The sequence below is a fragment of the Bufo gargarizans genome, chromosome 4 (assembly GCF_014858855.1).
Source record: "Bufo gargarizans isolate SCDJY-AF-19 chromosome 4, ASM1485885v1, whole genome shotgun sequence".
Lineage (NCBI taxonomy): Eukaryota > Metazoa > Chordata > Amphibia > Anura > Bufonidae > Bufo > Bufo gargarizans.
Window position 1 is genome coordinate 96,687,173 of NC_058083.1, and position 72,089 is coordinate 96,759,261.

General features: G+C 44.8%; 2 protein-coding genes across 5 annotated transcripts; one reads left to right on the plus strand and one right to left on the minus strand.

Moving 5' to 3' along the window:
- Nucleotides 1-27,911: 27,911 nt before the first annotated feature.
- On the minus strand, nt 27,912-47,835 carry WDR53 (WD repeat domain 53). Of its 3 annotated transcripts, none has more exons than XM_044289333.1 (4): nt 47,700-47,835; nt 45,995-46,190; nt 39,418-39,911; nt 27,912-31,029 (listed from the first exon to the last, which is right to left on the minus strand). In XM_044289333.1, exons 3-4 carry the CDS (start codon nt 39,895-39,897, stop codon nt 30,451-30,453), a joined length of 1,059 nt encoding a protein of 352 aa, XP_044145268.1. In that variant the 5' UTR covers nt 39,898-39,911; nt 45,995-46,190; nt 47,700-47,835; the 3' UTR covers nt 27,912-30,450. The 3 variants fall into 3 exon arrangements, with proteins under 3 accessions (XP_044145268.1, XP_044145266.1, XP_044145267.1); XM_044289331.1 differs by lacking the exon at nt 47,700-47,835 and adding an exon at nt 47,102-47,223; XM_044289332.1 differs by lacking the exon at nt 47,700-47,835 and adding an exon at nt 47,027-47,146.
- Nucleotides 47,442-59,555, plus strand: FBXO45 (F-box protein 45). Of its 2 annotated transcripts, none has more exons than XM_044289335.1 (3): nt 47,442-47,861; nt 53,926-54,282; nt 56,113-59,555. In XM_044289335.1, the coding sequence occupies exons 1-3, from the start codon at nt 47,586-47,588 to the stop codon at nt 56,296-56,298; spliced, it is 819 nt and encodes a 272-aa protein (XP_044145270.1). In that variant the 5' UTR covers nt 47,442-47,585; the 3' UTR covers nt 56,299-59,555. The 2 variants fall into 2 exon arrangements, with proteins under 2 accessions (XP_044145270.1, XP_044145269.1); XM_044289334.1 differs by having other exon boundaries at nt 47,455-47,867; nt 56,113-58,056.
- The last annotated feature ends 12,534 nt before the right edge of the window (nt 59,556-72,089 follow it).

Sequence of the window (72,089 nt, forward strand, 5' to 3'; positions counted from 1 at the left end):
CTCCTCGCCCCATGCTACAGAGCAGTAGGTGGTCGGGGAGAGCAAGGAGGTTATGGATATCAGTTTTCATCAGCATTAGCTGGGGCTGTTCAATTCAAGATTTTACTAAAATGGCTGGGTCAATTAAAGTAAGACCCAGCATTTTGCTAAAGAGATCTGTCACTAGTTAGGGCCCCATGCAACTGGTGAAAGATTCCCTTTAATGGTTACACAGAAAAGTTATTTACAAAGGCACAACACTTGGCAGTTATACTTCTAGGCTTAAGGACCTTGAAGCTTTATGGTTGCACTTCATGGCAAAGGCACTAAGCTTGGTGGTAACAATGTCTTACAGTCTCTTTCTTATAACGCTCTCTCCACTACATTATGGCAGTTCTCGCTCAGTTTGGTGAACTGTGGTAGGCCGTAGTTCAGTACACATTTATCATAGCCTCAGTGTGCTATACTTTACCACACATCACGTTTACACATCTTTATCCTGGTCAGGTTTTCACAGGAGGACAGAATGGCTGTTCACCTTCCATCTCAGGTCAAAGTTAAGGGTGTAAGGCCCAATCACCCACTCAGGAAGCACTTCTGTGGTCTGCAACCACTTGCAGGTTCCCCTCTATGTACCTCAGTCTGGTATCTGGTCCATAAGAAGTAACAGGCTTCTCCCTTTATATTGGGCAAGGATATGGTCCATAATCTGTGGCAGGCTCCAGTGAAGGGCAGTAGAGCAGGCCAAGCTGACATACAGTTCCAAAGTCATCTGCAATGTAGAAATGAAGTACCCTGCCCGTCAGATCTCACTGGGTTCATTTGGCCCAAATACCACTAGCACCACTCACTGCTAAGATCTACGAACAGGGCACTTTGGCATCTGTCTCACAGCTCCAATATACTAACTAGTGTACTGAGGAGCTGTACGCAATCTCAATATAACACCTCTGCTCTAGTTAGGGAGCCTTTGTGGGGCCAAACTTAAAGGGAATCTGTCACCATGATTTTGGACTATTATCTGCTGTATTATCTGTAGTACTGTGTTTTATTTGCCCATTGCCCTCCATTCCTCCACGGTTTTCAGAGCTGCGCTGAAATACATTGTCAGGACTACCGTGCATACGCACGAGTCCTCTTCATTATGTTAGCACAGCAGTCCTGACAATGTATTTTCAGCACAACACTGAGTGCTATCAGCGAGGCAAATGGGGGTCTGGGCTCTTTATCTGCAATACTACTCATGTACTAATGCAGATAAAAGTCCAAAATCATGGTGACAGATTCCCTTTAATGTGCTCTCACATTCGAACATACTCTGCCAGTGCTGCTGCTGCCAAGGTGATATTCATATTCACTGCATATATCCCATTGACAGCCTACAAAATAAGTACAGATGCAGCCGAGCTAAACTTGATGGTTAACGCGTTGAGTAAACAATGGCAAGAAAATTGTAACTTTTCAATGGATTTCAATGGCTTTTGTCACAGAATAACCAAGAAAACACTGTGACATGTTATCATATATAGCAACATGGAGCGTGACTGTCATGTCCCATGTCATCATGTTTCATATGCATTTTTGTCTCAGTGCTGTAATTGCTCTGTGTTTGCATATTAAGATTGCCCCTGCTGACTCCATGTAGGTGGGCTCTGATTTAATCAGCTCCTCCTTGTGTATTGAGGCAGACATCTTCTTGAAAGCCACATGTTCTGTTCATCCCTGGCAAAAACCTTCTCTTTTCACCTACTTTTTTGTGCATAACTTCAAGATTTAAGCTTGTAATAATTATTACCTGCATTTTTCATACATGCCTGAGTATCTGAGTTGAATGCAGAGGCCCTTCTGTTGCTACTGGAGCAGCAACTGTGCATGCGCTGCTACCCGGAAGTGTAAGTTTACTGTTAATCTTAAAGGGGTTATCCCATGACTAATGTAAAAAATGAAAATCAGACATCATATAGTACATGACAATCTCTTTCTAACAAAGCTAGAACCAGCCCTGTACCTCACATGGATCCAGAGATCTCCTCATTCATTGCTCCACTAGATTTATATCAAGCTGACAACTCAGGGGAGTGTCTTTTCTGCTGCAGCTCAGGGGGCGTGTCTCAGCTCTCCCTATCACAGCTCAGGGGGCGTGTCTCAGCTCTCCCTATCACAGCTCAGGGGGAGTGTCTCAGCTCTCCCTATCACAGCTCAGGGGGAGTGTCTCAGCTCTCCCTATCACAGCTCAGGGGGCGTGTCTCAGCTCTCCCTATCACAGCTCAGGGGGCGTGTCTCAGCTCTCCCTATCACAGCTCAGGAGGCAGTTGAAGAGTGAGACTGAGCATGTGTGGCTATCTAAGGCTACTTTCACACTAGCGTTCGAGCGGATCCGTTCTGAACGGATCCGCTCATATTAATGCAGACGGAGGCTCCGCTCAGAACGGATCCGTCTGCATTATATTGTCAAAAAATGTCTAAGTGTGAAATTAGCCTGAACGGATCCGTCCAGACTTTTACATTGAAAGTCAATGGGGGACGGATCCGTTTGAAGATTGAGCCATAGTGTGTCATCTTCAAACGGATCCGTCCCCATTGACTTACATTGTAAGTCTGGACGGATCCGCACGCCTCTGCACGGCCAGGCGTACACACCGAACGCTGCAAGCAGCGTTCAGGTGTCCGCCTGCTGAGCGGAGCGGAGGCTGAACGCCGCCAGACTGATGCATTCTGAGCGGATCCGCGTCCACTCAGAATGCATTGGGGCTGGACGGAAGCGTTCGGGTCCGCTTGTGAGCCCCTTCAAACGGAGCTCACAAGCGGACAGCTAGTGTGAAAGTAGCCTTAGTGAGCAGGTCAAAGAAATAAGAAAAAACAAACAAACAGCAGGTGGCGCTATACAGATACATTCTATTGAATAACTCAGTGGCTATGCAAATTTTTTTATTACATACAATTACAAAAGTATGGTTTGAAAACTGTCGAATATTTTTGTGGCACAACCCCTTTAAGGAAAAAGTGGAACACCGTCTGCAAGCAAAACTTTCCAGATCAACATCAGTGCCCTCGAATGCGCTAAACAAATTCTGAGACATACTCCAAATCTTGTGCAGAACCTTCCATAAAAAGTCAAACACCATGCAACAGCACTCTGCCAACCCTGACTATATAAACTAAAGCTATACATCAATTTTGTCTTTGCTGTATGCATTTGGAGGTGTGGCTGTCTCTTGGCTATCTTGGTTTTGCACTCCTAACAAACCCATCGTTCCACATGTTTTGTGCAGTTATAGTATACATGTATAGCTGGAGCTTACTCTCCCTGAATTCACTTGAGGCCAGGTGGCACAAAGAAAGAAGTCATTATCGAGCAGAGTCCCATCAGGATGAGGTCACCTTGCCGCATTAGATGGGCACAGATGATTCTGATAAAAATATAATTATTAAAGGGCTTCTGTCATCCCCCAAAAGTCATTTTTTGTTTTTGGGCTACTTAAAATCCTTATACTGCGATTTTTCACTATATAGTGCTCTTACCCTTTTTTCATTCAGTAGTTTCTTTAAAAACGGTACTTTTATAATATGTAAATTACCTCTCTACCAGCAAGTAGGGCGGTTACTTGCTGGTAGCCGCCGCATCCTGCTTTAAAAAAAATGCCCCCTCCTCCTGTTGATTGACAGGGCCAGCGAGCACTCTCGTCCCTTGGCTGGCCCTGTCTGCGTTCTAAATCTCACGCCTGCGGCGTAAGTCGGCGCAGGCGCATTGAGAGGAGGACACTCGCTTGGACGCTCCTTTCTCAATGCGCCTGCGCCAATGACGTCACATCTACACCCGACGCAGGCGCACTGAGGAAGGAGCGGCCGAGCGAGCGTCCTCCTCTCAGTGCGCCTGCGCCGTACCGGTCTTCAGATTTAGAACGCAGAGAGGGCCAGCCAGGGGACGAGAGCGCTCGATGGCCCTATCAATCAACAGGAGGAGGGGGCGTTTTTTTTAAAGCATGATGCGGCGGCTACTAGCAAGTAACCGCCCTACTTGCTGGTAAAGAGCCCATTTACATATTATAAAAGTGAAGTTTTTAAAGAAACTACTAAACGAAAAAGGGTAAGAGCGCTATATAGTCAAAAATCGCAGTATAAGGATTTTAAGTAGCCCAACAACGAAAAATGACTTTTGGGGGTGGACAGAGGCCCTTTAGGTACCTTGTATTTATTTATATAGTGAATATAGCATTAGTTCATGTATTCAATGTCTGCAGCGTGCTGATGCATTGTATTTGACTTTGTAATTTCAGCCGTGGCGACACACCCCTGCGCAGGTTTTGTCTTCCATAAAGAGTAGCGGCTGCTTTAATCACAAGATGGGGACCCAACCATATTAGTGAGCATGGTTTTGGAATGAGACATCTAACAAGCTTATATAGGAATGATGGTCAGATGTCCACATACTATTGGATATACAGTGTCAAAACAAGATTAAAATAATATGGCTGCATTGTTCCAGAAATAGTTCCACATCACTTTCATAAACATTACAGCTAGGCTCCATTTATGTGAAGGCGGTTGAGCTGTAATGGCGCACACAACCTGTTTTGGATAAAGAGAGTCAAACTTTTGTAAACCTGTACAACCCTTGGAACAAAATGCTGGCACATAATTTTTATTAATACAGGGACACTCTATAACGTACCTCTCACAGTTCTACTAAACTCAACCTAAACCATCAGTTCGGCAGAGGACAGCCCTTCACATTGTGATATGACAGCAGCACGTCCATGGCACCCATAGGTGACCATCACTTCATAGCCAAAATAGCAACTGTGCTCTGATAAAAGTCATAGTACTTTACTGTTCTCTTCTATTAGAGGCTGATGCAAGGTGAGGGGAGTAAAGATGGCCTTGCAGTTCGCCAGGCGGTTGTTTTGCGGTAAACTTTGTTCGTTCGCGGAACATGCGAACAAATGGCGATGTCCGCAGGCGCCATATTATTTTGCATTGCGCCATGACACATCCATCAGGTGGGACAGGACAGCCAATTGAGATGTTTCAGCACATAGACACACCCTATCAAAGAACCCGATCTGGCAGCCATTTTACATTCTATGTTTTGCAAGTGTAGGGAGAGGTTGCTTTGTGGAGCAGGGACAGACTGTTAGGAACACCAAACGCTAGCTAATAGGGCTGCAAAAGTCTTTTTAAGGACATGATATACTTATAATATACTTTCTAACATAGAAAGTATATTATAGTGCATTTGTATTGTGCAGCAGTTGTGTGCGGTTCTGCTGCGATACTGCAGCTATATAGAGGGACAAACGCTATTGGAACAACTAATTGCAACGGGTGTGATATGCCTGTTGCCCCCAATAAAACTGATTAAGGGTTGTGATATCCCTATAATATACTTTCTAACATAGAAAGTATATAGGGTATTTGTATTATGCAGCGGTTGTGTGCGGTTCGGCTGCAAAACCGCAGCCATATAGAGGGACAAGCGCTATTGGAACAACTATTTGCAACAGGTATGATATACCGGTTGCCCCCCAAAATAACAGATTGAGGGCTGTGATATACCTGTTGCCCCAAATAAACCAGGTGGTGTGATATAACTGTTTTGGCAAAAAAAAAAATTAAGGGGTGTAATATAACTGCTTACACAAAATACTGATTAAAGAGGACCTTTCATCAATATAATTTTATTTAAATGACCCCCCTACCTAATAGTCCGGCATCCACTGATGTTCCCCCTTTTTTTTTTTTTTCAAATCGACCCCCGAATCTTGAAATAACAGCCTTTTTCTTCTGCTGCAGCGTCTGTCAATCAGACGCTTTTTTGTAGGGGGCGTGGCTCAAGTCTTTTCTTTGCTATTCTCCTTGGCTGAGAGCGCAGCCAATCGCAGCGCTCTCTCTCAGCCAGGGAGAAGGAGCTCAAGTTCTCGCGAGAATCGCGAGAACTTGAGCTTCCTAACATCCGGTTCCAGCGCCATCTTGGATTCCCCTGACGAGGATCGCGGCGGGTGAGGAAGCAGCGCAACGAGCGGCAGGGTAAGTATTAGAATATACCCCTAGACATCGAGCAAAAGGGGTATATTCTAATACTTACCCTGCCGCTCGTTGCGGGCATCGCGAGAACTTTATTAATGTTCTTGTAGAAGGCTTGCACAGTAAAATATCAGTTGTTGCAGATTACACTAAACTGTGTAAAGTAATTAACACGGAAGAGGACAGTATACTGCTACAGAGGGATCTGGATAGATGGGAGGCTTGGGCAGAGAAGTGGCAGATGAGGTTTAACACTGACAAATGTAAGGTTATGCACATGGGAAGGAATAATACAAGTCACCAGTACATACTAAATGGTAAAACACTGGGTTACACTGACATGGAAAAGGAAACTAAGTTGTAGAAACCAGTGTCAGGCAGCTGCTGCCAATAAGATAATGGGTGCATCAAAAGGGGCATAGATGCCCGTGATGGGAACATGGTCCTGCCACTTTACACATCACTTTTCAGACCACACATGGAGTACTGTGTACAGTTATGGGCTCCTGTGAACAAGGCAGACATAGCAGAGCTGGAGAGGGTTCAGATGAGGGCAACTAAAGTAATAACTGGAATTGGGGGACTACAGTACTCTGAGAGATTATCAACATTAGAGTTATTCACTTTAGTAAAAAGACGACTGAGGGGAGATCTAATAACTATGTATAAATATATCAGGGGTCAGTACAGAGATCTCTCCCATCAGCTATTTATCCCCAGGACTGTGACTGTGACGAGGGGACATCCTCTGCGTCTGGAGGAAAGAAGGTTTGTACACAAACATAGAAGAGGATTCTTTACGGTAAGAGCAGTGAGACTATGGAACTCTCTGCCTGAGGAGGTGGTGATGGTGAGTTCACTAAAAAAGTTCAAGAGGGGTCTGGATGTATTTCTGGAGGGTAATAATATTACAGGTTATAGTTACTAGAGAGGGGTCGTTGATCCGGGGAGTTATTCTGATTGCCTGATTGTAGTCGGGAAGGAATTTTTTTGCCCCTAAAGTTAGGAAAATTGGCTTCTACCTCACAGGGGTTATTGCCTTCCTCTGGATCAACTTTCAGGATAACAGGCTAAACTGAATGGACAGATGTCTTTTTTCAGCCTCATAAACTATGTTACAGTCCCTGCAGCCCCTCTACACAACTATACAGTCCTCTTCTTCCCAAAACCAGCTTCTCTACCATTACAGAACTCTCCAGATCACATCTCATCACCTCTGCACTTGACCCGGTCCCATCCCACCTCATTTCTAACATCACCACTGTGTTTATCCCTACCCTAACCCATCTCTTCAACATATCTCTAATTACCAGTGTCTTTCCCTCCTATTTTAAACATGCTAAAAACACACCCATCCTCAAAACTCCTTCTCTAGACCCATCTTCTTTGTCTAGCTATTGCCCCATATTACTACTCCCATACGCCTCAAAGTTACTTAAATAACATGTTCACGTTGAACTGTCCTCTCACCTCTCTTCTTGTTCCCTATTTGACCGGCTACACTGAAACTGTCCTTACCAAAGTCACCATTGACCTGCTAACTGCCAAAGCCAAACTACATCACTCTATTCTCCTCCTCCTATCCTCTGCCTTTGACACAGTTGACCTTTTCCTTCTGCTACAAACTCTCATCACTTGGCCCTTTCCTGGATCATATGATGCCTCACAGACTAGACATTTAGTGTCTCCCACTCATACACCCCTTCACGCCTCGTCCCCTCTCTGTGGGTCCTAGGAGCCCTGCTCTTCTCAATCTACACCATCAGCCAGGGAAAGCTCTGACTACAAGCAAAATTTACCTGTCACAAACGAACCTATCCGGAACTAGCGGCGAGATCTCCAGCTTCTGCGTGACCGAGCTGATCGAGACACTCTGCTAAACCATGCCCCCGGTGACACGACAGCATCATTAGCAACGCTTTTTCTCCCGACAACGGGCGTGTGCTGGAGGAAAACTAGCAGTGGGCTGATTGCTCAGCTGATCTATTCCTGTGTGCTAATGTTCTGACTAATGGAGCACCGAGTCATGACCTATTAGAGCACAGATTCCCAGGATCAAAACCTATTTAAACCCCTTCCTGGCCTTATACCAGCACCACTGATAGTCATTCACTCCCTAGCTGTGCTCCTGGTTCCGGGTCTGTGTGCGTTTGGATTGCTTCTATTATTGACCTTGGCTTGCCTTTGACCACTTTCTGTCTCGTGTTTTGGTACAGTGTCTCTTGTCTGGTTTGACTTTGTCTTGGCTATTTAACTACCCCCTGTCTTGCTATTTGGTACTGTATGTCCGCTCAGTTCTGATCCATTTCTGTACAGCTACGTCTCTGTGTTGCTCTGTCTCTGTGTGTGTATGTCTTGCACTTTAGCAGATTAGGGAGCGTTGACCAGTTGTGGACTTGCCATCTAGGGCTTGCACTGCAAATAGTCAGGCAAAGCGTTGGGTTCCAATTAGGGCTCACTGTCTATGTATTCCTGTCTACTGTGGTTACATTACCTCTCTGATCTAGATATCGCCACCCTACTATCCAGAATCCCACAATGCCTTTATATATCCTCCTTCTCCCTAAAATTTTACATGGATAAAACAGAATTTATCATTTCCATTTCATCCACTATGATGGCCACAAGAGAGAGTGTTTTTCTCATTGATGCACCCACCCTCTCCCCGCAGTGTGTCCTGTCCCTACATGGGGCAAGAGAGAGAGGCCTCCCTATATTGGGAGTAGGGCTGCACGATATGGGAATTTTGTGCGATTGCGATTAGGGCCCTAAAAATTGCGATAACGATATGCGATGCGATATTTTAAGGGAATTGTGCTAGAGGTCTATTTGCTTGGATTTTCCCATATGAGCTGCTGACGCGGCTGGGTATGACATAGTTATGGGGGATCTGTGGATGACGTGCTGTTATGGGGTGGATATGTGGAGGACACGCTGTTATGGGGTGGATATGTGGAGGACACACTGTTATGGGGTGGATCTGTGGAGGACGCTGTTATGGGGTGGATCTGTGGAGGACGCTGTTATGGGGTGGATCTGTAGAGGACGCTGTTATGGGGTGGATCTGTGGAGGACGCTGTTATGGGGTGGATCTGTGGAGGACGCTGTTATGGGGTGGATCTGTGGAGGATGCTGTTTATGGGGTGGATCTGTGGAGGACACTGTTATGGGGTGGATCTGTGGAGGACACTGTTATGGGGTGGATCTGTGGAGGACACTGTTATGTGGTGGATCTGTGGAGGACACTGTTATGGGGTGGATCTGTGGAGGACACTGTTATGGGGGATGTGTGCTATGACACATCTTATGCTGGTCCCCCTCATGGCCCTATGTGTCCTAAACTGCGCACATAACTGGTTTTGTATGTAAAGTATTTTTCTAGTGTGTAAAACAATCTCTCTCCTATTGATAACAGGTCCAGCCTCTGTACTCACTGTCACTATGAATGCACTGCAGCGAGCTGGCCGGCCGGCGCGTGACTGACATCACTTAGTAACGCTCCTCCCACTTCAGGAAGCAGGAGCGTTACTAAGTGACGTCAGTCACGCGCCGGCCGGCCAGCTCGCTGCAGTGCATTCATAGTGACAGTGAGTACAGAGGCTGGACCTGTTATCAATAGGAGATTGTTTCACACACTAGTAAAAAGCCAGTTATGTGCGCGGGGCCCCTTCATATATAATCGCGGCATATCGCATTTGCCGATTATCGCGATTCGATTAATTTTGCGATATATCGTGCAGCCCTAATTGGGAGGTGAAGAATTCGTTTTTAATTGCCTGATCAGTGATATCGGGGGCTGGGGCTCTCCTTATCCATATTTATTTAAAATACCTGAACCAGGTAATGTGCTCTGCCTGCCCGCGGCAGGGGCCAACGCTGGGTAGGGAGACTAACATGTACTCGCTCCTGTACATTAAGAGCCTATATACCTGTGTATACAGACGTGGACAAAATTGTTGGTACCCTTTGGTCAATGAAAGAAAAAGTCACAATGGTCACAGAAATAACTTTAATCTGACAAAAGTAATAATAAATTAAAATTCTATAAATGTTAACCAATGAAAGTCAGACATTGTTTTTCAACCATGCTTCAACAGAATTATGTAAAAAAATAAACTCATGAAACAGGCATGGACAAAAATGATGGTACCCCTAGAAAACACAGAACATAATGTGACCAAAGGGACATGTTAATTCAAGGTGTGTCCACTAATTAGCATCACAGGTGTCTACAACCTTGTAATCAGCCATTGGGCCTATATATATGGCTCCAGGTAATCACTGTGTTGTTTGGTGATATGGTGTGTACCACACTCGACATGGACCAGAGGAAGCAAAGGAAAGAGCTGTCTCAAGAGATCAGAAAGAAAATTATAGACAAGCATGTTAAAGGTAAAGGCTATAAGACCATCTCCAAGCAACTAGATGTTCCTGTGAGTACAGTTGCACATATTATTCATAAGTTTAAGATCCATGGGACTGTAGCCAACCTCCCTGGACGTGGCCGCAGGAGGAAAATTGATGACAAATCTAAGAGACGGATAATCCGAATGGTAACAAAAGAGCCTAGAAAGACTTCTAAAGAGATTCAAGGTGAACTTCATGCTCAAGGAACATCAGTGTCAGATCGCACCATCCGTCGTTGTTTGAGCCAAAGTGGACTACATGGGAGACGACCAAGGAGGACACCATTGTTGAAAACGAATCATAAAAAGCAAGACTGGAATATGCCAAACTACATGTTGACAAGCCACAAAGCTTCTGGGAGAATGTCCTGTGGACAGATGAGACAAAAATCGAAGTTTTTGCCAAGGCACATCAGCTGTATGTTCACAGACGAAAAAATGAAGCATATCAAGAAAAGAACACTGTCCCTACTGTGAAACATGGAGGAGGCTCTGTTATGTTCTGGGGCTGCTTTGCTGCGTCTGGCACAGGGTGTCTTGAATCTGTGCAGGGTACAATGAAATCTCAAGACTATCAAGGAATTCTAGAGAGAAATGTACTAGCCAGTGTCAGAAAGCTTGGTCTCAGTCGCAGGTCATGGGTCTTGCAACAGGACAATGACCCAAAACACACCGCTAAAAACACCCAAGAATGGCTAAGAGGAAAAAATTGGACTATTCTAAAGTGGCCTTCTATGAGCCCTGACCTCAATCCTATTGAGCATCTTTGGAAGGAGCTGAAACATGCAGTCTGGAAAAGGCACCCTTCAAACCGGACACAACTGGAGCAGTTTGCTCATGAGGAGTGGGCCAAAATACCTGCTGAGAGGTGCAGATGTCTCATTGACAGTTACAGGAAGCGTTTGATTGCAGTGATTGCCTCAAAAGGTTGCGCAACAAAATATTAAGTTAGGGGTACCATCATTTTTGTCCATGCCTGTTTCATGAGTTTATTTTTTTACATAATTCTGTTGAAGCATGGTTGAAAAACAATGTCTGACTTTCATTGGTTAACATTTATAGAATTTTAATTTATTATTACTTTTGTCAGATTAAAGTTATTTCTGTGACCATTGTGACTTTTTCTTTCATTGACCAAAGGGTACCAACAATTTTGTCCACGTCTGTATATAACATTGGGAACACATATGTGTGAGAGGGAAGAAATTGAATCGGAGTGAGTGCTATAGTTTTTGGCAGAGTATTATTTGTTTTATCTGCTTTTGAAGAATTTTAACATTTCATGCCCTGGTCCCTGTTATCTTGAAAAACTAAGGTACATCAGAATGTATCAAAGGAAATTGAGTAGGAGTTTTTAGTAAAGCATTGAGAACAGTGGGTGGAGTGAACTTGGGGATTTAAGGATTGTGGGAATGCTTGGAAGCCACGCTCCTGCTGAAGCCATTTAAAGCGAAACCCGGGTCGGGCAGGACTATTGATCAGTGTTGATTTTATTGTTGCACAATTTATCTCATCTGAATGAGGCACAACGCGAACAACTATGCAGAGGACCTACTGGTCGGCTTTCTTTTGAGGCGCATATTCTACTTATACGCTTGTGAGTATAACATCGAGAGGAGGACCGGCTGGTCATTGCAGTGCTTCACTATGTGCGTGTCTTCTTTATAATCTCACAGGCTGTTAATTGAAAGAAACACCTAACGAAGCTAGTGTGTGCTTGCTGAAGGTTGGTGGAAGACACATATCAGTCCTATTGGTTTGGAGCTTTGCATGGCCCCTTTTTATATATGTACTGTTTTTGCGAATAAGGATCCACTTCACTTTGGGACTCGCTGCAATTAGAACCATCCAGGCAACATATTGGAAAAATTTACATTGAACACCTGTATACCTCTTGTGAGCTGCCAGTCCTCCTACCTGGCATTTAATGGAAACTGGCAGCAATGCAGCATGCGCTCCACATCAGAGGACTCATCAGCGCCTACGCATACCCGGAAGTGCGCTCAAGCAGCAGAAAGGCATCTCGCTGTCTTCCTTTCCATACTCCCCTTGTAAACGGCATTGTGCCGTATCACCATATGGCGGAGGGGTGGTGTCTTTCGGCACACACCCGGCAACAGGGAGCACACCGGGTGTGATGTCAGAAGCTGTGGATTCAATTAGACCACCTGTGAGTGCAGGATGGTGGAAGCTAAAAAATCCCCTTGGGACACAAGCATTTCCACATCTGAACTTCAGCCACAACTTTGGAGATGCCTGAACCCACTTCTATGTTACCATCCGTGAATTCCCCTGTGGAGAGAAACATTATCTCTGTTGTTCTCTATGGGTTGATACATGGTTGCTATATTTTTTTTTTCTATCAGGGAATTAAAGAGACCAGAACTAGGTCTAAAGGTACTTTCACACTAACGTTTTTCTTTTGCCGGATCCGTCCTTCCAGTCTGCGCATGCGCAGATCTTTAAAAATGAGAAAAGAAAAATTAGATACCTGATCCGTTTTTCCTGATGACACCGGAAAAACGGATCCGGTATTGCAATGCATTTTTCTGCCTGATCAGGATCCTGATCAGTCTGAAAAATGCCTGATCAGTCAGAAAACATGACATGCGTTTGCATACAGTTTGCCTGATCAGGCAGTCAGTTCAGGCAACGGAACTGCCTGCCGGAATCAAACAACGCAAGTGTAAAAGTACCCTAAGTCTCAAAAATGTACCACCAGTAACAAAAGGCTCCCAGGTAATTATAAGAAGAAACTATCCAAATATTGCATCAGTGATTTAATAAAATAAAAAAAAAGCTACCATCTATTCTGTCAGAGGTTAAAAATATGATACAAGTGGAAATTAAATCTTCTCTGACTTCCATAGGAGCTACTAATCAGCCTCGGGTTCGTCCTAAGAAACTCAGATTATCTGCTCCTTTCTTTTCCAATCTGGAAGTTCTAGATGAGGACGCTTCTTCATCCAGACCTATGGAAGAAGAATTATTTTCTGAAGGCGAAATAAATGAGGAATAACGTAAATATTATTTTTCCTCTTAAGAAATGAATGAATTGTTGAGGGCTGTAAGATCAACAATGGGTACTGAATTTATCCAAAAACCATGTACAGTTCAGGATGAAATGTTTGGTGGTTTGCAGACAAAAAATAATAATCTAAGGTTATTCCTATTCATGAAAATGTAAAGCTACTTTCACACTCGCGTTTGGTGCGGATCAGTCATGGATCTGCACAGAAGGATCCGTTCAGATAATATAACCGTCTGCATCCATTCAGAACGGATCCGTTTGTATCATCTTTAACATGGCCAAGACAGAGCCATCTTGAACACCCTTGAAAGTCAATGGAGGACGGATCCGTTTTCTATTGTGCCAGATTGTGTCATAGGCAGCCAACAAAAAGAAAGGTTTTTCAGAGGAGAAGGAATCCAATTTTTTTAAATTTTTTGTCAGTATAATACCCAATTTAGACTTTATAGAGGTAAGAAAAACAGGCCGCTGGAGTTACTCCAAAGGAGGGAGAGGAAGGGGTTTCCTCCTCAATCCCCAGAACAAGTAAACAGACAAACAATGACACCAGAGTGGGAGATCGATTGAAGAAATTTTTCCCCAATAAGAAAAAAATAACATCAAACCCGTGGGTTTTAAACATCATAGCCAGAAGATACAAAATAGAATTTTCTTCTACCTCTCCAAAAAAAAGTTTCAAATCACTTCCCATTGTCCAAAAGTTATATATCAAAACCGGTACCGGTTTCAGAAAAAGAAAAAGAGTATATTCAAGACTCTTCGTAGTAATAAAAAAATAAAAATAAAAAGACTGTTCTTCACGAATGATTATAAACCTGAAGCAGTTGAACAAATCAATGCTTTACAGGGAATTCAAGATGGATAGTGCATTCAATGACATCTGTCAATTTGAAGGATGCGTATTATTACGTACCGATACACAAAAGTTCCTAAGATTTGCAATAAGAAATCCAGCAGGTGTATTGTACCACTTCCAATTCACAGCTCTCCCTTTCGGAATATCATCAGCTCCAAGAGTCTTTACAAAGATATTTGTAGAAAAAAAGCCCTATTCAGAGAAAAAAATATAATGATCATTCTATACCTGGACGATTTCTTGATAGCGGGCAGGACCAAAGAAGTTTCTATCAGAGACACAGATTTTTTTTCTTACCAAAAAAAAATACAAAATCGGGGTTGGATCATAAATCTGAAAAAATCCTTCCTTCCATCAATTAACCACAAATAATTTTTGGGGCGTTTCTTTAGATTTCCACAGGAAAAGATAGCTTCATTAAAGATGAAGATAGTTAGATTCTAGGGCAAAAGGACTTGTTCCATCAGAGAAGCAATGAGCATTTTAGGGCGCCTAACATCCTGTATAACGTCAGTCTCTTGGAACCAAGCTCACACCAGGATTCTTCAAAGTTGGATATTAAAAAACTGGGACAAAAACCAATCTTCTTTAGACAAAAAGATCCTCATACCTCATTCAGTAAAAAGAGACTTAAATTGGTGGAAGAAAAAGGAAAACCTTCAGAAGGGAATACTTTGGCAAAAACATCCAAAGAGATCTAAATTCCAATGCAAGCAAGTCAGGATGGGGAGCAAAGGTAGACATTTTCTTTTTCCAAGAGACATTTACCAAAAGCACAAGCGACTGTTCGTCAAATTTCAGAGAACTTACTGTAGTTTGGAACACGTTAAAAGTGGCACAATATGGTCCTGAGGAACCAGCATCTAAAAGGTCTTCCCCCGAAAACAACAACAGTAGTTTATTTAAAACACCAAGAAGGCACAAAATCCACAGCCTTGGAACACTTGACAAATTCTGACTTGGGCAGCAGAAAATATCCTGTCTCTAAGGCTACATTCACACGACCGTATGTAATCCGTTCCGTTTTGCGGATCCGCAAATAACGGATCTGCATGTCCGCAAAAAACGGAAGAGTGGCTTCCGTATGTCATCCACAAAAAACGGTCGGCAAAAAACGGATGAGTATAAAAAAAAACCCCTAAGGGCAGAGCCTTCATTAAAATATTTAAATAAAAAAACGGAAACGGATCCGCAAAAATCGGATGAAATACGGAAACCATTCCGTATGTCATCCAATATTTGCGGATCCATTAACTTCTATGGGGGAGCGGACCGATTTCTACGGACAATAATAGGACATGCTTCATATTTTTGCGGTGGATAAAATCGGAAACACGGTGGCTAATTTAATTCACCCATAGGAATGAATGGGGCCGATTTTATTCCGCAAAATACTGAACGGATGCGGATCGGACACGGAAACAAATAATACGGTCGTGTGAATGTAGCCTAACAGCGATATACCTCAAAAGGATCCCAAAATAAAGATGCAGATTTCCTAAGAGTACTTTCACACTAGCATTAACGTTTTCCGGTATTGAGTTCCGTCATAGGGGCTCAATACCGGAAAAAAACGCTTCAGTTTTGTCCCCATTCATTGTCAATGAGGACAAAACTGAACTGAACAGAACGGAATGCTCCAAAATGCATTCCGTTCCATTTAGTTGGTTCCCAGACCGGAGAGCAAACCGCAACATGTTGCATTTTGCTTTACGTCCTGGAAAAAAAGATCCGTCATGACCCCCAATGCAAGTCAATGGGGACGGATCCGTTTTCTCTGCCTCTGTGCTGTTCATAGTGCGCCCTGCGCTGATGAATGGCAGGAAAAGTCTAAGGCAGATTGGTACACCATCGATTTTTTTTTCAGTGTGCAGGTGTCCACAGAGAGGGCTCTGAGTGCCGCCTCTGGCACTCGTGCCATAGGTTCGCCATTACTGACCTAGGGGAGTGGTCCTTAAACCCTCTGCTGTTACAAAAAATAGAAGCTGGTTCCCAGCACTAAAGCAGATGTCTATACAAGATCCCTGGATTCTTCCTTCCCAGAAAAAATAGGCTTCTCCAGGACCCAATTTGTCACCCAGATCCACAGATTTTCAGACTACCAGCCTGGATCCTGAGGGCGACATCCTGATAAGACACGGTCTTTCAGAAAAAGTAAATCGGTACCCTAAAATGCAGCAGGAAAAAAAATTATAATTACATTGCCCATATATCCAAAAATATGGAAAAAATTCTGTAGATGGTTATGGAAAGATTCTCCAAATAGATCTCGTCCAGTCATCCAGAAAATCTTGGATTTCTTACAAAAATCTTGGATTTCTTACAAAAAGGAACTTAGACAAAGTACCCTTAGGGTCCAGATTTCAGCCTTAAATTCCTTTTATGACACAACCTGTCACGGCGGGGAGTGGGGGAAACCCCCCACCGTGCGGTGTTATAGGGTAAAAGGGGATCAGCCTGGCCAAAAGGAGAAATAAGGGAGCAGGTCATTTCCTACAGCATCCCTAATCCTCTCCCTGACTCCTCACAGTATGAGCGGACCCCGATGGTAGGACGACTCATACTCAGGATTCCTAGAGACCCTAAGTCACCCTGGTAATCCCTCACCAAGGAGCAGGGAAGAGACGACATGTTCATCCCAGTAATGGAGGAACAGGAGTCTCTATCTGAGGCCAGGCTGCAAGGAGAGGGGAACACATACAGCATAAGGAGATGGCAGGTAAGCGAAACCAATAACACACTTACCTGCCACAGACACACTGACTGGACACCATAGCTGCAATAACATGAGACCGGGGAATGTCTAGTAAACATGCTGGACACCAAACACCACCAGACATGTAACACCAAACTAGACATCCAAACACCCTGAACATAACCCACTCCATACAAATAGGGACAGGAAGGGAAGGAGACACCGGGATGACATTGATGACCACAAGGGTGGCCCTCACTGGACAGATGGAACACCCTGGACTGGAGCTATGGCTATGTATTATCTTTAACATAGCCAAGATGGATCAGTCTTGAATGTCATTGGAGGACGGATCCGTTTTCTATTGTGCCAGATTATGTCAGAGAAAACTGATCCGTCCCCATTGACTTACGTTGTGTGTCAGAACGGATCAGTTTGGCTCAGTTTCTTGAGACGCAAGTAGCTTGGTGTCTGAACTCACTCCAGCCAGGAAACCACAGAAGATATAAGGAAGTGACCACACCCAGTCAGGGAGTTAACCCTTACAGCACCAGACAGAGGGAGGCTACAACTTAAAGGGGAAGTGCACACACAAGCATACCAAAAACATTACCACCGGCAACAGCATGCGCGGCAACCATGTCACGGCCGAGACACTGCCACCGCAAGCTCTCACAGCAACAAGTTGCCGCGGGCAACCGCAAGTGTGGCAAGTGTCACAGCGCAAACCAAAGGCTGTGACACAACCTTAGCTGATCACCGATGGATTAAAAGATTTATGACAGCTGCAAAGAGGATTAGACCGGTCTTGATTTATCGTGCTCCTCAGTGGGATCTAAATACAGTGCTTAATGGCTTGACTGGCCCTCCCTTTGAACCCTTAGTTCCTGGATCTCTCCTGTCCTGCTAAAATTAGATCCCAATATACCCATGGAAAACGGAATTAGACTTACCGGCAGTTCTGTTTCCTTGAATCCATCATGACGGCCTGGTACTTTCCACCCTAAATTTTTTTTATAAAAATAAATACAAAATTATATAATAAATAAAAGCGTAACTTCGGGGGAAAAAGAAAAAAGAAAAAACACCCACTATAGTAATCTGAAAACACTGGGGGGGGGGGGGGGGGGGTCAATTTAAACTCTCTCTGTGTTCCTGTCCCTATATAGGTCAGGGGTCAATACCCTTGTGGCCATCATGGTGGATTCAAGGAAACAGAACTACCGGTAAGTCTAATTCCGTTTTTTTCCCCCATTTCACTCAGCCCCCCACCCCCACATTCAGGTTTCTCCAGAGATGATTGATTGGGTTCAAGTAAGGGTTCTGGCTGACCCACTCAAGAACATTCACAGAGTTGGATATGTGCTAAGGGTCAATGTCTTGTTGGTAGGTGATCCTTTGGCTCAGAGCACTCTGGATGAGGGTTTCATGAAAAATATCCCTGTACTTTGCTCCATTCAGCTTTCCCTCAACCCTAAACAGTCTTCTTGTCCCAGCCGCTGAAAAATACCCCACAGCAGGATGCTGACACCACCATGCTTCACTGTAGATATGGTATTGGGCTTGATGCTTAGAATTGAGGCCAAAATTTTTAATCTTGGTGACATCAAATCAGAGTTTCTAGTTTCTCAAAGTCTGAGACTACTTTAGATGCTTTTTTACAAACTCCAGGCAGGTTTTTTACTGAGGCAGGTTTTTTGCTCCCCATTAGTAGCATTGTGCTTTGCACCCACTTTCTCTGGCATTTGCCATATACAGTTGTGCCTATGTCAACACTAGTTGTTGTCTTCTACACTTTCACGTCAACATTCGTTGTTGTCTTCTACACTTTCATTTTATTCACCATATACGACACACATCGCTTATTCACTACTTTTGAATTCTTTTATTCCTGTACCTGCACTTTATCTTTATTCATTTTCACATTCACACACACCTACACACACATTCCTTCCTTTTTTTTTTTTTTTTTTTCTCCCCCATTTTTTCTTTGAGCAGGCCTTTCCCCCTCCCCTCCTCCCCCCTCTCATCCATTGCTAATTCCTTTGTTCATTTTTCACATTTTTATGTTTGCACACTGTATACACACATATTCATTTATTTATTTATCTAGATCATGATTTATGTGGTCTGCCTTCTAATTACATTTGTTTGTAATCATGTTTGGTATTCCCAATCATGTGGTTATATTTTTATAGTGCTGCGAATATTATTTATTTTGTACTATTCTCCATTACCTTTTTTACTTTGCATATACAAAATATAGATACAATATCGATCATGTATTATATTGCAATAGGTCTCAGGCTTTTCTCCTTTCCCCCTCTTCCTCTCCCCCTTTTTCCCTTTCTGTCCCCACCTGTTTGTTCATCAATTTATATTTTTATTATTATTTTTCTATCATGATTAATGTTTGTTGTTTCTTCCATTCTTACTTAATTATAATCATGTTTGATATTTCTAATCATGCTGTCGTATGCATACATTTTATTTATTATTTTTGCTAATATTATTATTATTGATTCTGTATGTATGAAATTATTTATATAGTTCTATTTATGCATTACAGTGTATTTGTATATTAATATTCTTTTTCGTACTGTGTATGCATACATATATTGCTATAGAGCCACAGATGCCGTACTGATGGTTTGTTTGTGGCTTGTCTGTAATATTACTATCTGCTAATACGGCCTTGGTTCATGATTCCTGAGACTGTGGGGCAGTTCGCTGGGCTATCCGCTGGTATTTTCATGCTCCTCCCCTTCTGTCATGTGAGCGCGCGTCATCCTGGGTGCCGCTTCCCGGCACCTCACACCCGTGCGTCCTTACGCCAGTGCCGCCCGATCATGTGATTTTATCACGTGGGGTAGGCGTGCCGGCGGGACGCCGGCTGTGGGGCAGACCGGATGCGAATCGCCAGGATCTCAGCGCGCCTCGTCAACATGCACACCTGGGGACGAGTAAGTACTCATTCCTATTGGCTAAGAGAGCCTATTTAAACTTGGTTCACAGAGATGGCGCTACCCCCTGACGAAGGCACGCCGAAACGCGCGTTGGGGTAGCGCCACCCTGGGTTTCTTTGCACACGGTTATTTCAGGTAAGCTCTGGTCTCCCATTGCCCCCCGCTGATTGTGTGGTCAATTCTTGTCCACCGGCACTTTGCCCTGTTTGATACAATTTCCATCTTTACATGTTTGTACCTACTTTTAGTGGGGGTGCATGAGCTGACCGTGCTTTACCTGATATTGTATGATTCTATCTCTCCATTTACTTTTTGCATGGACTGGGCACTGTACCCAAGATCGCTTATTCCCATGTCAGATATTATGTACATTACATCTCTTCATTTGTCTCAACCGTGTGCTCCTTCCTCCCAGGGTGGTGCTGTTTTTTCTCCGCTCCCATCACCTTGTTTCACGGCATCTCATGTATTAATTTACCCTTCTCCTTTTTTTCTGTTATTATTTTTTAACTTATTGTAATAAAATTTATATATTTTTGGTAATATGAGCTCTCTTTTCATTTGTTTCTGCTATTTCACTCGGGAGCTTTTACCGAGTTACACTTTAGGTGTATCCCCTGTGGCTATTCAGGGTGGGCACTGTCTCTTACCCGCCTTGGGGATACCCTGGGTCATTTTTGTTTGTCTGACTAATATCTACTGTGTATTTTCACAGATCTTTGACTTCACGTTCACTATGGACTACAAGGCCAGAGAACTTTCCTGGCTTTCCCAATTAGACGCCGTCTTCAAGGATGAGGGAGCGGTTGGTGGTCCCAGCGGTGTTATAAGTAAGGAGGTCCAGAACTCATTATTGCTATTGCTGCATAAGAGGGCCCGTATCTGGTGGAACAAGGCTTTCCTGGAGAAGTATCTCCAGAGAGGGCTAATACCCAGGGGCCTCAGAATACAGGTGTTCCCCTCTTTCCCATAGATGATGATGCTTTTGTATCTAAATGGGAGGAGACCTGCAATCAAAGCTCTTTTACTTTTATGGAGCTTTGATTGGCCATAATAAAAAAAGCCTGGAACAATTAGATGCAGAGATTGATCTTCTGCAGACACGTTTATCCAATGTCTGTAGCCCAGAACTTTTGAAGACCTTCCAGGAACAACTAGATACGAAATATCCTGTCTGGGAGAAAGATATTCAGGAGGCGAAAATTCAAAAGTTCTCCAGAGATAACAACGATGCACAACAGAATCGTATATACAAGTGGAAGGGTCGAGACTCCTACAGAACCGGATCTCGTAGCAGATCATCTTCAGTTTCCTCCGTGTCATCTATGGGGGAGTCCCAGTCACAGGGCACCTATCCTGCTCGCCAGACTCGTAATAAAAATAATAAAAGAAAAATGGAGCAGGGCAGTGGACCGGGACGGAAGAGACAACCGGAACCAATCACCACCACAAAACATCCGGACAGGGAACTCAAGGTAATAAATTTATCTGATTATACCCTCTCCGGCACAGATACTTCTCTGCTGGAGAAGGGATTATCTTATGTACCCAGCTGTAGGTTCGACTGTTTCACTGCCACTAAGGATCTGCATCTCTTTGGACGTTCTCTAATGATGAGGAGATGGCACTGTAGGAGTGACTCTACTGGCTCCCTGAGTTCCGAGGAGGAACAGCGAGCCCTCCATATCTTGGAGGACCTGCTTCTAGAACAGGAGAGACCCGCTACTAGCATCACCAATGAAATACCATCAGCTATTAAAAAGAGATCGAAGAAATTCCCCCCTCTGTCACTGTGTCCGGCAATTGACCTTTTTGTTAAAACGGTCAGCAAGGACTTTGAACGGATTTCTACATCTGTCCCATATGATAACTTAAACAAAGACCAACGACAGAGCCTTGATAAACTTAAAAATCTTCCGGACATTATTTACAAACCAGCTGACAAGGGGGGGAATTTGGTGATGTGGCCCCGGAATATGTATATAGCGGAAGCCTATCGACAGCTAAGAGACCCCATCTGCTATCGGAAGCTAACTTTCAATCCTACCATTTCTTTCAGAGGTGAACTTCTGAAGATTCTGGATGCCGCACTGGAGGAAAATATTATATCGAAACAGATGTATGAGGCTCTTATTATCCAGGAACCATCGATCCCTACACTTTATCTACTACCAAAAGTTCATAAGAATCCCTCTGTACCTCCAGGTAGGCCCATTATATCCGGATGTAACAGTATGGTAGAGAACATTTGTAAGCTTCTAGATTTTCATCTTAAACCCATTGTGGAGACTCTACCATCACATGTTAGAGATACATCTGATTTCCTGCAAAGGATACAGGGTATTACTCTTGAGGAGGATAATATTCTGGTAACATGTGATGTGGAGTCTCTCTACACGAGCATCCAACACGTGGATGGATTAAGGGCAGTGGAGTTTTTTCTTTTTGCCGGTAACTTACCCAGGGATTTCTCCCTCTTTCTGCTGCGACTTCTTGAGTTTGTTTTGACGAGGAATTTTTTCTCGTTTAATGGGTCCTTTTTCCTGCAGCTCCAGGGGACAGCTATGGGCGCGGCATGTGCGCCGGCGTATGCCAATCTGTTCCTGGGGCTGTGGGAGAGGGACCTTTTCCTGTCAGACAGACACGTCATCATGGACCGCGCCATTCTTTGGGCGCGGTACATAGATGACGTCTTCCTGATCTGGCAGGGTAATGAGGAACAACTTCATACTTTTTTTGCACTATTGAATACCAACTCCAGGAACATCAAACTGACTTATACTCACAGCAGAGAGAGGGTTGATTTCCTGGATGTCTCTGTGTTCAGGGGCGCTGGCGGCCTTCTCAGGACGGATGTTTTTCGTAAAGAGACGGCCGTCAATGCCTATTTACATGCTACATCTCTGCATCCGAGTAGTACCATTTCTGCCATTCCTGTGGGCCAGTTCTTGCGTATCCGTCGAATTTGTTCGGATAACGCCACTTTTGAAAGACAGGCCACTGAATTGAAGGATCGCTTTCTTGCCAGGGGCTACAGCCATCGGGCAATTAAAAAAGCCTATTGGCGTGCTAAAACTCAGGATCAGGCTTTTTTACTACAAATCAAGGGAGATAGGATACCGGATAACAAAATTAGGTTTGTGAGCACATACCACTCACAGTGGACAAGAATGAGGGAGATCTTGGCCTCTCATTGGTCCATCTTATTGACGGATCCCATTCTAGAAAAGCTCTTACCTGCACGACCTTTGGTTACGGCACGCAGGGCCAATACCCTACGGGATAGTTTGGTCCGTGGCTACCTTCAACCTACACCATCTCAACTTTGTATTGGACAAGGTAGCCCCAAGGTTGGTTTTAGACCATGCGGCAGATGTGCCGCATGTCCAAACATGGAACGCTCTTTTGATTTTGTGGATTCATCTGGAGCGAGATCCTTTAAAATCCTTCAGCCCCTCACGTGCTCCAGCACACGAATTGTCTATTACGCAGTGTGCCCATGTCCCAAGATTTACGTTGGTCTGACGACCCGTGAGTTGAGGGTCCGTGTGCGGGAGCACGTGAGAGGTATTATCAGTGCACAGGAGGTGAAGGAAATTGAGACCTTAAAACCCATCCCTAGACATTTTAAGGAATTTCATTCCTGTAATCCGAGATGTCTTAGAGTCAGAGGTATAGATTGTATCCAGGTAGACCTGCGTGCAGGCAATACATCCAAGCGGCTTGCCCAAAAGGAGAGCCGCTGGATATGGACCCTGGGGACATTACGCCCCAGGGGCCTTAATGAGAATCTGGGCTTCTCTTCTTTTCTTTAGCCGCTGGGCCCACCACTGTGGACCTTTTTCCTTTTAACTGTTGTTTGCATATAATTCCATCCATTTGTACTCTTTATGAGTCTATCATTTTTTCACTTTTTACTTATTGATTATTCCCGTCCTTTCTCTCTCTTTAGCTTTTCCATTGATGGATACCCAGCGTTCTCATGTGTCTCCAATGCCCTCAGGAATGGACCATTTTCCACATGATATTCTTTGCTTAATTTTAGTGTCTTTTCATTTGTGGGACTGATCTATGGATACATTTATTTTACATGTATCGGCCTGATCTCTTTCACATCTCTTTGTACCTCCTTCATTTGCCCTTTGCTCACCATTAGTAGCATTGTGCTTTGCACCCACTTTCTCTGGCATTTGCCATATACAGTTGTGCCTATGTCAACACTAGTTGTTGGTCTTCTACACTTTCACGTCAACATTCGTTGTTGTCTTCTACACTTTCATTTTATTCACCATATACGACACACATCGCTTATTCACTACTTTTGAATTCTTTTATTCCTGTACCTGCACTTTATCTTTATTCATTTTCACATTCACACACACCTACACACACATTCCTTCCTTTTTTTTTTTTCTCCCCCATTTTTTCTTTGAGCAGGCCTTTCCCCCTCCCCTCCTCCCCCCTCTCATCCATTGCTAATTCCTTTGTTCATTTTTCACATTTTTATGTTTGCACACTGTATACACACATATTCATTAATTTATTTATCTAGATCATGATTTATGTGGTCTGCCTTCTAATTACATTTGTTTGTAATCATGTTTGGTATTCCCAATCATGTGGTTATATTTTTATAGTGCTGCGAATATTATTTATTTTGTACTATTCTCCATTACCTTTTTTACTTTGCATATACAAAATATAGATACAATATCGATCATGTATTATATTGCAATAGGTCTCAGGCTTTTCTCCTTTCCCCCTCTTCCCCTCCCCCTTTTTTCCTTTCTGTCCCCACCTGTTTGTTCATCAATTTATATTTTTTATATATTTATTATTATTTTTCTATCATGATTAATGTTTGTTGTTTCTTCCATTCTTACTTAATTATAATCATGTTTGATATTTCTAATCATGCTGTCGTATGCATACATTTTATTTATTATTTTTGCTAATATTATTATTATTGATTCTGTATGTATGAAATTATTTATATAGTTCTATTTATGCATTACAGTGTATTTGTATATTAATATTCTTTTTCGTACGGTGTATGCATACATATATTGCTATAGAGCCACAGATGCCGTACTGATGGTTTGTTTGTGGCTTGTCTGTAATATTACTATCTGCTAATACGGCCTGGTTCATGATTCTGAGACTGTGGGGCAGTTCGCTGGGCTATCCGCTGGTATTTTCATGCTCCTCCCCTTCTGTCATGTGAGCGCGCGTCATCCTGGGTGCCGCCCCCGGCACCTCACACCCGTGCGTCCTCACGCCAGTGCCGCCCGATCATGTGATTTTATCACGTGGGGTAGGCGTGCCGGCGGGACGCCGGCTGTGGGGCGACCGGATGCGAATCGCCAGGATCTCAGCGCGCCTCGTCAACATGCACACCTGGGGACGAGTAAGTACTCATTCCTATTGGCTAAGAGAGCCTATTTAAACTTGGTTCACAGAGATGGCGCTACCCCCTGACGAAGGCACGCCGAAACGCGCGTTGGGGTAGCGCCACCCTGGGTTTCTTTGCACACGGTTATTTCAGGTAAGCTCTGGTCTCCCATTGCCCCCCGCTGATTGTGTGGTCAATTCTTGTCCACCGGCACTTTGCCCTGTTGATACAATTTCCATCCTTACATGTTTGTATCTACTCCTAGTGGGGGTGCATGAGCTGACCGTGCTTTACCTGATATTGTATGGTTCTATCTCTCCATTTACTTTTTGCATGGACTGGGCACTGTACCCAAGACCGCTTATTTCCATGTCAGATATTATCTACATTACATCTCTTTATTTGTCTCAACCGTGTGCTCCTTCCTCCCAGGGTGGTGCTGTTTTTTCTCCGCTCCCATCACCTTGTTTCACGGCATCTTATGTATTAATTTACCTTTCTCCTTTTTTTCTGTTATTATTTTTTAACTTATTGTAATAAAATTTATATATTTTTGGTAATATGAGCTCTCTTTTCATTTGTTTCTGCTATTTCACTCGGGAGCTTTTACCGAGTTACACTTTCGGTGTATCCCCTGTGGCTATTCAGGGTGGGCACTGTCTCTTACCCGCCTTGGGGATACCCTGGGTCATTTTTGTTTGTCAGGTTTTTTACTGAGGAGAAGCTTCTTTCTGGCCACTCTGCAATAAGCCCAGATTAGTGAAATACTGCAGTGATGGTTGACCTGGAAGTTTCTCCTATCATGCAGATCTTTGGAGCTCAGTCAGAGTCACCATTGGCTACCCCTGGTTATCTCTCTTACCAAGGCCCCTTTCCCCTGTTTACTTAGTTTGGTGGGGAGGCCAGCTCTAGGAAGAGTCCTTGTTGTCCCAAACTTCTTCCATTTAAGAATTATGGAGGCCACTGTGCTCCTGGGAACTTTCAATGCAGCAGGACATTTTTGTACCCTTTTCCAGATCTGTGCCTCCACACAATCCTGTCTTCAAGCTCTACAGGCCCGAGCTCTTTCCTTCTCAAGGCTTGGTTTTTGCTCCGATATGCATTGTCAGCTGTGAGACCTTAGGCTACTTACACACTCGCGTTTGGTGCGGATCCGTCATGGATCTGCACAGACGGATCCGTTCAGATAATACAACCGCATGCATCCGTTCAGAAAGGATCTATTTGTATTATCTTTAACATAGCCAAGACGGATCCGTCTTGAATACAATTGAAAGTCAATGGAGGACGGATCTGTTTTCTTTTGATCCGTCCCCATTGACTTACGTTGTGTGTCAGAACGGATCCGTTTGGCTCCGTTTCGTGAGACGCAAGCAGCGTTTTGGTGTCTGAACTGGAGACTGAACTGATGCATTCTGAGCGGATCATTTTCCATTCAGAATGCATTAGGGCAAAACTGATCCGTTTTGGACCGCTTGTGAGAGCCCTGAACGGATCTCAAACGGAAAGTCAAAACGCCAGTGTGAAAGTAGCCTTGTTGTCCAATCAAGTGAATTTGCAATCCTGTAGACTGCAGCTGTCATTCAGCAGTTAAAATGAATAAATCACAGTGAAGCGTTTTTTTTGTTTGTTTTTTTTTAAGCGTCGTAGCCCTGTCGCAAGTAACTTACTTTGAAGTCAATGGAGCAATAGTCTCATGCGACTTGCGACACAAAATCCAGCAGTGTTGGATTTTATGTGACTGTAGGTTCACATGTCACATGTAGCACTGCAACACCTTTGACATACATTATATGAAAAGTCATGCAACACATGTTGCCGTGTAGCCCTAGCCTACTTGCCACTGTGGCATGGCAATTAGCGGTAATCTACAAGCAAATCCTCTAGTGTTGATGATTTTGTAAAGATCTGCACATGTTGATATAGGCAGTATGTATAAACTGTGCGAATCTGGAACTTATTTTTTTACTTTTATTTCTCAGGCGCTGTGTGTCAGGATTTGCTTTAGCAAAAAACCTTAGCCTGAAAAATAAATTTTCATGCATTACTTACAAAATGTTACAATTTGATGCAAAATTGCAAGAAGGCGTCCATAAAATGCTGTATGGCTTTTTACAATTTATCAGGTGTGTACATTTAAAAATATACCCAAGTATGGAGGGGGGGGGGTATACATTTTACTATTCAGGTTTTCTTTGTGTATGCAAAAATTGTCCTGAAATGCCTGACAGAGAAAAGGTTAAACAGATTATATTTTAATGACACTTTCCCGTATTAGTCTCCGTATTAGTCTCCTCGTAAACAATGCAGCCGTAGAGGCATAAGTTTGCACGGGTGCACATAGCATCATAGCTTACTATGATGCCGTGCGCATCGGGACGCCCGTAGGGCTATTGTCCCGCACTCATAATATCATGAGTGCAGGACAATAGTCCCGTGGGCGGCCCGATGCGCACATCATCATAGTAACCTATGATGCTGTGCGCTCCCGTGCAGACGATGTATGCCGCTCCGGGACATATGGCCCGCTCACGGACCGTATGTCTCAGAGGGCATACGGTCGTGTGCATGAGCCCTAAAAAGGACAAATACAGATGTGTCCTTCCTTGGCTGCACAAGTCCCTATGTGTGCGTCACAAGATGACCAGCTTTTCAAAACATCATTTCAAGATAATGTGTCACTAGATGTCTATCCTATATGTGCAGCAAGCCAGTGGTTAATTTGTAAGTTGGAGTCTGTTCAGAGTTTTGCTAGCATGTCACAATGTACCGATTTGGTTTCATGAGAATTTCTTAACCAAATTCAAGCTTAAGTGCTCTTGAGGGATGAATCAGTAAAGAGCTCTCACACTAAAGCTTATATTACACATGCAGATTATGCAGGCGACGGCGTGCGCATTCATGACTCTGTACTATACTAGCCAGGAAGAAGTCACCATGGCACATGCGTGGCGGCGTGCTCATTCATGACTCTGTACTATACTAGCCAGGAAGAAGTCACCATGGCACATGCGTGGCGGCGTGCTCACAAGCCAGAAACCAGGAAGTGAACAGCGCAGCTCGCAGCAGGTGAGTATGAAATTGCTAGATGGGACAACCCTTTTAAGGGTCCTTTTACACATAGAGATGATCTGTCAGATTATTGGGAACGAGTGTTCATACAAAAGCTATTCTCTGATAATCTGACAGATAACGGGTCAGTGTAAACAAAGTACCCCAAGCATAGAAGCAGCCCTTGTGAAGATTTGTATAGGTGGCAACCAAACTACCAGGATGATCTTCCACCTGAAAATGAAGATTTAATTGATTTAAATATATTTCAGTACCAGTAAGTAAACTTTCCAGTATAAATATGCTGCATAATTATATATATAAAATTTATAATCGCTATATGCGTTTTCTTTATTTAAAGAACATAGTGCACAGCTGTCTTTAATATATACATTCATTAAAAGGGATATTCCCATCTGAGACAATGGGGGCATATCGCTATGATATGCCCCCATTGTCTGATAGAGAGGTGGAACCTGCACCTCTCTTGTAAACAGGGCCATGAAAGTCACGAAGGGTGCCTGCTGGAGCCTCTGAAAATAGCTGAGCGCTGGCTCGGCTATGTATGTCAGCCCCATGGAAATGAATGGGAGCAGTGGCTGCGCCCTCCATGACTTTCGAGGCTCCGTTTCAGAGAGGTGACATCCGCAGCTATCATACAATGGGAGGCATATCCTAACGATATGCCCCAATTGTCTGAGATGGGATGGGAATACCCCTTTAAAGCACTGCCAGAATAAAACATTACAAAATAACAGCTTAAAGGCCATCGCCACCTGTATTTTTATCTAAAAATAATTTTTGTAATAGGGTCTTAACAAAAATGTTGTTTTTTTTGGCCTTCTGCAGCTTCTATGTATCATATTATAAAGCAAGCTGCAAAATGCTGTTCACAGTCAAATTGGGCAGAGAGCTCAGCTGATGGCCCGTGTCCCCTGACCACACCAAAGGTCATTCAGGAGAGAGAGGAGCTGGAGAACAAGCCTTCAGGTGAGCCCTCAGCTTGTTATGTACTGTAAAAAACACACACGTTACAGAAGCCGCATCTTTAATCAAACCTTACACCTTATTACAAAAATTATTTTTATGTTAACATGTCCCCAAAGGGGTGTGTAGCCTTTAACTGGCTTTACTAACATATGAGGAAGAATTTATATATGCTTGAAGCTCCACCCCATAAAAATGTTAAGCGTCAGCTTCTATATAGCATTTGTTCAGTTAGGCCTCGTTCACACAAATGATACAGACTGCGTCAGCATCTGTTCAGGAAAAAAAACTGATGGCGTTGCACGCAAGTTAAGTCAGACTTGTCTGCAATTGCGTTCAGTGTTTCAGTTATTTCCGTGCGTGAAATAAAACAAAAACTGAAGAATAACAAACTAAATCTCCTAGTAACCATCAGTGAAAAACACATTGCATGCTGTAATCAGTTTTTCACGCAAGCTCCATTCACTTCTATGGAGCCAGGGCTAAGTGAAAAAAAATAAATAAAATAAAACATGCTGCTATTTTTCCTGAACGCAAAGATGATGCGCTCATGTGTACAGACGCACTGAAATGAATGGTTCAGGATTCAGCCCGGATGCTATGTGTTCACTTCACTCATCGCATCCGGACAGAAAACTTGCTTGTGTGAAAGAGGCCTAAGGCACTGCATATAGTGTGGATCCTGGTCACCAACACATCTGTCCATCAAGATTACGTGTTTGTCCATTGTTATTAAACCTTAAAGGGGTATAGGGGTATTCCGTTATGTTAATCTATTAGATCAGTGGGGGTCCTACTGCTGGGACAGAATGAAGACCCTGTACCCCCCAAAATGAACAGAGCAGCTGGAATGTGCGCAGTAACTCCATTCATTTCTAGGGGAGCCCTGGAGATGGTACAGCACTATACTCAGAGGAATTGACGGAGTTTGGGGGTCCTCGTGATCGGTAGTATCCCCACCTAATAGTTATCCACTATCCTGGGGATAGAGGATAACGTCTCATAAACGGAATACCCATTTAATGGTGGTAGAAGAACTTTAATTTGTGCGTTCCTCAGCAATCTATAGCTCACCCAGCTGATAGACAGATATGGCATTGCTAGGATCTGCAACTAGAACCACTTTCGACCCCTGAAGTTCAGCTCCTAGAATCCAGTTCACTTTTTCTCCATGTTCAATGCAGAGGCTTGAACTGACTCTTGGAGAAGCCTCTGCCATTTGTTTCACTTTAAGTTTTGATGAGGACTTCTTAGGGTGGTGTTTTTGCGGTTTCTGAGCTTGTACAGCGTCTTTTCGGAGATTCCAAAGGCACACTCTTCCGTCATTGCCTCCAGAGAGTAGCAAAGTCTGTCCAGAATCTTGTCCTATAAAACTGACTTGAGAGACGCCTTGAGTGTGAGCCTTAAAACAGAGATCCTCCTCAAAACGAGTTCCTGTTATCCGAAATGAGCGAATCTTCCCATCCTCAGCACCACAGCAAAACACATTTCCACAGCTGGACACAGAAAGTGAATGAGCCAGTGGTGGATTAAAGAGCTGACCTGGGGACTGATGGAGATCCAGATCTTCTTCATCTTGAGCCAAGTGTTGAAGATTTGTAAGCCATAGTGGTCTTGCTTTCTGCACATTCCAAAGCAACACCTAAAGAACAAGAAACAGGAAAGCTCATAGCATTGTTTCCCTTCACCGGTCATTACATAGTGAGCGGGGCCGATTCCACTCTGTATAATGTCATTCATCAACTCAAAGGAAATTTAGCCTTAATTTATCACCACCGCATTAGCAATTCCATACAGACGTAGATCAGATATTATATTGACCAGCCAGTCCCTATGGAAGTCACACAGACAAGAAAATGGTTGCACTATAATCAGTGATGGCTAACCTTGGCACTCCAGCTGTGGTGAAACTACGACTCCCAGCATGCTCCATTTATTTCTATACAGTTCTGAGAGCAGCCAAGCAAGGGGGGCATCTTGGGAGTTGTAGTTTTACCACAGCTGGAGTGCCAAGGTTAGCCATCACTGCACTATATGACAACTTGCTCGGCCCTCTCAGTTGACTGGATGAGAGAGATCACATGGCAATTTTTGCAAAGGTCTTGTAGCTGCGGCCATTGATCCCTTCTGATCAGCAACTAGAGCCTACACTCCTGTGGCACCCTGAATGGGAGCTTGGGAGGTTGTTTATAGGGTGCAGGAAGCACCTACTGGCTTGTTTCAATTAAGGTTATATATGCCTTAGGGCTCAGGCACAAGAACGTATTTTTCGTCCGCATCTGATCCCATTTTTATGGACTTCAATGGAGCCGCATCCGCGCGTCCCTTCCATGCTAGCTGCAAAATTACAGAACATGTTCTATTATTGTCTGCATTACAGGCAAGGATAGGACAGTTCTAATAGGAGCCGGCTGTTCTGTTCCGTGGAACCGCACTTTGCAGACCGCAAAACAGGAAACAGTCATGTGCATGAGCCCTTAAGGGGGAGGCCTCATCAACAACACTCACAAGACAGTCTAGGGGAACGAAGAAGATGGCTGAGCTATACTCAGGTTTTTCAGTTAGGGTAGGGCCACAAGGTCAGATTTTTACATGTAGTTTTAGAAGACAAATTGGATAAAAAAATAAAAATAAAATAAAAAACACAGGAGAAGTCGTATCTGCTCTTTGTACTTCCTCTCCTTTTATTATCCACTCCCGATTCTGCCTTCCAATACTGCATCAGGAAACCTGACCGTGTGGCCGTACCCTCAGTCCTATAGACTTAGAATGGAGTGGCAGTGCACATGCACAGTTACTTGTCCATTCAAATGAGGGACAAGAGATCCGGTTCTATAATCAGTTGGCTTCCCATAGGTCAGACCCTCGCAATCAGACCATCTACAGATAGGGGATAAATGTTAATTATAGCACAATCCCTGAAACTTGAAGGGTATGTCCCATTGCAACAACTTAACACCTTATCCACAAGATAGGGGATAAATGTCCGATCCGCCAGGGTTCAGCCAAGTATAAGTGCTCGGCTATCTCCAGAAGGTATATAGAGATGAAAACAGTGGCAGAGTTCATGTGTGAACACCACTCGATTCAAATGGGAACACAGGCCCCCATTATTGCAATCAACAGGGGCCCCAGCGGTTAGACCCTGATGATCAGACACTTATCCCCTACCATGTGACATTATGGGACAACCAGAAGTAATAAAATAAAACCTTTGGCAGTCTATTCAAATAAAGCACTGCATGAGCAGAATGAGATGTCTCAAATCAAAGTCATAAAAGTAAAAGACACTGATCCGCGCTGCCCAGGTCTTTATAAAACCACTAACCTGGACAGAGATACAACCCTCTTTCAAGAATTTTTATGCAGTCATAGGATACGACACAGAATCGTTCTGTACAGCGGCAGATAATATAATGTTCTTTACACCAGGAATGCCCCACAGAAAAACCTGTATCAGGAAAGACGCAGGGCGGCCCAGAATAGTGAAGCACCGCACAATTCAGTAAAACAGCAATGTGATTTATTGTACTCACAAACACTGATAAAAAGCAAGCAAATCAAGTACACAAAATCCATGCCGATTTCTCAAAGCTACAGGCCCAACTCGAGTTTCGCTCAAAGGCTACTTCCGGGGCACAATAATAGGATGTTTGTGCTTAGCTGTAAAATCCTTTTCTCATTGGAGGACACAGAAGACCATGGGTATAGCTGCTGCTGCCACTAGGAGGCGACACTAGGTAAAAATGTGTTAGCTCCTCCTCTCAGCTATACCCCTCCTGCATGAGGAGCAGCCAGGAGAAGCCAACAGAAACCAATTGTAAGAAAGAGCTGGAGATGGGTCCGAACCAAGAACAGGTGGGACCCATGAGGAAGAGCCAGCAATGTATGAACTGGGTGGGCGCTGTGTCCCCCAATGAACTCAGTGAGAAAAGGATTTTACAGGTAAGCACAAAAATACTATTTTCTCGCTCGTATCACTGGGGGAAACAGGAGACCATAGGACGTTCTAAAGCAGTACCATGGGGAGGGAACAGAATCCAGAACAAAAGCCAAGGCTTGCCATAAGATCCCGCTTTAAAATGCCGAATAAGGGTGCACATAAACCCCTGAATGGAACAGGAAAAGCATAAACCCGAAAGGCCAGCCAGAGAGCAAAGAACACACAGTTAGAAAGAGGAAAGCCCAGTTAAAGGAACCCCAAGGGCTCGAGAGACTTCAGAAGATGTGGATAGCAGCACAGCAGCACAGAATATCCACAAGAAGCGCGTCTGACGACTGAAGACTATGTCCGGAAGGTTCCTCTGGATATCGAGGATCACAAAACTGAGGTGGAAGCCTGTACTGGAAGGGCAAGATGTCTTGCATGACAATAGGCCGCACAGAAAGACCGAGGGAGGTCAACTCACGGAAATGGATCTGTAGAATCCAGGTGTGAACGAGACCCGGCAAACAAGCAACAAGGGGATCAAGACAAGACCTTACCAAATGTGTAAGTATCAGGATGGGATTTTTCAACACAGGAAAAAACTTGGTAATCTGGATGCAATCACTGGGCAGATGGCGGAGGACCAGTCCTGTAGCCATCTCCCAGGTAGATGAGGCAGCATCTGTGGACCAATTTGCAAGAGAAAAACAGAGCGTAGCCACCCCTTTGGAAAAGATCCAGCACGAGAAGAGAATAAGAAATATAGAATATGATTACTCATCAATAAAAGATAAAGAGCAGCAAAAGGGAGATGGGGGAGGGGGGGGGGGGAAAACCAGTCAGAGGTATAAATTGAAAGGCCATAGGCAACTGGGGACAACAGTCCTCGGGGACCAATAGCATCCCAGCTGTGTAACAGAGATAAATGCGGCATAAGAGTGTGGGCAAAACTACCACCGTCACTGGACAAAAGGAAGAATGCGAGTGATGCTGGATCCAGAACCATATCATGACTGGCTTTAGAAGGCCTGAGAAAACAATGCAGAGCCAAGACAACCGCACTGTGAAAAAAGAGCGGGCTACGATTGCTGGGGAGCACCTACGCTCCCCAGCAATACACTCATAGAAGCAAAACCAAAAGGTAAGGACCGCAGGATACTCCTGTGCTAAAGAAATGCTCCCTAAGGAGAAGGTAAAGTGGTAGACAGATGCCCCCAGAGCCGTAAAGGCTTGTCGTGAGACTTCTAGCAAGAGAAGCTGCCTAATAAGCCACAGAGAAAACTGCCTGAATCAGGCATGCCCAACCGCAGGCCAAAGAACAAAATACCTTGGTGATAGGTAGAAGCAAAGCCGACAACAGACAACAGAAACATTGAAGATGGGATGCCTCGTCAGAGACCATATCAGGTCAGTGTAGCAACTCCGGCCAGTGTCAGAGATAAGAGAAATACTCCTGCAGGAGGGAATGCGATGACGATGTCCCAACAGTACCAGAGAAACACTGATCACATAGTAAAAAATAGTGCCGGTATTCCAGAGCAGTAAGAAGTATGGATACTGGCCAGGTAGACAGAAACAGTATCTGGGGGGAGTGGGTGGGGTGTGTGGGAGGGGTGCAACCATTCGTCTTGCGGAGGGACAAAGTAGAAAGGGTGTTGCGTTCCAGGAACAAAACCTCTATCAGCGGTGGCAAGGAGTGACAGCAACCCCGCTCTGCCTGTGGGAGGAGTAATGGAGCAGACTCACAGAATGAGCAGTGAAGTAGTATGTCCACCACCGAAGGACAGGTCAGAGTCATTACTCATGTCTTGAGAGGCAGCGCCGATGGTGTCACAGCATCAACAGTTAGCACCAATGTCCCACTTAGTGACGAAAACAATGTGGTAGACAAGTGCTATAAAAACTGAGCTATGCCAACTGAAGAACACCACAATAGTGTGCACCTGAAGTCAGGTGCTCATCAGCTATAGCATTCATGCTATTGCAAATACATGGTTTGATGAAGTGAAGGAATGCCGATGACCATGTCATCAGGAAAAAATGTCAGCTACAACGCCAAACACCAGCAGAAAGACAACACTTGTCAGAGCAACAGCATTTATTGGTAGCGTAAAATGAGCAGGAGGTCCACCTGAGAGGGAATTGTAGATTCAATCACCACACCTAGGACCAGTGTGAAAGTTTTACCTATACAAGGAGGGATGCGGTAGGAGCTACAGCCGAAACATGGCGCGGAACAAAAGACCAAGTGTTAGAAACCACAGAACCAATACCCAGTACAAATGTAAAATGTGGGGAAGGGAGCAACGTAGGAGCCACCCCAGCTTGCGATGGCCATAAACCCTGAGCCTGTGAAGGAAACAAAACGGTAGCAGATAAAAAGGTCAGGGCTAAGGCTAATTCCCCACCTGAGAATGGGTCCATACAGAAGTAGCCACAGGATCTAGTGGTAGTGCAATACTCCACCTGAGGAGGAGGCTATACAGTAAAATAATATCTAGTGCTAGTTCCATACTTCACCTGAGGAGGGGGCCATACAGTAGAGGCCACAGTATCTAGTGCTAGAAGAATCCTCCACCTGAACAGGATGCCATGCAGTAGGAACCATAGTATGTAGTGCTAACGCAAATACCACACCTGAGGAGGAGGCCGTACCGTGGTAGCCACAATAACTAGGGCTAGGGCCATACAGTAGGAGCCATGGTACCATACCGTCTTAGCCAAGTTAAGTAGTACTAGCATAAACACTCCACCTGGAAAGGGAGCTATACAGTAGCAGCCGCCGATGCCAGTGCCAGGGTAGAAACGCTAACTGAGGGGGAGGCCCTACAGCAGTAACTACGATCTCTAGTGCTAGCGTGAATACTCCACCTGTGGAGGAGGACATACCGTAGTAGCCAATCCGGAGTGCTAGCATAAATACTTCACCTGATAAGGAGGAGTAGTGGATAGAGTATTCAGAGTCAGTGCAACACTCGACTCTCTTGATAGTAACCACAATATTCTGTTCTAGGGCTTACGCACTACATATTGCAGATGTCAAGTAACATGACCAACCTGCAAGGTGGAGGCCCACCAGTAAGGGGGGGTATATAAATCACACAAGTGTTGTGGGTAACCCTCTGGGAAAAATTAAGGAGATAATGTGGAAGTAGCTGCAGTATCCAGTGGTGGTACCCGTATTCCACCAGATGAGGATTATAGGGCACTAGTAGGTACAGTCTCTTGCCACATCCCACCTGTGAAGGAGGAGGAATATGATAGGAGATAAGGTATCTGGTGCTGTAGTAGTAGCAATGTCCAATGTTGGTGCAGTTACTTCACCTATTAGTGTGATTACTCTATTTGTGGAAGGGGGTAATGCATACGGCAAGTACTGTATCCAGTGGTAGTGCAATTATGCCACCTATGGAAGGGGTTAATGCAACAGTGGGTGCGGTATCCAGTGGAAATTACATCACCTGTGGCGGGGGGTAAAGCGATAGGATGTACCGTATAACAGACCCACGCACAGTGCTGGCTAGCACCAGGGATAACAGTTTTTGTTTTGTTCTTTAAATCATTAAATTTGCAAATGTGATGCCCCAGCCTCAAGTGGATAAAGAGGCAGAAAGGGGTTATGCATGTGAAGTTGAAAACCCCAGTCACAATAGGTGCTGGCCTCAAAAAGGTGGCAGGAAAGGAAGGGTTAATTATTTTATTTTTTTTATGATCAGGGGCAGAGTTCAACAGGCTTTTGGGGGAGGGGAACATCTAGGTGCAAAGATTTCGCGCCATGGAAGTTGCGGCCTATTAGGCCTCGAAGCCGGGGACTCGCGTAGGAGCAAGCGGACTGGAGGAACTTCCCACCGGAACGGAGGACAGGATGAACAGCCGTGAGATGGCCAAATCCTGGATCAAGGGGCCTGGGACTGGCACACAGGACGCCTGGTAGCAAGGTGCAGCAGTCACCCTGGGAGGAAATGTGACTGCTGGGAAATCGGCCCCGGAGGGAAGGGGAAAGAGGTGCTGCAAAAAAATAAAATAAAAAAAACACATGCCAGGAGGGAATGCAGGCTGAAAGGAGCACTTCAGTGGAATGGAGAAGGAAGAGAGGAATGGAGAGGTGGGGTGTAGGGGTGAGTGACAGGGGGAGGTGGATGTTATACTTACCCTTTGTTCACGATACTCACCCCATCTTCTCTTAACCCCCCTCGGGGTATCAGCAGGGTAACCTCTTCAGCCACTAGCACCGAGGTGGTAGTGAGGCTGGAGTGAAGGGGGGACTGCAGAAATGCAGGTGACCCCATGGCTGGTCGGATGCAGGGGAGTTGGGCTGCCCTGGTCCACTTTACCTTCTTGGGTAGGTCGGGCGGTGAGGGGAACCGACACCGGCCCTCCTCCCCGGTAGAACAGAGGCAAAGAGTCTCCGTTTCCTGTACCTAAAGGGGAAGAAAGTAAAATAAGAAAAGAAAATGGGAGCAGCTGCCCTGGGTCTGCCTCCTACAGACACTAAGCTAAAACTGATTAGCTCAGTGCGTGCAGGAGGGGTAAAGCTGAGAGGAACAGCTAACAATTTTTTATTTAGTGTCGCCTCCTAGTGGCAACAGCAGCTATACCCATGGTCTCCCGAGCGAGAAAAATAACATTGCTGTTTTACTGAATCTTTTCCGGCATTTTAAAGCGGGATCTTATGGCCTGCCTTGGCTTTTGTTCTGGATTCTGTTCCCTCCCCATGGTCCTGCTTTAGAACGTCCCATGGTCTCCTGTGTCCCTCAATGATACGAGCGAGAAAATAGGATTTTGTGCTACCTGTAAAATCCTTTTCTCGCCGAGTTCATTGGGGGACACAGCACCCACCCAGTTCGTACATTGCTGGTTCTTCCTCATGGGTCCCACCTGTTCCTGGATCGGACCCATCTCCAGCTCTCTTTAATACAATTGGTTTCTGTTGGCTTCTCCTGGCTGCTCCTCCAAGCAGGAGGGGTATAGCTGAGAGGAGGAGCTAACACTTAGTGTCGCCTCCTAGTGGCAGCAGCAGCTATACCCATGGTCTCCTGTGTCCCACAATGAACTCAGCGAGAAAAGGATTTTACAGGCAAGCACAAAAAATCCTATTATTGTGCCCTGGAAGTCACCTTTGAGCGAAACTCGAGTTGGGCCTGTACCTTTGAGAAATCGGCATGGATTTTGTGTGCTTGATTTGCCTGCTTTTTATCAGTGTTTGTGAGTACAATAAATCACATTTCTGTTTTACTGAATTGTGCGGTGCTTCACTATTCTGGGCCGCCCTGCGTCTTTCCTGAGAGAGGTTTTTCAGTGGAGCGTGCCTGGTGCAAAGAACATTATATCATCTGCTGCTGTTTAGACTTGACGATGAAGAACGTTTCTGTGTCGTATCCTATGACTACATAAAGATTCCTGCAAGACGGTTGTATCTCTGTCCAGATTGCTGGTTTTATGAAGACATGGGCAGCGCGGGACGGTGTCTTTTACTTTTATGATGGGGCAACCACCTTTAAATCTACTCCGCCACAGCAGCCCATAACATTAACAAAATCGGTCCTGGGGTCAGTTTTTAGAAAATAAAACAAGAAAGCCAGAGCAAAATGAAAAAACTGCGAGCTTTCACAGCCAAGTTCCAGACAACCAGAGGTGGGACTCGCACCTACCTGACATTGTTGGCATGTCCTAGAGACATGCCACCGATGTGAGGGATAGGCCTAACCCTTTAAGTATCAATTCCTCACACTTTTCATTATCTCTGCTTTCTGTCATTTAATAGGAATCATTGCAGTTTATGTTCAGGGTTAAAAATGAAGAAATAAAATTTCATATAGGTGTCCGTCACAAGAACACGACAGAGTTTTTTCCTCTGAAGAAAACAATGAAGGTTTCTATTAAATGCTTTAAACGGATGCCCTGGAAGCAATGAAGACTTGATGCAGAAGTAGTCTGGAAAATGACTGGTAGCAGTTTTCATTATACAATGAATTGCTGTATCTATGCAGAAAACAGACTATCCCTTTAAATAAATGACTATTCTGTCAAGTTCCTGAGGAAAAAAAAAAGATATTAAATCAAAAGCCAAAGAATAATCCAGCAGAACATATATTAACTCACCTGCATGTCAAGCCCACAAGAAACAAGGCTTTGTGGCCGGTGAGGTCTAAAAACAACGGCTGAGCATATATTGGTATGTCTCTGCAGGGTCCTGCAGACTTTCTTACTCTGTAGGTCTAAGACTTTCACAGTGCCAGAGTCATCAGCAGCCGCTAGTAGACTGTCTGTCTCATTGACAGAAATGCAGTTGATCTCTTCTTTGTTGATGCTGAAGGTCTCCACAGGATCCCCCAACGCTCTGGTGTCCAGCACACTGACAGTCTCCCCGTGAGCAGCATAAAGCCTGGAAAAGGAAACTGGGGAGAATGTAACTCCAGTTACATCTTCATTGCCCTTCAGATGCAATTTGCCAAGTGGAGTTCCTTGCTCACTCCAGATGATAAGTTCTCCGCTTTCAGCACCAGAAGCGATCACCCTCTCCTTGCTGATTGCCAGGCTCAACACAGGATTGGAATGGCCAGAGTCCCACTTTGCAGCCATTATTCTGCTCCCAGCTAGCAATGGAAAATAAGAAGAAAACGTCTTATGTAAGCTTCTGGTCACTTTGACATTAAAAATGATGCTTACTTACCGGTATCTTGATTTACCAGAGCCCATGACAGCACCACGAGAGAGAGGATCCACCCCCACAGACAGGAAACCTGCAGAATAAAAGGGCGGACACTCTCCTCCCAATTCAGTGTGATATCCAAGCATCGGAGGAATAATCCATAATAATTTTTGTTTAACTATTTTTTTGCTTCACCTACATGAATATAAGAGAACCAGAAAAAAAAACAGCAGGGACGGAATATAAGGGTGCTGTCATGGGCTCTGGAAAATCTAATTACCGGTAAGTAACCATTTTTCCCCTTCAACCATGACAGCACCACAAGGGATTTACCAGAGGAAATTTCAGGATGGGAGAGTAGAAAGAAGCACATTTTCCCTAAAGGAAGACCCCCGAAGGGGAGGAGTTCAAATCAAGCCAATAGTGTTTAAAAAAGATTGAAGGAGAAGACCAGCTAGCTGCTCTGCAAATATCCTCTATGGGAACAGAGGATCTTTCTGTCCAGTAGATAGCAACTGCCCTGGTAGAATGTGCCTTAAGACCCATCGGAGGAGATAACCCGGATGCAAGATAAGACAAGGATATAGCACAGACAATCCACCTAGCTATAGAACTTTTGGAGGCCGCATTACCCTTATTCACTACTTGAAAGAGAATAAAGAGTGAAGAAGATTTGCGCCAATCTTTAGTGTGAGATAGATAATTAATCAAAGCCCTTCTGGCATCTAGGCAGTGAAGGGATCTGTCTTCTTCTGACCCAGGGTTTTTAAATAGGGTAGGAAGAACAATTTCTTGGGACTTATGAAACTTGGAAACGACTTTTAGAAGAAAAGCCGGGTCTGGACGTATCAGAACTTTATCTTATAAAATCGTGGTATAAGGAGTAGGGATCGACCGATATTGATTTTTTAGGGCCGATACCGATAATTTGTGAACTTTCAGGCCGATAGCCGATAATTTATACCGATATTCTGGGAATTTTCATTTTTGAAAAAAAAAATTAAAATTCCCACAAATCTGCTGAAAATTAATGTTTATTGTTAATGTGTATTTTTATTTTTTTGTAAATCTTTCTTTTTCATTTATATTTAATATTTTGGTGTTTTTATTTTTATGACTTTTTTTTTTTTTTAAACTAACTTTTAGCCCCCTTAGGGACTAGAACCCTTGTCCTATTCACCCTGATAGAGATCTATCAGGGTGAATAGGAGCTCACACTGTCCCTGCTGCCCGATGCTTTGTGCACAGAGCAGCATGGAGCTTATCATGGCAGCCAGGGCTTCAATAGCGTCCTGGCTGCCATGGCAACCGATCGGAGCCCCAGCATTACACTGCTGGGGCTCCGATCGGAGGAGCAGGGGAGAGGGAATCCTGTGGGGGGCGCACTGCGACTGGGGGGAGGGGGGGGGGGGCGCACCACTGCTTAATACTGGGGGGGAGGGGGGGCGCACTGCGCCACCAATGCTTAATACTGGGGGGGCTTGGGGGGGAGGCGCACTGCGCCATCAATGCCTAATATTGGGGGGGAGGGGGGGCGCACTGCGCCACCAATGTCTGATACTGGGGGGCTTGGGGGGGCGCACTGCGCCACCAATGAAGCTTATTCTCTAATTTATTCATATACAGGAGGCGGGAGCTGGCTGCAGGATCACATAGCCGGCTCCCGACCTCTATGAGCTGTAGCTGCGATCCGCGGCACCTGAGGAGTTAACTACCGCAGATCGCAGCTACAGCTCATAGAGGTCGGGAGCCGGCTGTGTGATACTGCAGCTCCCGCCTCCTGTATATGAATTAATGTGAGATTAAGCTTCATTGGTGGCGCAGTGGCCATAGCTCCTCCCCTCCTCTTGTCCCCTGTCCTCCCATTGGCTGGAGCGGCAGCAGCAGCACAGGGGGAGGAGACACTGCTCCTTCTCCCCTGTGCTGCTGCTGAGGGAACACGGAGAGCGCTGTCAGCAGCGCGATCTGTGTTCCCAGGACGTTATCGGAATATCGGCAAAATAGATGCCGATACCGATAACGTTCAAAATCCTGAATATCGGCCGATAATATCGGTAAATCCGATAATCGGTCGATCCCTAATAAGGAGGATTGATGGAAATGGCCTTTAAAACTAGGTTTAAATCCTAAGGAGGAGGTCTAGCTGAAGTTGCCGGAGTAGATCTGGCTACTGCTCTAAAGAACCTCGATACCCACAGGCTCCCTGCAATGTCTTGATTAAATAGGGCCCACGGGCCTAGACGTTTACAAAAGGTACTACCCGCTAGTCCCAGATCTAGTCCCTTCTGAAAGAACTCTAATATTAAATGAATGGGAGCAGAAGAGGGGATGTCATTAATTTGGATATGAGCAAAATTCTAAAATCTCTGCCATACCCTAGCATAGATGGCTACTGTTGCCTTTTTCCTACTCTTAAAGCGAACCTTTCACCAGGATTTCACATAATAAACTATTACCAGTACCTTATAGATATCCCCTGCCCTAACCCCGCCTCTATGTAGTGTAATTGAAACCCGGCTCAGTCGCCGGGACCGCGCTTGTACAGGCGGCGCATCCTGTAACTGAAACGCGCATGCGCCGTTCCCGATGCCTGCCTGTCTTCTCTTCCTCACGCGCGATTCAGTTACAGGATCGCGCTCGAGTCCGACGGCGCATGCGCCGCTTGTACAAGCGCGGTCCCAGCGACTGAGCCGGGTGTCAGTTACACTACATAGAGGCGGGGTTAGGGCAGGGGAGGTACAGCCCGGAGTGAGGGAAGGGCTACCCCCTTGACTTCAGGAGCGTGACTTCAGGAGCTGGAGACAGGACTTTATAACTCGTTTTTTTCATGAATATCCATCCCAGGAAAGCGGCACAATAATGCATTCAAACACAATGAGGATAATCTATAAGGTACTGGTAATAGTTTATTATGTGAGATCCTGGTGAAAGGTTTGCTTTAAGAAGAGTAGAGATCAAGGCATCAGAGAATCCTTTCCTCCCTAGCAAGTACCTTTCGAGTTCCAGGCAGTTAGGTGGAGATTCTTTATGCCTGGATGAAAAACTGGACCCTAGCTTAACAGACTCCGGATCGCTGGAAAAACCCACGGATCCGAAATAGACATGATCTGGAGCCACGTGAACCAAAACTTTCTCGGCCAAAACAGAGCCAATAAGGATAACGCTCGCCCCATAGAGTAGGAAAGGAGTAGGCCAGGGGAAATTTCCAATTCTATAGGAAAGTATCTATCCCACAAGGGGATCCCATTTGATCTAGGGAGAAGAATTTCTGAACTTTCTTGTTTTGGTAGGTAGAAAATAGGTTTATATCTGGCCGTCCCCAGAGGGCCGTTTTTTTCTTGAAAATGGATTAGTCTAGAGTCCATTCGCCCTGAGAGAGAAGATGATGGCCAAGAAAGAGTGCCTGTCTGTTTTCCACGCCCCTGATATGTACTGCTGATATCGATGCACACTCTTTTTCTACTAGTAAGAGGATTCTCTGGGCTTCCTGCAGTAGAATTTTGCACTTGTGCCCCGCTGTTTGTTCAGGTATGAGACTACTGTTTTGTTGTCCGTTACAATTCTGAGATTTTTTCCTCTTATTCTTGGAAGAGCAGAACTCAACGCTAGACGTACAGCAGTTAGCTCTTTTAGGTTGGAGGACCCCCATTTTTGGATATCCCTCCCAACGATTTGCTGATTTTTCGACTAGTTTTAGTACCTCGCTTTCCATGCCAGAATTTCCTAGAGCCGAGGCCTGATCTTTTGTAGTTAAGAATCTTACTGGAGGGGCCAGACGGAATTCTAATTTGAACCCGTTGAGAATGGTGTCGAGTATCCATGAACTTGAAGAAACCAGGCCCCCATCTGACTTCTGGCGTCATTGCTGATCCTGTTTATTTTTGTCTCCAAAAGACTGATTGAAAAATAAATTTCTCCCTCTCTGAAACCTATCTTCCCTGGATTTCTTGTCTGTTTCTTGATTACTTCTAAAGGGGCAACAGGAACGGTTAAAACCTATTTTTAGAGGAGAATGAACTCTGCAGCCTTCTCTAACAAGTCATCCAGTGTTGACCCAAAAAGGTACTCCCCTTTACAGGGGAAACCACATAGTTTGTTTTTTGATGGGAAATCTCCAACCCAAGTCTTTAGCCAAAGCGCTCCCCGTGCAGGATTTGACAAAGCGGCGGATCTGGCCGCCAGTCTGACAGAATCAGCGGAGGCATTCGCCAGGAAGTCAGCTGCTTTTTTTTAACGTTGGCAAGGATGATAAAAATCTCTTCCTGGGACATCTATTTTTTTTTACTGATTTTCTAAATTCAGAGCCAGACTATAAGAGATCGGGCCATACATGTAGAAGCTATACTTGGTCTGAAGGAAGAAGTAGATGCCTCCCATGCTCCCTTAAAAAAGTATCGGCTTTTTTATCTAATGGGTCCTTCAATATACCCATATCTTTAAAAGGGAAGAGCCATCTTTCTGGATACTTTCGAGATGGCTACATCTATCCTGGGAGCTTTATCCCATTTAGCACAATCCCTTTTAAAGGGATATTTACGCTTGAGATTTTTTGAGATGTAAACCTTCCCGTTAGTTTTTTTTCCATTCCTCTTCAATTAAGGCTGAAACATTTTTATGGACCGGGAAGGTGCTGTGGTGTCTGGATTCTAGCCCCTCAAACATAATATCCTGTATAGACCGGGGCTCTTTTGTCTCCTCAATGCCCATAGTTAAAGAGGACCTTTCATTACAATAAAAAAATCTAAAACTAACTATACAGACATGTAGAGCGGTGCCCAGGGATCTCCCTGCACTTACTATTATCCCTGGGCGCCGCTCTGTTCTCCCAGTATAGGCTCCGGTATCTTCAGATTTTCGGCTCAACTGGGAGGAGACTGCTCTTGTTCTCCTGGGTGTCTCCTTCTCCCAGGCTGGAGTGCTGGCCAATCGCAGCGCTCAGCTTATAGCCTGGGAGAAAAAAAACTCTCAGACTATGAGCCGAGTGCTGCGATTGGCCAGCCGAACCATGTGACTCCTCATGCTTTCCCCCGACCTCACTCTCTGCCAGAAGCTTCTCCTCCTCCTGGGGTCTGGACGACCGTGCCTCTAGCGCACCAGCGATGCTGCCAGGCACTCCATTCTCCAGCACACAAAGCACTCCCTCAGGAGTTTTGTTGTGCCTCTGCACGGCCCTACTAGGGCACCAACTAATGCCGCATTACATTCCCAGGGACAGCAGGTATGTCTGAGGACCAGATCCAGCGCACCATTGGATCGACATAGGAGCACCACCAGAGGGCAGGAACCTGAAAGAAAAACTGCAGGCTTCATCAGAGGCAGGAAACCACACTGAATTGGGAGGAGAGTGTCCGCCCTTTTATTCTGCAGGTTTCCTGTCTGTGGGGGCGGATCCTCTCTCTCATGGTGCTGTCATGGGTAAAGGGAAAAAATACAGTTGTGTATATGAGCCCTACTGGAGAACAAGCAGAACATTTACATGGACCCCTCCATTTCATAGTTTTTAGTTGCAGATCCACCAATTCCCAGACTCTCTTCTGCTGCAATGCTTCTCAGACTGCCTGATACACACCGTGCTTTTCGTAATCCAAGACACTTCCCGCTTGTCCAGCGCTGTCCTTGGATTGGCCAGCGCTTCTCATGTGAGCAGTACTGGTTAGTCCGAGGGAAGCAGGACGTGTCCTGTAGCGCCAAATGCTCAGTGTACGTCCGGGAGTCAGAGAAGTGCAGCCATCTTGGGTGATAGAAGAAAAGCCCAGGAACTGGAAGATCTGCAGCTTAGCATATAAGAAGGAGGTACCGGGTAAGGCTTCTGTGTTCCCCAGTTAATGTGAATTTTTTTTTCTTGAACCGGAGGGTCACTTTAACCTTTGTGGCCAATTCAATTGTGCATTTTGATGCAGTTCATGAAGGGATTTTTCTGTGGAAAAAAAGACATGACAAGTAGAACTGAAGGACCTCTATAATGCATTTCCTCTAAAATACATAAAACTGGATCAGAACTTCACCGTACACGTGGAGGACATTTACCAAAGCTCTATTCTGCAACTTTTTGAAGCCAGAATTCTGGAGTGCCGGGCGTGATAATTTCCCACAAAGAGTCTGTGCTATTCATTCCCAAATACAACTCGCACCAGATATAGATCTGTCTCCTGAACAAGGATAAATCCTCAGTGTGGACCCTCACAGAAGGCAGAGAAATCCATCCAAACGCTTCAAAGGAGCTCTGGAAAAAAAGAAGAAAGAACTGATTAAGAATCTCATAATAAGAAAACTTAAAGGGGTTGTCCAAGTTATTTTTATTGATGACCTATGCTAAGGATAGGTTATCAATATCCTATCGGCGGGGGTCCGACACCAGACACCTCCCGCTGATCAGCTGTTTGAAGAGAAGGTGCTCCATGCCAGCGCCGCCTCCTCTTCATCGTTTACCTGCTCGCCGCCCCATCCGCAGCAGTGTGCAGGCGCAATTACACCCAAGCCGCCCCATTCATTTCAATGAGACAGCTCCCTCCTATAGCATCGAGCCGTCCGTCCCATAGAAGTGAATGGGACGGCTTCTTGTAATTACACCTGCTCACTGCTTCGGACGCGACGGTGAGCAGGTAAACAATGAAGAGGGGGCGGCGCTGGCACAACCCCTTTTAACCTCATAAATTACAGAACTGCACAGGTAGAAATACCAGAAGACACCGATCAGCCGTAACATCAAAACCACAGACCCCAAGTGAATTACACTTGGCACAGGTCAAGGAGTGGGATATATTAGGCAGCAGTTGCAGAGAGCACAGCCTCTAGGTGTAATGACAACGCCCCCGTTGCTCTTAGAGGCTCATTTGTATATAGTTAAACATCATCTTTCTCAGCAATGCGGGCACATATGAACATGGGACCAACACAGATGCCTTCAGCTGCCAAGTGCACATGTAACAGGTCAGCCGGTGTCATAGGTACAAATCTGCTGACAGATGCCCTTTAAAGGGGAGTAGAATATTGCCCAATACCCAGCAGCGCCTCACATACAGGGTGTATACCAGACAAGCAGTGCATCCCTCCTATTACCACTCAAGCCAGCCAAGAACTACAAGTCCCAGCATGCATTGCCCCTCTGAACCAGAATTGCCAGGGTTCTTCCACCTGAGGTTAGCGCTGCGGACAAGTAAACACAGTCCAGAAGACTCGCACGCCTCGCTCTCCAGAATTAATGGCGTCTTCCCCTCTCACACATGTGCTGCTTAACCCCATTGGCCACATTCTTTCCGCATAAGTAAAAGGAACGCTCTGATTGGTTAAAAGATCGACACTCCCCCGTAGTAAGGTGTGGCTACCCATGCGAGGCGCAGGCGCGGTAGAGCCTTTTGTTGCGATTGGGCCGCACACTGTCATAAGGAGGCCGGATCGGTCGCTGGTTGGTCACTGAGCTGCGCCGCCAAGGGTTGCAGGGTGACAAGCAGAGCGCCGCTAGTAGCTGCCATCCGATTGGATCGCCCGCTAGTTATGCTCGTAGACGCGAGCGCTGATTGGCTAGTGATTACGTGATGCAGCAGGATGTTGCTTGGCGCTAGGTGATGAGGGAGTGTGGAGGGGCTTGAGTCGCCGGTAACCGGGAGATAGGGAGGGTATGGCGGCGGCTGCCGCCGCTCCCTCTGCGGCTCCCGCTGTGCCTCCTCCACCGCCTCCTGCTTCGGGCTCAGGAAGATTACCAAGCCGTGTGCTGGAGCTGGTATTCTCCTACCTGGAGCTGTCAGACCTCCGGAGCTGCGGCCTGGTGTGTAAGCATTGGCATCGCTGCCTGCACGGGGACGAGAATAACGACGTGTGGAGGAGCCTGTGCCTGCGGACGGTCAGCGAGGAAGCCCAGCGCACCGACGTGCTCTGCAACCTGCCCACGTACAAGGCGAGGGTGAGAGCGGGCTCCGGCACTTCATTCATTCTATGGGCGAGGCTTGCTGCGGGCTCGACCAATCAGATCACGGCTCTTGTTATCTAAAGGCAGATGGGAAAATGCAAGCAGCGTGCTGATTGGTTGCGCTGAGCTTCTCCGTTGCATCAGTTGTCTCTATAGAGCAGAAGGTGGAGGTGACCCCTGTCCAGCCTCTGGTTATGGATCCACTCAGTCTGTAGGTTACCTCAGGCCCTTAGTGAGGAGGATTCTAATACCCTGGGGTCATGTGTGAACGTTTTTATGATTTATTTTTATTTATTTTGTCACATGAGCCATTTGTTGCAACATGTCACATTTTTCACACTAGTGTTATTCTTTCCGGTATTGGGTTCTGTCACGGGCTCTATACCGGAAACAAGCGCTTCAGTTTTATCCTAATGCATACTGAATGGAGAGCAATCCGCTCAGTATGCATCAGGATGTCTTCAGTTCAGTCCCTTTACGGTATTTGGCCGGAGAACATACCACAGCATGCTGCGGTAGTTTCTCCGGCCAAAATTCTGTGACACTTGCCGAATGCGGCATTAATTCCCATTGGAATGTATTAGTGCCAGATCTGGTACCAAGTGTTCCAGAAAACCGCATGCGCAGACCTTTAAAAAATGCAAAAAAATAAATACCGGATCCGTTTTTCTGTTTGACACCTGAGACTGATCTGGAATTTCAATGCATTTGTCAGAATCATCTGGATCCGTATGCAAACGGATATAATTTGTAGACTGATTTTCCGGATCCGCCAGACAGTTCAGTTGACGAAGCTGCCTGCCGGATCCTCGCAACGCAAGTGTGAAAGTAGCCTTAGTCATAGAGGGAGATTATGAAAATGGTGTAAAGCAAATTCGGTTTAGTTGCCCATAGCAACCAATCAGATAGCACTTTTCATTTTACTGCTCCTTAAGAAAATGGTTGCTATGGGCAACTAAGCCAGTTTTTCACTCTTATAGAAATCTATTAGGGTGAATAGGGCTTTACACTGTCCCTGCTGAGCTATGCCTCGGCTTATCATGGCAGCCATGGATGGCTTTTGTAGCATCCTGGCTGCCATGGTAACCGATCGGAGCCCCGCAATTTCACTGCTGGGGCTCCGATCTGAAGCTGCCACAAATGGAAATGCTGAGGAGCGGGAGGGGAACCTGCGGCCACTAGACCACCAATGAAGATAATACTGAAGAGGGAGGGGGGGGGGACTGTTCGCCAATGCATATAATTAACCTTTTAATCAAACGTACATGGCAGGAGTCGATCCAAAAGGGGATTTAAACCAGACTCTGTAGCCCTAAGTGGCTGATAACTGAGAACACTAGATTTAATTCAGTAGCACTACAGATCCCAGCACCCTCTGTAGTGTTGGGTGCAGCAGTTATGGTCACGCTTATAGCTATAATTGCTTCCCTCTACTTTTTGTTGCCCATGCGCCTTCCGTTCAACCAGTCCTTTCTTATTTCAGTAAAGGGAGGAGATCAGCGGCTGCTTGGCAGCCCCAACACCGCTTATGCCGAAAGAAGAACTGAGATCGGGCAGATTTATATCAGTCCCTATAGACACTACATTAATGCAATCCTTAGTTGACGAAAAGATTTCACGTAAACTGGGAAATAAGCGCCTACGTGGAGCTCTCATCAGCTGCAGAGTTACCAGTTCCCAGGCTCTTCTTTCCAAGATGGCCGCACCTCCTCTCAGATTATCTGACCCATACTGTGCGTTTGGTAGGTCCAGACACTTCCTGCTGCCTTCGGACTGGCCAGCGCTGCCCACGTGAGATCAGGGCTGGACAAGTAGGAAGCATCTCGGACTATCAATGCACGGTGTGCACCAGTCTGAGAAGAGGAGCCCGGGAATAAGGAGGTCACCAGGTAATCTAAGAATCGGACGTGTACGGTCCGTGGTCTCCATAGATTGCACAGCAGACTCCTTGACTTTAGGTCTCATGCACATCACACTTTTTTTTTTTTTTTTTTTTCCCCCTCCTCCGCATCCTATCCGTATGTCCATGCCACAAAAAATCTAGAGAGCACTCAGCGTGTCCTGTTCCTGTCCGTTTTACAGTAAAGAATAGGCATTTTGATAATGTGGCCCATGGGAACTGCGGGATACAAACAGCCAGTATCTGTATCTTGCAGATCTGTGGTGTAAGGCCCCTTTCCCACGAGCGAGCTTTCCACGCGGGCGCAATGCGTGAGGTGGACACACGGCACCCGCACTGAACCCTGACCGAGTCATTTCAATGGGTCTGTGTACATGAGCGTTTTTTCACGCATCACTTCTGCATTGCGTGAAAATCGCTGCATGTTCCATATTCAGTGTTTTTCACGCAACTCTGGCCCCATAGAAGTGAATGGGGCTTCACTGAAAATCGCATCCGCAAGTAAGTGCGGATGAGATGCATTTTTCACAGATGGTTGCTAAGAAATGTTTGTAAACCTTCTGTTTTTTTATTTTTATTGTGTGCGAAATTGCAGGCAAAACTGAATGAACTTGCGAAATCGCACATCTGGACCTAATCCGTATCGCTCGTCTGCAAAGGGCCTAATACTTACGACGGTCGTGTGCATATGAGGCCTTAGGCCTCTTTCACACAGGCGTTGCGGAATAATGTGCTGGTGCGTTACGGGAACACGCCAGATTTTTCTGCGCAAGTGCAAAACATTGTAATGCGTTTTTAGACTCGTGTGAGAAAAATCGCGCATGTTCACAGAAGTTTGGGCTTGGGATCGGTGTTCTGTAGATTGTATTATTTTCCCTTATAACATGGTTATAAAGGAAAATAATAGCATTCTGAATACAGAATGCATAGTAAAACAGTGCTGGAGGGGTTAAAAAATAAAATTTAACTCCCCTTAATTGCGAAGCCGGCATCTCCTTCTGTCTTCATCTTAGCTGTGTGGAGGAACAGAACCTGTGGTGACGTCGCTCAGGTCATCACATGATCCATCTAATGATCTCTTACCATGGTGATGACCGGAGTGACGTCACCACAGGTCCTGTTCCTCCACACAGCTAATTAATCTTCGCGATTAAGGGGAGTTAAATTTTATTTTATTTTTTTAACCCCTCCAGCACTGTTTTACTATGCATTCTGTATTCAGAATGCTATTATTTTCCCTTATACCCATGTTATAAGGGAAAATAATAATGATCGGGTCTCCATCCCGATCGTCTCCTAGCAACCGTGCTTGAAAATCGCACCGCATCCGCACTTGCTTGCGGATGCTTGCGATTTTCACGCAACCCCATTCATTTCTATGGGGCCTGCGTTACGTGAAAAACGCACAAAATAGAGCATGCTGCGATTTTCACGCAACGCATAAGTGATGCGTAAAAATCACAGCTCATGTGAACAGCCCCATTGAAATGAATGGGTCGGGATTCAGTGCGGGTGCAATGCGTTCAACTCACGCATGGCATCCGCGCGGAATACTCGCCCGTGTGAAAGGGGCCTTAACGTGTGTATTTTCAGACCATGGTGACTCCACAGAAGCTTGCCCTATTTAACCCCTGGCCTATTTTGGGCCTTAAAAGGGTTTTCCAGGACTTTAATACCGATAACCTATCCTCAGAATAGGTCAGCAGTGTCTGGTGGGGGTCTGACACCCAGGACCCCCGCCGAGCAACAGTTTGAGAAGGCAGCGTAGCTTGCTGTAGTACCGCAGCCTTCGCACAGCGCCGTACATTGTTTAGCGGTTGTGCTTGGTATCACGCTCGGCCCCTTTCACTTCTTTGAGGCTGAGCTGCCCCTAGGCCACGTGACTGATGAACATGTCCCTGTCCTAGGGAAAGCCAAGAGAAGTCTGCGGTGCTACTGCCTTCTCAAACAGCTGATTGGCAGGGGCCCCGGGTGTCGAAGCCCCGCTGATGATCTATGCTGAGGTATAGGTATTCTAGTATATCCTGAGGTATCAGTATTGGTCTCAGCAAACCTTTTTAAGGGGGTTCTCTGCTTATCCTATATTGATGGCCTATCCTCAGGCTAGGTCATAAATATTAGCTTGCCGATCAGCTGTAGGAAGAGGTTGAGGGGGGCATCAAATTGAAGTGAATGGGACGGCAAAGTTGTAGTTACACCTCCCCACCGCTATGATGTAGACGACGAGCATGCAAACTGCTGATATTGACGACCTATCCTGAGGAGAGGTCTTCAATACAGGATAAGAGAAGAACACCTTTAAAGGGGTTGTCTCACTTCAGAAAATGGCATTTTTCATGTAGAGAAAGTTAATACAAGGCTCTTACTAATGTGTTGTGATTCTCCATATTGGCTCTTTTCCATCACATTATGCACTGCTCGTTTCCATGGTTACAACCACTGCAGCGCAGATACCAGGTTGCCAGGATAGGAGCTACTGCGCATGCGTGCCTATGCGCACTACCAGCTACCGGAGAGGCTGGCACTTTTTCCTATAGTGTGCAAGCACGACCACTGCTGCTGGATTACAGGGTGGTTGTAACCTCTGGATATGAGCAGTGTAACGTGATGGAAAAATGAATCCAGCCAGCAAAGGAGGCAATATGGACAATCACAATACATTAGTAAGTGCCTTGTATTAACTTTCTCTACATGATAGATGCCATTTGCTAAAGTGAGACAACTCCTTTAATGATGAGCCATTTTATTTTATTTTTTGTAAGAGCTATAACTTCTTTATTTATTTTTTTGTGAGGGTGATGGGGAAAAACAGCAAAACTGCCACTGGTTTTTAAGCTCAAAATTTTGCTGTATTAGTTTTTCGGCATAAATAACATCACTTTACCCTGTGATATTACAGAGGTCCCAAACACAAAAATGTTTTTGCATTGCTCCATCTCAAGACTGCATTTGGTCATTGCTAAGTGGTTAAAGTCTTCAGTCCATGAAAACCACGGACACAATGCGGATGCCATCTGTGTTTGGTCCGTGCTTTTTGTTGACCATTGCTAGGAGATGCAATGGAAATTCATCTTCAGCCTAGCAGTGTATATGGAACACGGATTACACATGGATCCTTCATGGACATCTTCACAGATGGAACTGCTGACCATCTTGTCATGGTTTTGTTTTTCCTGAATTTGGGGGGGGGGGGGGGAGACTACTTTAAAACTGTTTTCTGGGAGTTAGAGATTGATATCCTATCCTCCTCGGGATGGGTCATAAACATCTGATCTATTGGGGTCTGTTAACTCCCAGCACCCCCGCTGATCAGCTGTTTGAATGGATGCAGCACTCGCTTCTTCACAATGTAGCAAGCACAGTGCCATACATTGTATAATAGCATTGCTTGGTATTCCAGCCCATGCCCATTAAAGGGGTATTCTGGTTTATGTTAAGTTAACCCTCTTCCACAGGATAGGTGATCACTATTAGATCGGTGGAGGTCCTTCGATCTCAAGAATGGGGACCCAGTACCCCGTAGAGCCGCATGAACAAAGTGGCCACTCGGGCATACGTGCAGCTGCTCCATTCATTTTTATGTACGTTTTGAAGACTGCAGAGTGCTGTACTCGGTTGTCTTCAGAACTCCCATAGAAATGAATGGAGCTGCTGAACACATGCCTGCTTGGCTGCTCTGTTCATTTCAGGGGGTTCAATGGGGTACAGGTTCCCCGTTCTCTTGTGGGAGCCCTACTACTGGGACACCCATCGATCTAATGGTTATTACTTATCCTGTAGGTAGGTGATGAGGTAATATAACTGGAATACCCTTTTAGGCCACATGACCAATGAATGTGACATCACTGGCCCAGGATGATTCCATGGATCTTGGTTCAGTGCTGCAGTCTCTTCAAACAGCTGACCAGCAGGAAAGCCTCAGGTCTGATCCCGATCAGATGTTGTTGACCTATCTTAAGGATGGGCCATCAATCTCTAACTTCCAGAAGATCCTTTAGCTGACCATTCCATACTAGAAGGCTCTGTCAAGGAAGAGCTCTTTGGCTGTACTTTCTGTTATCTTTAAGTGTGGCATAGTTTTGGTTTTCTGTGAACTTGAATACCGTGTATCGAGAAATCTATATCTGAGCATCAATATCTTTCTTTCAACAGGTCCGAGCCATCCAGCATGGATTCAGCTCCAATGACTGCTCTAGGAATGTGTACATCAAGAAGAATGGTTTTACTCTGCATCGGAATCCAATTGCTCAGAGCACTGATGGGGCACGCACCAAAATTGGCTTTAGCGAGGGGCGTCATGCCTGGGAAGTATGGTGGGAAGGTCCGCTTGGCACAGTGGCAGTAATTGGTATTGCGACAAAACGGGCTCCCATGCAGTGCCAGGGTTATGTGGCGCTCCTTGGCAGTGATGACCAGAGTTGGGGCTGGAACCTAGTTGATAATAATCTGTTGCACAATGGAGAAGTGAATGGAAGTTTTCCTCAGTGCAATAATGCCCCCAAGTATCAGGTAAATACAAGCTATCATTCTTTGTGTTTTCTGAAGAGCTCCACCTAAAGAGCACATGAGACCTCAGTCTTGTGGCAAAAGCAAAACTGCCTCTAAAGGAGTAGAATTATCCATTGACCATCTGCTCAGTCAGGAGAATACAGGCTACTGTAAGGAAACCTGATGGTGATGGGTAGGCTATGTCCTCAGTCAAGATTTAGGCACGGATTCTACACCTTAAATAGTCACTAACTTTTCACACAACGTTGCATAAGTAACCAGTGAGACATGTCTAGTTGTGTTATCAGATCTGTATCCGCCCCCCCCCCCCCCCCCTCCAGCTTCTAATTGCTTTCCACTTTGAAAAACGCCTCTCATATCACACATGTCAATGCAAGTCTATGGAGAGGGGAGGGGGAGAAGTGAGCAGGAGATGGGTACAAAGAGAGACTGCACAGCTACAGAGGGAGGTCAGAGTTGAGCACAAGTGCTATGTTCACAAGCATGCAGGTCAGTACTTCTCTGTACTGTCCTCCATTATCCTAGGGCTGCTTCTGAGTGAGTAAGAGAAGGTTAGGAAGGAGATTCTCTACTTTCTGTGTGGCAGTGGGTAGCAGCTAGTCTCCACTCGCCATGTGAAAGAACTGCAAACCAGATATTCAGCATGTACAGAGGAAACCTGCTAAAAATGCCAGATACGTATTCTAATGGCCAGAAAGTGTTATTCTTCTTGTACACACACTGGACTATTGATAAATGCAAAGTTTGTTGAACGGTTGACGCTTTAGGGAGGGCCCATCAGCAGAATGAACCATATTAAACCAGGTATGCACCAGTATGAAGAAAATGTGATAAGCCATTCTGGGGATATCTTGGTCTAAATCCATATGCAAATCAGGCTTTCTTTACACGGAGGGGTAAGCCCAGACCTCTTGGTGCACCACAGCTCTTCTGCTTTCTGGACTTGGTATGCGCCCCCTTCCCTTGAGTGACAGGTCCAGACATCTTCATAGTGCTGTTTCCTGTAATCCCGCGCATGCGCTGTTGCTTCTACAATCGGTGTATAAGCAGTATGTCTCGCTTTGGTTCCCCCACAGCTGAGATGTTTCCTGTACATGCGCCATGGAGAGTGACATCATTGCTGCATGAGCAGTAAACACTTTGGTGCATTATTATATGGCCAGGCCATAGAACAATGTGGATTTCTGGCTCTGTCACTCGAGGGCAGTGGTGGAGAACCAGTGGCACTCTAAGCCCTCTCTGTGGGCACAAGCACCCTGGAAAAAGTCTATGGTGTACCAATATGTCTTAGACGCAGGGCGTGCTATGAACAGCGCTGCAGCGCACTGAATGTAGGCAGGATATTATAGGTAAATGATAAAGTACATGGAAGATATACTATACTGGACTGGAGTGTTCAGGTTACATTGCCTTGTTGGCACTTTGCGATAGTTTGGGCACTCTCTAAACTGTTCGCCACCACTGCCCTAGGGGATTTTAACATGCCATCATCTAATTGCTTCACCCAGAGACTGCAATGATTTACCATATACTTGTCCTTGGATAATGTCTGGTATTGTAGTTAAGCTCTCTTGAAGTCAATGGAGCTGAACTGTAATACTACAGACCTCCTGTGGACAGGTATGGCGCTGTTTTTAGAAGTTTTAGTAATCCTGGACGACCATTTTCACAACCATGTCAATTGAAAGGCTTCTCTTGTGTAGTTGTTGCATGGCTGGGGCTACACACACAGCGCGAGTTTGACTTTTACCCTTGATGTTGCTATGTGTAGCTGCGGCCTCATCATCTTGACCTATACTCAATATGTATTTGTTTCTCTTTCCATTGCAGATAGGTGAAAGGATCAGAGTCATCTTGGATATGGAAGACAAGACCTTGGCCTTTGAGCGCGGCTATGAGTTTTTAGGAGTGGCATTTAGGGGACTTCCAAAGACCTGTCTATATCCAGCAGTTTCAGCCGTCTATGGAAACACAGAAGTGACATTGGTCTACTTAGGGAAGCCACTGGATGGGTGATGCATCTCCAGAAGTTGGCTGTGGCCAGACAGGAGGGGCTGTGCATGCAATGGAGCAGAAGGCACAACCTGCTCTGCGGGTACCCACAGGACAGAAGTGACCAGGGGATCATCCTCCTTACGTTCCAGCTAATCTCCTGTGATCGCTGAGTCTGTGGGTTGTTGCTGTGTGTATGGCGATTATGGGTTTATTTTTTATCCCAGTTGTTGTTGTGTCGGTTTGGTGATTGTGCAATGGAAACCAGTGTCTTTAGCTAATGGATGCAGAGATGAGGGGAGCAAAGTATATCGCCCCTTCTTTCCGGAGAGGGACTTTTTTATGGTGTTGTATGGTCTCTCCATTTATTATGCCCTAGCCGTAGTATCTGGCATAAGGGTATATGATGGGTTTTATCCATGCCTCTCTTTTTAAGCCTTCATTACTTGGTATCTCTAGGGTACTTTTTATTTTATTTTATTTTTCTCCGATGGCTCACTCAGGTCTTATTATTTTTTTATATATTATTTTTTTTTAATTAAAGGGAAGGTATGATTTTTAACATTTTATCACTGACTATTTGAAATGATTTTTAAGGAACATTCCAGGCGACTGTCAGTGTTATGTAGAATGCAAGGTCTGGGGGAGGTCAGGCATTCATCACCCCTTGCACCAGGCATAACACAGTGTATCTGTTTTTGCCCCGCATGTTCCTTTTAATGCATGCCACATGTAAAGTACAGCTTGAAGAAGAATGCATTTTAACTGTTACAGCGGTATGTTGGGACTATTTGGTTAACTAGATCAGACAGAAGGATTGTAAAAGGATTTTTTAATTTTTTTTCTTGGTAATCTAAATCACTGCCTTTAGTAATCTCTACAATTATGTAAAATCATAACTGTCATGATCGAGAGTCTTTCTGCCATGGAGACTATTATAATCTACATTGTGTTTTTCTTGACCGCCCATTGTGGATATGCCCTGGAAACTGTTATCTGGCAATGATATCATTGGATGGGTTGTGTATTTCTACTGGGTGGCTCATAAGCAGTGTTTCCTAACACCGTTGTTCAAGACTTGGAATATTATAAAGTCTTAGGTTTATATGTATATATTTTGCAGCAAGAAATGGCATTAATCCATGTCTTTATTTCCTGACAATCGCACATTGGTGTACGGCCGGTGTCCACCTCTGCAATCTATTAATTTGTCCATTGCAACCAAAATAAAAATGAGGCGACTTTTACAAATCTTGATTATCCTCCCATCTTGCGTATACAGCTCTTAAGCAGGCCATGCACTTCCAGTAGCCCCCCCTCCCCCCAATACCCATGCAGGGATAACAGGGGGTAAGCAACTGCCAGACACCTCTGGTAGTGACTTATCTTCCCTAACAACAAAAGGATTTGGGAATGTTGAAATCCAAAATGCCATACATGCTGGCTGGCGGCCAGAACAAAAACTGCTGCATGCAATGGTTTTTGTCAGGCCGAAGCCTGGCACTTGGGCTAGAAAGCAGCCAGATCACTGCTGGATCCCATTGTAGTCAATAGGGATTTGCCAGTGATCACAGCATCCAGAGGTTGCTGTTCAGACACACCTGAGCATATGTCCTTCATAGGTTGGCCAGACATCCGGCTTTCTGACGCCCTGTCCTCCGTTTGGTGCAGGGCCTGTATGAACGCAGGTATGTCCTTTTTAACAGCTTGGACCGCAGCACTGTGCTGTCTGAGCCTGAGCTGCAAAGATGGTCACCCTCCCACCCCTCGCAGCTGACCCGAAGTCTATATATTATTATTTATTTATTCTTCTCTAATCTCCGTTGGCTGCGGTGGGCAGGGAGGGGTTTCATGGCCTAACGGAGTCAGGGCGTGGCTTAGCGAAGGTGGGGTTGTTAAGTCTGGCTTTTGATGGTGGTCTGAATGGCCACCCTAGTCCTTCAGGAGATTTGAGCTACTTTAATCTTTTTTTCCCCACAAAAATCAGAAAGAGGGGAGCGAGGTGCACAGGGAATGCCCACTGAGCTCTGAACTTGCAGCTTGACAAGCAGGTGTCTTAATGAAAGCTGGTTTTGACAAAGGCAAAACTGATCTTGACCGTCAGCCTTTTTGTTGAGCTTGCATTGGATAGCTTAGATTTTCCTATGCTCGTTTGGTGACACTAAACCTAGAAATTAATGCTAAAAGCAAACAAACATAGCTGCCTGACAATTTGGCAGCCGGCGCCATTTTCTGCAGGATCCTGAAACAAAACAATTGTGCACAAAACACGAGGGTTGATCTCCTGCTGATCTGTTCAGTGTTCCTCTAATGGACGAGGCTGAACAGTCTTTGACTATTACAGATAGGGCTCCTGCTGTAGCCAGTTGTCTTGCATCCTTACACAGGACGGTAAGGAGGGGGGGAGGGACATAGAAAATATTTCATCTTATTTTTTTTTATAATTTTTTTGCTTTTAATTGTAATACGAGACAGAAAAGGATCTAAAGAGAAAGCAGTGCATTGTCTGTGTTCCTTTTAAATGGGCGGTCCAGGAATAGAAACCCTGTTGCTTTCTTTAAAAAATAAAATAAAAATCTTCTTCCCACAGGTTGTGTATGGTATAGCAGCCCTGCTTCATTAGCTTTTGTAGAGCTGGCCTGCAATACCATACACAATCTGTGGGCAGGTGTGGTACTGCTCCTGGAAGGAAGCAGGTATGCAATTCTAATCCTGAACAACCCCTTTAAAGGCTATGTCTTCCCTCATTATTTTTTTTATTCTTATTCTTTCCTTGAAAATGAAGCAACTTTGCATTATGTTTTAATGATAAATGTGCTACAGATTGGTTTCTACAGCTTGTATTTATCTCCATAGTAACAGACAACAAACATACTCTGTGTAGTCAGATCCTAAAGTCCTGTTTATTTTTCTTTGTCGTCTTCTGTGCTTGGACTTTTCGGTGCAAGAAGCTCGCTGAGTGTGGCAGTTGGTGTTCCTGTTCTGAACTCCGCTCCTCTGACAGGATAGCAGTCACTGTGCGTTAATGGCCTTTGGGGCTAGCTGGATATCTGCTTTGGGCAAGAACCTGTTTATAATTGTAAGAAGTATTTAAATAATTATATAAAAGCCACCCATGAAACCATGGGACCAGCTTCAATGCTTGTGTTGCCTGCATCCTGGTAACTTGTGGGATTTACACCCTGTCCCCTGCAATTTAAAATATTTTATTCAACCTTCATCCCAAATGGTTTTAATAGTATTCAGTTTTCAAGGATATTCAGGGAACGTCCCATGGACCGTAAGGGTACTTTCACACCAGCGTTAAAGTTTTCCTGTATTGAGTCCCGTCCTAGGGGCTCAATACCGGGGGGGGAACGCATCAGTTTTGTCCTAATGTATTCTGATTGGAGAGCAATCCATTCAGTATGCATCAGGATGTCTTCCGTTCCGTCCCTTTTACGGTATTTGGCCGGAAAAAATATTGCAGCATGCTGCGATTTTTCTCTGGCCAAAATTCTGGAACACTTGCCGGATTTGGCATTAATTTCTATTGAAATATATCAATGCCGGATCCGGTACCAAGTGTTCAGGAAGTTGACGGATCCGGTTTTCCGGTCTGCACATGCACAGACCTTAAAAAATTTGAAAAGAATAAATACCGGATCCGTTTTTCTGGATGACACCGGAGAGACTGATCCGGGATTTCAATGCATTTTTTCAGACGGATCCGGAAATTAATGATATCCGTTTGCATACAGATTTCCGGATCTGGCAGACAGTTCCGGCAATGGAACTGCCTGCTGGAATCAAACAACGCTAGTGTGAAACTACTACCCTAAATTAAATGCAGGCTTGTTGCTGATTTGCCATGGTTTCACCCTGTGCATTGTAAAGGGTGAAATCTGTGGTGAAAGGCTTCTTGCACACGAACGTGTGCTGACCGTGCCTGTGCTGTGGACCGCAAATTGCGGTCTGCAATGCACGGCACCGGCCGCGGTGGGCCAGCCGCATGTGGATCGCGACCCCGTTCACTTGAATGGGGTTCACGATCTGTCTGTTCTGCAAAAAGATAGGACAAGTTTTATCTTTTTGCGCAATGGAAGCACAAGACTGCACTCCGTAGTGGTTCCGTAGGGTTTCGTTCCGTGCTTCTGTTCTGCATCTCCGGATTTGCGGACCCGTTAAAGTAAATGGGTCCGCATCCGTGATGAGGAATGCTCATGGAACGGTGCCCGTGTATTGCAGACCCGCCGTATGCGGGCCGCAATATGGCCACGGGGGACACACGATCGTGTGCAAGAGGCCTAAGGCTGGGTTCACATCATCTTTGTATGCCTCAGACAGATACCACACTGGTGTGTTTAAAACTTTTGACGAATGCCACTGCATGGTATCTGTCTAAAGCATCTGTTATATGTTAAATGTATGACAAGAAACTTGATGTGAACCCAGCCTAAAACTCCCACTGCCGGGCAATTTCCATTGCAGATATTTTTCTGCAGCATGCAGATGGGATTTTTATGTTCCTTTGCTTCTACTGTAAACACTGCGGCAGAAGATCCGGGCATATGCATAGTTTGAGTAGTTGTCTAGTAGCCCATTGAAATGGTTGGCTAACCGAGGTTCCTGGATATTGAAAGAAGGTACAAAGAGTGCTACCTTGTTCCTCAGATAACAGGGAATGTCTCATCAGAAACTGACATTGTTTAACATAAAAACTTGATTTGGCCCTTTCAGGACCCTGCCATTTTTCACCTTTCTGCCATTTTTAGCAAATCTGACATGTCACTTTATGTGGTAATAACTTTAAAACTCCTTTACTTATCCAGGCCATTCTGAGATTTTCTCGTCACATATTGTACTTCATGACAGTGGTAAAATGGAGTCAAAAATTTGATTTTTATTAATAAAAAAAAAAGAATTTACCAAAAATTGCGAAAAATTTGCTAATTTCTAAATTTAAATTTCTCTACTTTTATAACAGATAGTAATAACTCCAAAAATAGTTGCTACTTTACATTCCCCATATGTCTACTTCATGTTTGGATCATTTTGTAAATGACCTTTTCTTTTTTTGGGGGACGTTACAAGGCTTAGAAGTTTAGAAGCAAATCTTGACATTTTTCAGAATTTCCAAAACCTACTTTTTAAGGACCAGTTCAAGTCTAAAGTCACTTTGTGAGGCTTACATAATAGAAACCACCCCAATTTTAGAAACTACATCCCTCAAGGTATTCAAAACTGATTTTACAAACAACGTTAACCCTTTAGGTGTTCCACAAGAATTAATGGAAAATGGATATGGAATTTCAGAATTTAAATTTTTGGCAGATTTTCAGTTTTAATATATTTTTTTTCCCCACTAACAAAGCAAGGGTTAACAGCCAAACAAAACGCTATTGCCCTGATTCTGTAGTCTACAGAAACACCCCATATGTGGTCGTAAACTGCTGTACAGGCACACGGCATTGTGCAGAAGGAAAGGAACGCCATGTGGTTTTTGGAAAGCAGATTTCACTGGGATAATTTTAAGCTGCCATGTCACATTTGAAGACCCCTGATGTATCCCTAGAGTAGAAACTCCAAAAAAAACGGACCCAATTTTGCAAACTACAGTATGAGTTTGCTGTTTTGTTGGTACTATTTTAGGGTACATATGATTTTTGGTTGCTCTATATTACTTTTCTTTTTTTGAGGCAAGATTAAAAAAAAATGGCTGTTTTGGCCCATTTTTTATTTACAATGTTCATCTGACAGTTTAGGTCATGTGATATTTTTATAGAGCAGGTCGTTATGCGATACCTAATATGTCAACTTTTTTTATGTAAGTTTTACACTAAAATTTTTGAAACCGAAAAAATCATGTTTAGTGTCTCCATAGTCTCAAAGCTTTTTTTTTTTTTTTTTTTTTTTATTTTTCTTCTTTACGGTGTTCACCCGAGAGGTTAGGTTAGTGATAAGCAAACTGCGGCTCTCCAGCTGTTGCAAATTGGGTCATGTGGTATTTTTAGAGCAGTTTGTTACAAACGTGGCGATACCTAAAATGTCAACTTTTTTATTTATTTATATATTTTTCCTATTTTTTACAATTTCAATTTTTATTTTTTACTTTTTTTGTCCCACTCTGGGACTTCAACATTTGGGGGTCTGATCCCCTTTACAATGCATGACAATACTTCTGTATTGTAATGCATTGGCTGTAAGTGTATTACACAGTGTAATACACTTACAGCTTCCTGCCTGTGAGATCCAGCCCCCTGAATCTCACAGGCTCTCCCGGAAGGCAGCTACGATGCCTAAGGAAGGCATCGGTCTGCCTTTCCTGCTATCGGATCTCCGTCACAGCAGCGCGGGGTCCCGATGGCTGCTTACTCCCTGCACGGACTTTGCAGCGTCGTGCAGGAGTTAATGCGCCGGCATCGGTCATTTCACCGATGCTGGTGCATACGGCAGGGGTCCGGCTATCAATGACTGCCGGACCCCTGCCACGGATCGGGCAGGCACAGCTCCTGCACCCACCCGATCAGTGCGCCGTACATGGTACGCGCTGGGCGTTAAGGGGTTAAATATAAGATCACCCAAAAATTCTAAAAAATATTCATTTATTTCCCTTGTCAGTCTATATATTTAAAAATAAAACTGCACTTTTAACACTGGCCACTAATCCTGATGATAGGCTGACGCCTTGTTTAATTAGTATGAGTAGTCTTATAGGCCAGACGATGCTCCTCCGGAATTCTGGGAAGATGGAATTCAAATCAGTTCTTAGAAAAACTCTACCTCCAATGCCACCAGATGTAGGGCAGCTATCCTAGAAGCAGGGGCGTGACTACCATAGCGGCAGACCATGCGACTGCTATGGTGCCCAGCTGGGATCACCCCCTCTTCTACTGGGAGTGAAAACTTGGTCAGGACTCTACCCTCTAAAGGAACAGCTTTTAGCAAATGAGGCAGTGGAAAATGTCCCAAGGGTCATTGAAAGGGGTTTAGGTAACAGGCCTTGTTACATTACTTGGATAATTAAGCCAACTGTATGGCTTTTATTAATAAAAATATAAGTGACACATTCCCTTCAATTTTGGAATATTGGTAGTATTAGATGTTTCCTAATTGTGCTGTCTAAACTTGAAAGCAAGAAGAGGAAAAAAAAAATGTTTTTAAGGTTTCCCCTAGCATTAGAGGGGTTTTGTGGGGGCAGTAGGGGTTAAATACCTAGCACCCCTACCAAGTGGCTGTTTCGGGCAGGTGTCTGTGCCAGATACTATACAGTGGGCAGAGCTTTCTGCTCATGGCTTCCTCTACAGTATATTGGACCTGAGCTGCAGTGCACCAGAGACCACGCAGTATTCGGAGCCTTCATACTTTACATCAGTTGCAGTGGGGTGTCAGGTGTTGAACCCCTACTGACCTAATATTGATTACCTGTCCTGAGGATAGGTCCTCAATTTCCAAGGCTTGGAAAACCTCTTTAATTGCACAAGTATAATAGAGGATTGAATATAACAGAGTCTGTGTATATATGTATAGTAGTAATGCTCTGTACATTTGGTCAACAGGTAAGGCCTCTTTCACACTTGCGTTGTCCGGATCCGGCGTGTACTCCACTTGCCGGAATTACATGCCGGATCCGGAAAAACGCAAGTGAACTGAAAGCATTTGAAGACGGATCTGTCTTCAAAATGCGTTCAGTGTTACTATGGCAGCCATGACGCTGTTAAAGTCCTGGTTGCCATAGTAGTAGTGGGGAGCGGGGGGAGCAGTATACTTAGTCCGTGCGGCTCCCGGGGCGCTCCAGAGGTCAGAGCGCCCCATGCGCATGGATGACGTGCCATGTGATCCATGCGCTTGGGGCGCCCTGACTTCACTCTGGAGCGCCCCGGGAGCCGCACGGACGGTAAGTATACTGCCCCCCCGCTCCCCACTACACCTTACCATGGCTGCCAGGACTTTGGCGTCCCGGCAGCCATGGTAACCATTCGGAAAAAGCTAAACGTCGGATCCGGCAATGCGCCAAAACGACAGTTAGCTTAAGGCCGGATCCGGATCAATGCCTTTCAATGGGCATTAATTCCGGATCTGGCCTTGCGGCAAGTCTTCAGGATTTTTGGCCGGAGCAAAAAGCGCAGCATGCTGCGGTATTTTCTCCGGCCAAAAAACGTTCCGGTCCGGAACTGAAGACATCCTGATGTATCCTGAACGGATTTCACTCCATTCAGAATGCATTAGGATAAAACTGATCAGGATTCTTCCGGCATAGAGCCCCGACGACGGAACTCTATGCCGGAAGAAAAGAACGCAGGTGTGAAAGAGCCCTGACATGCATTTATAAAAGCCTTTATTTGATAGGGGAGCTGCATGTACCAGTAATTGAACTGTGCTGAAATTGTATCCTCGTTTCGGACACTTGGGGACCAATAATTCATGAACTTCAAGTAATAAAAATATAGAATATTTGAGAGCTCTCCTTTATGCAGAATAATCAGGTTTAACGCTTAGGAGTTTCTAGAAAAGTCAGTCTAAGGCCCCATGCACACTGCCGTGTTTCACAGCCGTGTGCGGACCGTGGAACCGCGGCTGGATCCCTCCTGAGAGCAGGAGCGCACGGCGTCAACTGGTTGCTATGACGCCGGTGCGCTCCCTGCTGCCGGCACAGTACAGTAATACACTGGTATGATCTATACCAGTGTATTACTGTACTGTGCCGGCAAGCAGGGAGCGCACGGCGTCATAGCACCAATGACGCCGTGCGCTCCTGCTCTCAGAGGGATCCAGCCGCGTGAAACGGAAACACAACGGAAACAAAAAACGGAACAACGGATCCGTAAAAAACGGACCGCAAAACACTGAAAAAGCAATACTGTCGTGTGCATGAGGCCTAAGGCAGCCATGTGAATGAACAGCTCTGTGTCCAGACACTGACTGGTGCAGTTCTGGCTCTCCCTCCAAGCAGGAAGTTCCCGCACTAATTTAAAAAAAATAAATAAATCTTCAGCTGCTGGAATACCTCTGGTTATTTAGCTACAAAATATCAAATGCTTTGCCTGATGAGTGATAAGCCCTTGAATTTACATTCTGTTTATTGCCTTACAACACTTTGAAAATTGGAGCGACTTTGTTCATTAAAACCTACTAAATAACCACGTGCTCCGTAGTGCAGGACCATGTGCTAAACAGATGTCATGTCTGCATTTTCACCCTAGGATCCTATGGGTGACAGGTCACTGTATGGCATCCATCTGAGGCACCTGTTTACCGTCCATTCACACGTCCACTAATAGGTCTGCATCCGTTCCGCAATTTTGCGGAACAGGTGCGGACCCATTTATTCCCTATGGGGACGGAATGGATGCGGACAGCACACAGTGTGATGTGTGCTATCCGATCTTCCGGTCCGCAGCTCTGCAAAAGATAGAACATGTCCTATTCTTGTCCGCGACTGCGGACAAAAACAGGCATTTCTATAGGGGTGCCGGCTGGGTGTGTTGCGGACCCGCAAATTGCGAATCTGCAACACACCACTGATGTGTGAATGGAGCCTTAACCTATATCTTAAACGGAGACCACAACCGTGATGTGAACAGAGCCTCAATTCTTGACGTTTTCTTCTATAACCATAAAGGGGTAGGTCATCAATATTTAAAAGCCCAGAGAACCCCCCTTTATAGCATAGGCCACTGTGAACTGTATCTGCTTATAAAAGAAGAGCTGCTGACTGGCATTTGATAACCTACAACTCCACAGATCCGTGGCACTTTGGGGGCTGTGTGTCCTCTACTATATCTATCAGGTATTATTACTGGTCGTCTTGTTTTACGGTAGTCAGTCTGTTTTCCTGTCAGGTTCCCTTTATAGGTGTTAGCCCATGAACAGGATAACAGTGTGATCGTTGGGAACCAAATTGATCACAGGAACAGGGGTCTCAAGTCCTCAGCATGAGTGGAGTAGTAGTGTGCATGCGTCTCCCTCTGCATTCAAACAAGCCCTAATGGTTGGCCCCCACCAAATGTCCATTTACTACCTGCCTTTTGGATAGGTGATAATGGGCTTGGCACATAAAGAACGTTTAACGGACTACTTTGATAGACCAAAGGATCCACCATGTTGAAAATCAACATGCCGGTTCGTTCACCCTGACAGCAGACTTAGGGCAATTCAGGATCCTGACAATTCGTTATATATTTATCTTAAAGCCTCAGGATGCACGTGAACGGACCCCTATGGTGTCCCTACAGTTCCATATTACAGAGCCATAGGTACATATTCGATGTGCCGTTGTATGGCGAGACCTGCCTAGAAACAATGCATCTAGGGGAGTCTACCTCTGTGATGAGGCATGGCACAGTTTATTTTTCACATGACTCCCATGTGAGGTTAGTCTATGCGGTATGGGGGCCGCGTGCATGAGCCCTTATATTAACTATCTCCATGTAAAGATAATGCTCCTAGGACCCGTATCCAGAAAGAATTGTTAGGTATGGTATAGAGTTCTTTACGAGCTTTTAGTGTATGCTGTATTTAGGTTGTAATGGAATAGACGTATAGTAAATGAAGTTTGCATGGTTGCACCGTCCTCCAATATTTTTAATAGGGGGAAAAAAATGGCGTTATATTGATTCTTAATGTGATAGTGTGGATCCCTTAACCACTGTTGTAATGGAACTCTGCATTATATTGACAATTAGTAAAATGGTAGCGCATGGGTTCTAAAAGAACCTGGCTTATTATAATCCAGCTGAAAGTGTTTTTTTCTTCTGGAGCATTTTTATTACTTTTTGATAGATATAGATATATACTCTCATGGAGTGCAAGCACAGGCTGCCCAATTCATCCCACCAGTTGCAATCTTGTGGAGTCCATGCCAGCTGAAGTGCATGATCCTGAATTTCCTAAGAGAAACTTGTAATGTTGGGCTCTGTTCACATCTGCGCTATGACTTCTTCGAATAACAAAAACCATGACAACCTGCTGGATCTGCATATCGCCCAACAAATCCCCAGTAACATATAGTGGGGTCAGACTTGGGCTTCTGCTGAGGTTTTGAAGGGAGGAACAGCACTTCACATTGTGCTAGTCTTGCCTTGTGTATTGGGACACCCAAGGGAAAGCTGAAACTGAGATGGTGACATCCTTACTGTCTGTTTGCATGCAATTCCTCCAAGTAAAAAAAAATGTCCACCAGGGGAAAAGCTCCCATAGTTAACCTTCTCAGAATAAGCCCCTATTATATATATGGAATGACGTGCATCTTCAGTGTTTTTAGGCAAACTGCATGTGATCCAAAGCCTGGGTCTTGTATTATGTTATATAGTCATTTCATCCGTTTAACTGCAGACGGGCAAAGGAGAGTTAAACCCTAAATTTACTTGATACATGCCCTTCAGTCAATTTCTGCTGTGATGAGCAATGGCCGACTAAGAGCCGTGCTCCAGGATGACACTTTCTGACCATACAGTCTACGACAGATGGTGCAAACTTTACATTCTGTACTATGGAGTATTTCATAGAAGTTGTTAGTCCGGTGATGAACAGTGGCTTTGGTACTTTCTGCAGATGTGTGAAGGATTTAGCTGGTGACTTCTTTACTGTGGAACCTGAATTCATTACATCGACAATGATCAGCGATCTGTAAATATACATATATATAAATTATACCTTACATTATTAAAGGGAAATTCTGGAAGCTTAGGCAGTGGCTTAAGTAATTGAATCAATTTGTTCCTTAGCCTTTATTAGTTAAAATTAGGCTCTTCACTCCCTTAGGCTCATTCACACGACCAGAAGGCTCCATGGACCACAAATAGCGGTCCACAATACATGGCAATCGGTCGTTTGAATCCCATATCGCGGTGCAGGCACATTGACTTGCTGTGGGGAAGCACAGACCCGAAAACCTGCGGAAGTGCTTCCAAGTGTTCCCGTGGACTTTTAATCCGTGCCTCCGCTCCGCAACAGATAAGACACGCCTTTTCACCATATTTTGCGGATCGCGGACCCGATCAAGTCAATGGGCCTGCACCTGAAGGACAGAGTGCACATGGCCAGTGCATGTAATTACTGACATGCCGGTTGTGGTCTGCAATGTGGGCACGGAGCCCTTTACTCTTGTGTGAATGGGCCTTAAGGGTATAGCTACACTGCAACATTTCAATGGTGTTGCAATGTGACGTGCTGCGACTGCAAAGTGACAGTTGCAAAAAATCCATCCAAATCGGATTTTTGTTTAAAGGTGTCACATTTGTTTGTTTTTTTTTTGTTGTATGTCTATAGTCAGATTCATTGGCATAGCAAAACCTGGTGAAAGTGGACTTGCATCGGGTAATAAGAGACTATATAGGTGTATGTGAGGAATAACACCATTTCTGGCCTGTATATGAGCTGTATCCAGCATGGACTGTCTCTTGAAGATCGTCGACCCATTCAAGTGAATGGGTCCACATCCTCAAAAGACGCGCACATACAGTGCCTGTGCATTTGTGGTCCACAGCACAGACATGGGGCACACACGAGCTTAATTCTAATATAATTCTGACCTAATGGGTGGAGAAAGTCTGGCACAAAGATCCTGCTTTCTAACTCTTAGCACACAATCAGAAGCGGCTGCACAAATGGAGGGCATTACACAACCGCTGGATTTACATCTAAACTGCTTAGTTCTTCTTGGACAATAAATCACTTAGACCAGCAGCAGTCTCTGTGTTGGTGTCCCTCCCACTGCCTGTCTACAGCAGACCCTCCCTTCTCCTCCTTGCTCCCCTCTCCGTAGACCTTTATGTAATCTGACCCTTCAGTGAGCAGGCAGCCCATCTTCACTGAAGATTGATTTGGGAGTTAGGGCTCATGAACACTGGTGATATTAAACTGATGTTTTTCCCTCAGTTTGCTTAACTGTTTTCTGCAATTCTGTTAACTTAATGCTTTGGTTTTGTCCTGTTATTGACCCGTTGACTCTTATGACCAAGTCCTACATGAAAATGCAACAAAATACAGGCCTTCCTTTTTGGTCATGTTTTTCACACGTATGCATTAATTTCTGTGTTCTCTGCATTTTTGTTTCATACAATTCATACAGCAATCAGAACGGTCATTGACTTTAACGGGTCAGTTTTCTCTGTAGGTGCTGACATTCTTAAAAATGGACAGTACCATTGTGTGAAGCTCATTCATGTGCATAGGCTCTTGGTTAATGGTTTTTGTCTGATTACATATATTACAAAGTTTACATTCAATTGTACTATTTATGTATGAAAAGAAAGAAACCACTGTTACAGTTAAGACTATACATTGCCATACATTCCCTGCAGCTTTGTACTGCGGAGCCATAGGAGCCCTTGGTGGTTCTGTGTATAACAACTTTTTTTTTTTCCCCCAACATCCTCTACCACCTATAAGGGTGTTGCCACACTACCTGTTTCCGTGGTGTTTATTGGCCTGTAAATGTATTTTAATTTTTTGACATTTTTAGAATTTGTATCTATATGAAAATGTTCAAATAAAAAACGCCTCACCCAGACCAAAAAATGCCAGGAAGCTTAAGGGGGACCTGTCACCTCTACTATGCTACCCTCACTGAGCATTTCTAAATGTTCATTGTGTTACCCTAAACATATAAATTACTTTTAATTTCATTTGCAGACAAATTCAATAAGTATTATGCATTTTTGTACTTCCTGCCTTTTTATGCAAATTAGCAGTCATATCTCACTTGTGTGACCAGAGAAGAGTCATATTTTCAAGCTCTGACTCATCTCAGGTTAATTTGCATATGTATAACATCGTTTTTTTTACACAATAAAAGCACACAGAGCTATGGGGACTGAATATTGCGGATGTGCTAGCGGCCCTCTAGCAACCCATGTCCTCAGCTCTAGGTGACAGGTTCCCTTTAACATCTTAAAAATACTACTACAAAAAGCAGCGTGTGTAAGGGTACTTTATCCTTTCCTATTGGCCAGCCTGTAACCTGGATGCTGCCTTTTTGCTTTTAAAAAAGGGGGGGGGGGGGGGGGGGGGGGGGGTTGGAATGTTAGTTGAACCCACCCTAAGCAATGTGTCTGGGAGAGTATACCTTCCTATATTTCCTAATGGACTTTATTCTGTCGTCACCTTCAGTATGATATGAGGCATACAGTAAGACCTCATACACTTCTGTGGTACTGTCGGGGTTCGTACAACTTTGAGTTTGGCTATGCATCTGGTCTAACTCTTAAATCCTGCTTTTATATTGCCCATGCTTTAAACTTGATGACTTATTATTTTATTTTTTTCTCACTATTAAATTAATACAGTTCTACAGCGTGCTGTTAATAGTATGTTCTACTTTTACTATGGTCTATGAAGTTACAAACTCTCTGCTCTTTATTCCTCTTATGACCAATGTATTTGACGTTAAAAATCCTATTTGTTCATCTCGCTGTACCAAAATGTACCATAGTATAAATAAGATGGTGTATTCTACTGTATTTAACAGAAGACCCTCCTTGTGAATATATTATTGGCTGGGCTAGAAGGGTTGGTAATGCTCTCCAGGTGTACCTGGGCAATGAAAGCCTGCAGAGTGGTAATCTGGGTGATGTATGCTCATGTGGGTATCGTGCCCTTCTCAAGCGGACCTGCTGTATAGTAGTCAGTTGATCAACGTGTCAAACTCCAAAATATGCTTTCATATTGAAAATAAAGGGATGTGTCTCAAAGGGAACAAGGTCTGGTCTGTCTTCATTTATTCTCAGTATCGGGTACTTTGTATGCACTGACTGGTCAGCTACGGCCCTTTTAACTGGCCAATGATCTGGAATGAATGTTGCCACAAATGTTTGGTCACCTGATAATGTATAGATGGCGCTGATCACCCAACAAATGAGCGAACACTTGTCTGATCTAAAAATGCTCATTAGAAAACTATCATATTACCGCTTGCTAGCCATTATTGATGCTAATAATGAATGGAGATCCACATGTTATTGTCGATTGCCACTTTTTTATTTATTTTTTGGGCAGCATTTCTGCACTTGGAAAAGAACGCAGTTTACCCAGTCGGCTCCAAAAATAGCCTCCTATTCATTTCAATGGGAAGCCGCACTTGTTTTGGTTTTTAGGGTTTTTGTTTTCCGGTATAGAGTTCTGTCACAGGAGCTCGATACCGGAAAAAAACGGATCAGTTTTATCCTAATGCATTCTGAATAGAGAGCAATCCGTTCAGGATGCATCAGTTCAGTATCCTTTTTACAATTGAACAGTATTAGTGCTGGATCCGGATTTCTGGATGACACCGGAGAGACTGATCCGGTATTTCATTGCATTTGTCAGATGGATCCGGATCCGTCTGACAAATGCCATCAGTTTGCATCTGGATTGCCGAATCCTTTGCTGCAAGTGTTTGGGGGGGGGGGGGGGGATGGGAACGGTTAGCAGCATGCCCCTATCTTGGGGCAGAATCTGCGCTGAATCTCCCATTTTTATATTGAATAGGAAGCATAAAAAAATGGCTCCATGTAACTGCTACATCTTTTTTGCGCAGATCTGCTTAAGAAATCTCAATCTGAAAGTTCTGCTTTTTGTATTGAACACCCATTGGTTAAAAATGTTAAACAGATCAAACTTTTTTTTTCATGCTGAAAAAAAATAAATGTGGATTCCGCCACCCCACGAAAAACCAAACCATATCTGCAACATGTGCAGGAAGCCCTAGGCTGCCGGCCCGTGCAGTGCTTTGTTTGGCTAAAATCACACATGCAGTTTTTTGAGGAGCAGCTAGAGACCTATCAGTTTGTCCATTCTTCTCTTCCTTCGGCTAGGTTCACATGACAGGTTCGGTAGCAAACACATCAGCTGAAAAC

What these genes read in the sequence shown, in the direction of transcription:
- WDR53 (XM_044289333.1), bottom strand. Translation starts at nt 39,897, where the DNA reads ATGGCTGCAAAGTGGGACTCTGGCCATTCCAATCCTGTGTTGAGCCTG. An exon ending in CTTGTGGGCTTGACATGCAG is followed by an intron (nt 31,030 to 39,417) that starts GTGAGTTAATAT and finishes CTTGTTCTTTAG; the next exon opens with GTGTTGCTTTGGAATGTGCA.
- FBXO45 (XM_044289334.1), top strand. Translation starts at nt 47,586, where the DNA reads ATGGCGGCGGCTGCCGCCGCTCCCTCTGCGGCTCCCGCTGTGCCTCCT. An exon ending in TGCCCACGTACAAGGCGAGG is followed by an intron (nt 47,868 to 53,925) that starts GTGAGAGCGGGC and finishes TTCTTTCAACAG; the next exon opens with GTCCGAGCCATCCAGCATGG. An exon ending in ATAATGCCCCCAAGTATCAG is followed by an intron (nt 54,283 to 56,112) that starts GTAAATACAAGC and finishes TTTCCATTGCAG; the next exon opens with ATAGGTGAAAGGATCAGAGT.